Below are 72089 nucleotides of genomic sequence, written 5' to 3' on the forward strand. Positions count from 1 at the left end.
ATTCTTTCTTAGCAATAAGCATCTTAATTTTCCGTTCAGTTGACGTTCCACCCATTGTGTTGAAAGTCAAGTGCGCAGAATACTCGAAAACTAACCCCGCGAGTCTAAACTGTGAATTGAATACTTTTGTGTACGCTTGGCAACAAGGCTTACTCTGGGACTCGAATCGTATTTGATAACCGCTGAAAAAATACAAAAAACTACCGCACGTTTTTACTTCGCTCAATACCGTATGAACGAACAAAATAAACTGAATTAATATTTCCGAATACAATTAGGAATGAAATGAAAATGAGTTCCGAAACTCTGTATACCGATTGAAACCTAAATAAATGTAACCGAAACTTGAATTAAAGTTCAAAAAATCCGGCTCGAAGGACCAAAAAATGTTGCATTTTCCCTATATTTGAACCAATAAAATGATGTTATAATAATCTTACCAATATAAACTGCTCTTTGCTCCCACACAGCACCGCACTGTATAAGGATGTAAAGGAACAGGGTATAAGGATTGAAATGGAACAAAATGGGACTTATACAATGCAAACTGACCTTCTAATGAACTGTAATCCTAATATATTTAAAATGTCCGTTTATTACACCAAAACCGTTATATGAAACACCGAAAACTTTATACTAACAACCTTTAACTATTCTTTCCGACAACCGATACATCTTATTTCTTTCATCTAACAATACATACGTCTCGATTTGCCAGAATCTGCGACGTTGCCAAAACTAAACATCATAATAATCAAAAAGGGCTAAAACACATTGTATTTCGATTAGTTTCATATCTAAAAACTCATACATGACATATTAGGTTTTTCTCATGTAAAAGCGTTATCACATAACGTATTCTTCCAAGCAATAGAGAAGGTCAATATACATATAGTTGTAGAATCATATGAGGTATTACCTTGGATGATTTATTGAAAGAGAATTGAAATGAGAAATAATACACGATAAATTTACTACAAAACATTAATTACAAAATGAACAATACAAATACTACATTAAAAAAGTATAAAACAACAAAATTTAGAACGAATTAATCACAGTAATGAATATTTAAATGATAACAGATCATCATTCTTGTTCTATTGAAATTGACGGTTTCACCCAACTTATATTGATCATATTTTAGAAACACAAAAATTCATTAATTCATCCCATTTACTATCGAAAGATTCATTTCTGTTGTATTCGATTGCTCGCTCTGGCATTTTAAAGCAGAAGGAAAGGGGTTTACGGAGATTCAATATTTCTTTTTTCGGTCGAACAGCATACTGATTGAATTTTTTATGATTCATACCTTTTCTCAGTCTTATTGACGTCAATTCAAGAATATGCTTTATCATAGTTGCCATTTCCAAGTGCATTGTCAAATGTGCCATATTCTTTTCCTCGCCTTTTCTTTTCTTCTCTTCATTCCCAAGCTTTCTGTTAACATTCGGAACATTCAACTTATTTTCTTTATACTCACTTTCATTCACATTTTCCGTGGAAACGTTATCCATTAAACTTTCCGGTGGTACTTTATTTCTATCTATTTTCTTTATTATATTTGTCATTTCATTGATTTCTTCTTCTCGGAGAGTTTTCACTCCGTTACAAATATTCTTAATCTGAATTGATCTCCTCATATATTTTGCCATAATTTCTCAATTTCGCCAATCCGGTCTCTTCAAGCCAATTTAAGATCGTCGTATTTTCCATAATGTTATTTTTGATCATTTTTCAATTTCATCAACTTAGAATATATTTATGTTCTTAGCAGATGTTCAATGCACAGAATACACAATTCAATAAATTTGAAGTCATTTGTGTGTTGCCATTACCTTATCTTCAAAATATATAAAAGTAAATGTTTATTGGTACTATGATAATACAATCATTCATTGTATTTCGATTAGTTTCATATATAAAAACTCATACATGACATATTAGGTTTTTCTCATGTAAAAGCGTTATCACATAACGTATTCTTCCAAGCAATAGAGAAGGTCAATATACATATAGTTGTAGAATCATATGAGGTATTACCTTGGATGATTTATTGAAAGAGAATTGAAATGAGAAATAATACACGATAAATTTACTACAAAACATTAATTACAAAATGAACAATACAAATACTACATTAAAAAAGTATAAAACAACATAATTAAAAAAGAATTAATCACAGTAATGAATATTTAAATGATAACAGATCATCATTCTTGTTCTATTGGAATTGACGGTTTCACCCAACTTATATTGATGATATTTTAGAAAGACAAAAATTCATTAATTCATCCCATTTACTATCGAAAGATTCATTTCTGTTTTATTCGATTGCTCGCTCTGGCATTTTAAAGCAGAAGGAATGGGGTTTACGGAGATTCAATATTTCTTTTTTCGGTCGAACAGCATACTGATTGAATTTTTTATGATTCATACCTTTGCTCATTCTTATTGACGTCAATTCAAGAATATGCTTTATCATAGTTGCCCTTTCCAAGTGCATTGTCAAATGTGCCATATTCTTTTCCTCGCCTTTTCTTTTCTTCTCTTCATTCCCAAGCTTTCTGTTAACATTCGGAACATTCAAATTATTTTCTTTATACTCACTTTCATTCACATTTTCCGTGGAAACGTTATCCATTAAACTTTCCGGTGGTACTTTATTTCTATCTATTTTCTTTATTATATTTGTCATTTCATTGATTTCTTCTTCTCGGAGAGTTTTCACTCCGTTACAAATATTCTTAATTTGAATTGATCTCCTCATATATTTTTTGTTTTTGCCATAATTTTTCAATTTCGCCAATCCGGTCTCTTCAAGCCAATTTAAGATCGTCGTATTTTCCATAATGTTATTTTTGATCATTTTTCAATTTCATCAACTTAGAATATATTTATGTTCTTAGCAGATGTTCAATGCACAGAATACACAATTCAATAAATTTGAAGTCATTTGTGTGTTGCCATTACCTTATCTTCAAAATATATAAAAGTAAATGTTTATCGGTACTAACCACTTATCCCCTCGCTTTCACTTTGGGGAGGGGACATATACAGTATTGCGCACTAGAACTACGTCTAACCTTCACGAATACTCAACGCTAAATGAATAAATAACAATATATTTTTATCAATTTAATCATGAAAAATTGCACTTTGTATCTATGAAAAATGGAAAAGAACATATGACGAGAAACTATGATAATACAATCATTCATTGTATTTCGATTAGTTTCATATATAAAAACTCATACATGACATATTAGGTTTTTCTCATGTAAATGCGTTATCACATAACGTATTCTTCCAAGCAATAGAGAAGGTCAATATACATATAGTTGTAGAATCATATGAGGTATTACCTTGGATGATTTATTGAAAGAGAATTGAAATGAGAAATAATACACGATAAATTTACTACAAAACATTAATTACAAAATGAACAATACAAATACTACATTAAAAAAGTATAAAACAACATAATTAAAAAAGAATTAATCACAGTAATGAATATTTAAATGATAACAGATCATCATTCTTGTTCTATTGAAATTGACGGTTTCACCCAACTTATATTGATCATATTTTCGAAAGACAAAAATTCATTAATTCATCCCATTTACTATCGAAAGATTCATTTCTGTTGTATTCGATTGCTCGCTCTGGCATTTTAAAGCAGAAGGAATGGGGTTTACGGAGATTCAATATTTCTTTTTTCGGTCGAACAGCATACTGATTGAATTTTTTATGATTCATACCTTTTCTCATTCTTATTGACGTCAATTCAAGAACATGCTTTATCATAGCTGCCCTTTCCGAGTGCATTGTCAAATGTGCCATATTCTTTTCCTCGCCTTTTCTTTTCTTCTCTTCATTCCCAAGCTTTGTGTTAACATTCGGAACATTCAACTTATTTTCTTTATACTCACTTTCATTCACATTTTCCGTGGAAACGTTATCCATTAAACTTTCCGGTGGTACTTTATTTCTATCTATTTTCTTTATTATATTTGTCATTTCAATGATTTCTTCTTCTCGGAGAGTTTTCACTCCGTTACAAATATTCTTAATCTGCATTGATCTCCTCATATATTTTTTGTTTTTGCCATAATTTTTCAATTTCGCCAATCCGGTCTCTTCAAGCCAATTTAAGATCGTCGTATTTTCCATAATGTTATTTTTGATCATTTTTCAATTTCATCAACTTAGAATATATTTATGTTCTTAGCAGATGTTCAATGCACAGAATACACAATTCAATAAATTTGAAGTCATTTGTGTGTTGCCATTACCTTATATTCAAAATATATAAAAGTAAATGTTTATCGGTACTAACCACTTATCCCCTCGCTTTCACTTTGGGGAGGGGACATATACAGTTTTGCGCACTAGAACTACGTCTAACCTTCACGAATACTCAACGCTAAATGAATAAATAACAATATATTTTTATCAATTTAATCATGAAAAATTGCACTTTGTATCTATGAAAAATGGAAAAGAACATATGACGAGAAACTATGATAATACAATCAATGAACTTGTCAAAATCATCCCCTCTTAGAACAAAATTAACCAAAAAAAGAAACAAAAACTAACCTACCAAAAAAAAATATATATATAGTAGTCAACTCTTCTGACTACTGGGTCGGTAAAGGACATACCTTTACTACAGGTCGTGTATAGGTACCTTTACTCGTTTTCAGCGTTACATTACGTACTATACCATCTTTTCCGGGATGGACCTCTGTGACTAACGCCAATGGCCAATGCAGTGGTGGCGAATTTTCACACTTTAATATGACAACCGTGCCAACTTCAATATTTGAGCATTTCAAATGCCATTTCTCCCGCGTTTGTAAAGTCGTTAAATACTCTAATTTCCAGCGCTTCCAGAAATCCTGAACCATCCGGTCAATCAGTTGAAAACGATCAAGCCTATTCAACTTGATATCCGACAAATCATGCGATGGAATACATTTCAATGGTGACATTGTCAAAAAATGTGAAGGTGTTAATGCTTCCGGTGCACTTGAATCTGATGACAGACGACAAAGAGGACGTGAATTCAATAAAGCTTCCACCTGCGTAAGAAGAGTGCTGAACTCTTCAAAAGTTAGAATTTGAGTACCTATTACCTTATAAATCAGATTCTTAGCCGATTTAACATTGCTCTCCCACAAACCGCCCATGTGGGGTGCCCCGGCTGTATTAAATTTCCACTCAATACCATTCAAAGCTAATTCATTTTGAAGAGAAGTTATGAATTGATCAGAATTAATAAATTCATTAATTTCGCGAAGAACTTTTTTAGCACCCACAAAGTTAGTGCCCCTATCTGAATACAGAACATTACAAGTACCCCTTCGAGATAGAAACCGTTTGAAGGCTTGCAAAAAATGATCTGTAGATAAGGAACTGACGAGTTCCAAATGAACTGCTTTTACGCTCATACATATAAACAAACAAACATATCCTTTATATAATTGAGTTTTTCTATTTTTACCGAGTGATATTTCGAATGGTCCAAAGTAATCTACCCCCATTTGAGAAAATACTTTAGTAGAATTCACCCTTGAAGCAGGCAAATTCGCCATCAGAGGATAATTATTTCTGGGCTTCAACCTAAAACAATGATTACAGGCATGTATTTGCTGTCGTATAACATTACGACCACCCACTATCCAATATTTTTGTCTCAACAACGCTTCCAAAAGAAATGAACTAGTATGGAGATTTATTTTATGATAGTATTGAATTAATTTTATTATAAAAGGATCTTTGCCTGGAAGTAGAATAGGGTGTTGGCTAGTAAACTTGAGCGAAGAATTTTCTAATCGCCCCCCCACCCTGAGAACTCCATCTTGGATGAAGGGAGTCAATTTGCGTAATTTTCCATAGATCTCTTTTTCTGAATTCAATAACCTTATTTCCGATCCGAATGCTTTATTCTGAACAATTTTTATCGATACGATCTCCGCTCTTTTCCAATCATCTGCTATAATAAATTTTCTCTTGGGAGGCTTCCCCAAAAATCTAAGTAACCAAACCGTAATCCGCAAAATAGAAATCCAAGACAAAACTCTAGAAAACATTGTATAAAACGATTCATTCACTACATTCCGAACAGACACATAACACCCAGTTTTTGTCTCCGCTCCAAATGTTACCGAATTTACAAGTTGTTGGTCATTAGGAATTAACTTCAATAGATCGAAAGAGTTAGAAAACCACTTAACTAACTCGAATTTTCCTTCTGCGAATAATGACACTGATTGTGAATACAAATTGAATGCTTCCTCTTCCGAAGGAATGCTGCAAACCAAATCATCTATGTAAACATCTGTCGAAACTATTTTCGTTGCTAAAGGATAACTACATCCATTTTCTCTTATCAATTGCTTTATAGTACGAAGAGCTAAATATGGACTTGATTTTACCCCAAATGCCAAACGATTGAACTCAAATACCTGAACCGGATCATCAGGACTGAAACGCCAAAGCAATCTTTGAAACCTCCATTGATAATCAACTAATTTTATTTGATGATACATTTGTCGAATATCCGCTGTAATCGCTATTCGAAACAACCTAAAATTCAGCAATAAAGAAAATAAATCGGTTTGTAATTTTGGACCACCATGTAAAATGTCATTCAACGAAACATCATTATCGGATGATGTACTAGCATCTAAAACCACACGAATTGGCGTACTCGAACTACCTTGCTTAACAATAGCATGATGAGGAATGTAATACGCAGGTTCTGAATCTTTCAAATATTCATCCTCAACCAAATGCATATAACCTAACTGAATTGCTTCTTTCATTATCTCATTATAACTCAAACGAAACTCCGGAAATTTCGCCAACCTTCTTTCTAATGAATAGAGCCAAATCAATGCCGTTGTCTTAGAATTACCCAAAGTATTCGGAGAATTCTTAAAAGGAAGCGCTACCGTGAAACGTCCCTCATAATCTCTACTGAAAATTGTAGAAAACAAATTTTCGCATATTACTTCTGCTGGGTCCGGCAAAATATTCTTTGGAACTTGTTCCATCTCCCAAAATTTATTAACCAAGTCATTTAACCGACACTCCTCCCTTAAACTGAAGAATACACCGAACTCCCCCTTTGACTCTAACTTACGAACCTTTCCCATAATCATATGACCAAATACCGTTTGTACCGCCACTGGAGAGCCCGATGCTGAGGGTACCGAATTACCCACAATAATCGCGAAAAGATCCGCCCCCAAAATGCCATCAACTTCAGCTGGTTCGTCAAATTTTTCATCTGCCAATTGTATATTACCAAAATTCTTTAAAACACCGCGATCAATTTTGGCCATTGGAAGTTTATCCGTAATTTTATCTACTAAAAATGCCTCAATAGAATATTTCTTAGTAAAATCATACCTAGACGAAACAATAATACTTGTAACACCTTTGATTGAATTTAAATTAGATCCAACCCCATGAATTGACGTTGAACATTGTGAAAATTTCAATCCTAATTTCTTACAACACCTATAAGTAAGTAAGTTAACTTGACTGCCACTATCTACTAAAAACCTAGCTTTTTTCAAACTACCCGAACCGTTCAAAACATTTACCACAACCGTCGACAATAAAACCGTATGAGTATCCCGATCACCCATAGCAGTAGCACAAAAATTGTTATTTGTTGAAACCAACGTATTTGTATTCGAATCCGATTTCGAATTTGGATATTTTTCCAGTTCACCCCGTATACGTCCTAAATGTAATAGGAAGTGGTGTTTTCTGGAACACTCTGAACATAATTTCTCTGAAGGACAGTCTCTTACCCCGTGATTTTGCGATAAGCAATTGTAGCACCATTTATTATCCCGTACTGTAGCATATCGTTTAGATGGCGACAGTTGTTTAAATTTATCACATCTACTCAACGAATGATTTTTCCGATTACAAAAAATACATATATTCGACCGATCCATTCCTACACAAGAATTATTTTGTTGTACAAAAAAGGATTTCGAATTACGAGTTTTATAGCTATCACCTCTACTAATGGTTGATTGCTGATTTAGAGCCAAAATTTTCGATTGTTCCTTCACAAACTTAATCACATTTTCATAGGTAGGTATTCCATTACCCCTAATAGTCATTTCAAACGATCTCACCGTATCAGAATCAATCTTAGAAAGGGCCTGATGCATTAAAATGAAGTCCGACATATCATCTAATTTAAGCTTCTTCAAAGCCTGTACCGCACAATCAAATTTTTCCAAAAATATATTGAGACCCTTAGATGACTCACCCTGTATCGATTTGAACTCTAAAATTTGGCGTAGATAATTAGTTGCAAGAGCGCGCTTATCCTGATATTTTTCCACAAGCGAATTCCAAATGATTTCATAATTTTCTCCACTAGGAGCTAATGAAGAACAAATAGTCAACGCAGAACCTTTCAAACGACCTACTAAATAATTCACTTTATCAGTATCCGTAAGTAACTTATTTTCATGTATCAAACTCTTGAATATTGAATAAAAGGTTTCCCATTCTCTAATATTTCCCGAAAATTCCGGTAATTCAATCTTCGGTAATGTAGGAAGATTACGTATCAATCCCAAACTTCCCTGAGAATCAACATTAACCGAAGAAACATCTTTCTGAATTTGTTCTCGTTCCAATTTAGCCGCTGAAAATTGAATGTGACAACACATTTCATCAATCGTTCTAAATATATTAAAGTCTGGTTCGAACTCATCATTAATTTCAAAACTGAGCTCTGTTATATCGTCTATTATTTTCAGTAGGTCATTCTTTGTTGAATTAATTGAACTGACCATTGTTAAAAATTTAGCTTTAGCTACTTCACTTTTTAATGATTTTGACAAATCCAATAAATTCTGCAGTATCGAAAATAAAGATTCTTTCTTAGCAATAAGCATCTTAATTTTCCGTTCAGTTGACGTTCCACCCATTGTGTTGAAAGTCAAGTGCGCAGAATACTCGAAAACTAACCCCGCGAGTCTAAACTGTGAATTGAATACTTTTGTGTACGCTTGGCAACAAGGCTTACTCTGGGACTCGAATCGTATTTGATAACCGCTGAAAAAATACAAAAAACTACCGCACGTTTTTACTTCGCTCAATACCGTATGAACGAACAAAATAAACTGAATTAATATTTCCGAATACAATTAGGAATGAAATGAAAATGAGTTCCGAAACTCTGTATACCGATTGAAACCTAAATAAATGTAACCGAAACTTGAATTAAAGTTCAAAAAATCCGGCTCGAAGGACCAAAAAATGTTGCATTTTCCCTATATTTGAACCAATAAAATGATGTTATAATAATCTTACCAATATAAACTGCTCTTTGCTCCCACACAGCACCGCACTGTATAAGGATGTAAAGGAACAGGGTATAAGGATTGAAATGGAACAAAATGGGACTTATACAATGCAAACTGACCTTCTAATGAACTGTAATCCTAATATATTTAAAATGTCCGTTTATTACACCAAAACCGTTATATGAAACACCGAAAACTTTATACTAACAACCTTTAACTATTCTTTCCGACAACCGATACATCTTATTTCTTTCATCTAACAATACATACGTCTCGATTTGCCAGAATCTGCGACGTTGCCAAAACTAAACATCATAATAATCAAAAAGGGCTAAAACACATTGTATTTCGATTAGTTTCATATCTAAAAACTCATACATGACATATTAGGTTTTTCTCATGTAAAAGCGTTATCACATAACGTATTCTTCCAAGCAATAGAGAAGGTCAATATACATATAGTTGTAGAATCATATGAGGTATTACCTTGGATGATTTATTGAAAGAGAATTGAAATGAGAAATAATACACGATAAATTTACTACAAAACATTAATTACAAAATGAACAATACAAATACTACATTAAAAAAGTATAAAACAACAAAATTTAGAACGAATTAATCACAGTAATGAATATTTAAATGATAACAGATCATCATTCTTGTTCTATTGAAATTGACGGTTTCACCCAACTTATATTGATCATATTTTAGAAACACAAAAATTCATTAATTCATCCCATTTACTATCGAAAGATTCATTTCTGTTGTATTCGATTGCTCGCTCTGGCATTTTAAAGCAGAAGGAAAGGGGTTTACGGAGATTCAATATTTCTTTTTTCGGTCGAACAGCATACTGATTGAATTTTTTATGATTCATACCTTTTCTCAGTCTTATTGACGTCAATTCAAGAATATGCTTTATCATAGTTGCCATTTCCAAGTGCATTGTCAAATGTGCCATATTCTTTTCCTCGCCTTTTCTTTTCTTCTCTTCATTCCCAAGCTTTCTGTTAACATTCGGAACATTCAACTTATTTTCTTTATACTCACTTTCATTCACATTTTCCGTGGAAACGTTATCCATTAAACTTTCCGGTGGTACTTTATTTCTATCTATTTTCTTTATTATATTTGTCATTTCATTGATTTCTTCTTCTCGGAGAGTTTTCACTCCGTTACAAATATTCTTAATCTGAATTGATCTCCTCATATATTTTGCCATAATTTCTCAATTTCGCCAATCCGGTCTCTTCAAGCCAATTTAAGATCGTCGTATTTTCCATAATGTTATTTTTGATCATTTTTCAATTTCATCAACTTAGAATATATTTATGTTCTTAGCAGATGTTCAATGCACAGAATACACAATTCAATAAATTTGAAGTCATTTGTGTGTTGCCATTACCTTATCTTCAAAATATATAAAAGTAAATGTTTATCGGTACTAACCACTTATCCCCTCGCTTTCACTTTGGGGAGGGGACATATACAGTATTGCGCACTAGAACTACGTCTAACCTTCACGAATACTCAACGCTAAATGAATAAATAACAATATATTTTTATCAATTTAATCATGAAAAATTGCACTTTGTATCTATGAAAAATGGAAAAGAACATATGACGAGAAACTATGATAATACAATCATTCATTGTATTTCGATTAGTTTCATATATAAAAACTCATACATGACATATTAGGTTTTTCTCATGTAAATGCGTTATCACATAACGTATTCTTCCAAGCAATAGAGAAGGTCAATATACATATAGTTGTAGAATCATATGAGGTATTACCTTGGATGATTTATTGAAAGAGAATTGAAATGAGAAATAATACACGATAAATTTACTACAAAACATTAATTACAAAATGAACAATACAAATACTACATTAAAAAAGTATAAAACAACATAATTAAAAAAGAATTAATCACAGTAATGAATATTTAAATGATAACAGATCATCATTCTTGTTCTATTGAAATTGACGGTTTCACCCAACTTATATTGATCATATTTTCGAAAGACAAAAATTCATTAATTCATCCCATTTACTATCGAAAGATTCATTTCTGTTGTATTCGATTGCTCGCTCTGGCATTTTAAAGCAGAAGGAATGGGGTTTACGGAGATTCAATATTTCTTTTTTCGGTCGAACAGCATACTGATTGAATTTTTTATGATTCATACCTTTTCTCATTCTTATTGACGTCAATTCAAGAACATGCTTTATCATAGCTGCCCTTTCCGAGTGCATTGTCAAATGTGCCATATTCTTTTCCTCGCCTTTTCTTTTCTTCTCTTCATTCCCAAGCTTTGTGTTAACATTCGGAACATTCAACTTATTTTCTTTATACTCACTTTCATTCACATTTTCCGTGGAAACGTTATCCATTAAACTTTCCGGTGGTACTTTATTTCTATCTATTTTCTTTATTATATTTGTCATTTCAATGATTTCTTCTTCTCGGAGAGTTTTCACTCCGTTACAAATATTCTTAATCTGAATTGATCTCCTCATATATTTTGCCATAATTTCTCAATTTCGCCAATCCGGTCTCTTCAAGCCAATTTAAGATCGTCGTATTTTCCATAATGTTATTTTTGATCATTTTTCAATTTCATCAACTTAGAATATATTTATGTTCTTAGCAGATGTTCAATGCACAGAATACACAATTCAATAAATTTGAAGTCATTTGTGTGTTGCCATTACCTTATCTTCAAAATATATAAAAGTAAATGTTTATTGGTACTATGATAATACAATCATTCATTGTATTTCGATTAGTTTCATATATAAAAACTCATACATGACATATTAGGTTTTTCTCATGTAAAAGCGTTATCACATAACGTATTCTTCCAAGCAATAGAGAAGGTCAATATACATATAGTTGTAGAATCATATGAGGTATTACCTTGGATGATTTATTGAAAGAGAATTGAAATGAGAAATAATACACGATAAATTTACTACAAAACATTAATTACAAAATGAACAATACAAATACTACATTAAAAAAGTATAAAACAACATAATTAAAAAAGAATTAATCACAGTAATGAATATTTAAATGATAACAGATCATCATTCTTGTTCTATTGGAATTGACGGTTTCACCCAACTTATATTGATGATATTTTAGAAAGACAAAAATTCATTAATTCATCCCATTTACTATCGAAAGATTCATTTCTGTTTTATTCGATTGCTCGCTCTGGCATTTTAAAGCAGAAGGAATGGGGTTTACGGAGATTCAATATTTCTTTTTTCGGTCGAACAGCATACTGATTGAATTTTTTATGATTCATACCTTTGCTCATTCTTATTGACGTCAATTCAAGAATATGCTTTATCATAGTTGCCCTTTCCAAGTGCATTGTCAAATGTGCCATATTCTTTTCCTCGCCTTTTCTTTTCTTCTCTTCATTCCCAAGCTTTCTGTTAACATTCGGAACATTCAAATTATTTTCTTTATACTCACTTTCATTCACATTTTCCGTGGAAACGTTATCCATTAAACTTTCCGGTGGTACTTTATTTCTATCTATTTTCTTTATTATATTTGTCATTTCATTGATTTCTTCTTCTCGGAGAGTTTTCACTCCGTTACAAATATTCTTAATTTGAATTGATCTCCTCATATATTTTTTGTTTTTGCCATAATTTTTCAATTTCGCCAATCCGGTCTCTTCAAGCCAATTTAAGATCGTCGTATTTTCCATAATGTTATTTTTGATCATTTTTCAATTTCATCAACTTAGAATATATTTATGTTCTTAGCAGATGTTCAATGCACAGAATACACAATTCAATAAATTTGAAGTCATTTGTGTGTTGCCATTACCTTATCTTCAAAATATATAAAAGTAAATGTTTATCGGTACTAACCACTTATCCCCTCGCTTTCACTTTGGGGAGGGGACATATACAGTATTGCGCACTAGAACTACGTCTAACCTTCACGAATACTCAACGCTAAATGAATAAATAACAATATATTTTTATCAATTTAATCATGAAAAATTGCACTTTGTATCTATGAAAAATGGAAAAGAACATATGACGAGAAACTATGATAATACAATCATTCATTGTATTTCGATTAGTTTCATATATAAAAACTCATACATGACATATTAGGTTTTTCTCATGTAAATGCGTTATCACATAACGTATTCTTCCAAGCAATAGAGAAGGTCAATATACATATAGTTGTAGAATCATATGAGGTATTACCTTGGATGATTTATTGAAAGAGAATTGAAATGAGAAATAATACACGATAAATTTACTACAAAACATTAATTACAAAATGAACAATACAAATACTACATTAAAAAAGTATAAAACAACATAATTAAAAAAGAATTAATCACAGTAATGAATATTTAAATGATAACAGATCATCATTCTTGTTCTATTGAAATTGACGGTTTCACCCAACTTATATTGATCATATTTTCGAAAGACAAAAATTCATTAATTCATCCCATTTACTATCGAAAGATTCATTTCTGTTGTATTCGATTGCTCGCTCTGGCATTTTAAAGCAGAAGGAATGGGGTTTACGGAGATTCAATATTTCTTTTTTCGGTCGAACAGCATACTGATTGAATTTTTTATGATTCATACCTTTTCTCATTCTTATTGACGTCAATTCAAGAACATGCTTTATCATAGCTGCCCTTTCCGAGTGCATTGTCAAATGTGCCATATTCTTTTCCTCGCCTTTTCTTTTCTTCTCTTCATTCCCAAGCTTTGTGTTAACATTCGGAACATTCAACTTATTTTCTTTATACTCACTTTCATTCACATTTTCCGTGGAAACGTTATCCATTAAACTTTCCGGTGGTACTTTATTTCTATCTATTTTCTTTATTATATTTGTCATTTCAATGATTTCTTCTTCTCGGAGAGTTTTCACTCCGTTACAAATATTCTTAATCTGCATTGATCTCCTCATATATTTTTTGTTTTTGCCATAATTTTTCAATTTCGCCAATCCGGTCTCTTCAAGCCAATTTAAGATCGTCGTATTTTCCATAATGTTATTTTTGATCATTTTTCAATTTCATCAACTTAGAATATATTTATGTTCTTAGCAGATGTTCAATGCACAGAATACACAATTCAATAAATTTGAAGTCATTTTTGTGTTGCCATTACCTTATATTCAAAATATATAAAAGTAAATGTTTATCGGTACTAACCACTTATCCCCTCGCTTTCACTTTGGGGAGGGGACATATACAGTTTTGCGCACTAGAACTACGTCTAACCTTCACGAATACTCAACGCTAAATGAATAAATAACAATATATTTTTATCAATTTAATCATGAAAAATTGCACTTTGTATCTATGAAAAATGGAAAAGAACATATGACGAGAAACTATGATAATACAATCAATGAACTTGTCAAAATCATCCCCTCTTAGAACAAAATTAACCAAAAAAAGAAACAAAAACTAACCTACCAAAAAAAAATATATATATAGTAGTCAACTCTTCTGACTACTGGGTCGGTAAAGGACATACCTTTACTACAGGTCGTGTATAGGTACCTTTACTCGTTTTCAGCGTTACATTACGTACTATACCATCTTTTCCGGGATGGACCTCTGTGACTAACGCCAATGGCCAATGCAGTGGTGGCGAATTTTCACACTTTAATATGACAACCGTGCCAACTTCAATATTTGAGCATTTCAAATGCCATTTCTCCCGCGTTTGTAAAGTCGTTAAATACTCTAATTTCCAGCGCTTCCAGAAATCCTGAACCATCCGGTCAATCAGTTGAAAACGATCAAGCCTATTCAACTTGATATCCGACAAATCATGCGATGGAATACATTTCAATGGTGACATTGTCAAAAAATGTGAAGGTGTTAATGCTTCCGGTGCACTTGAATCTGATGACAGACGACAAAGAGGACGTGAATTCAATAAAGCTTCCACCTGCGTAAGAAGAGTGCTGAACTCTTCAAAAGTTAGAATTTGAGTACCTATTACCTTATAAATCAGATTCTTAGCCGATTTAACATTGCTCTCCCACAAACCGCCCATGTGGGGTGCCCCGGCTGTATTAAATTTCCACTCAATACCATTCAAAGCTAATTCATTTTGAAGAGAAGTTATGAATTGATCAGAATTAATAAATTCATTAATTTCGCGAAGAACTTTTTTAGCACCCACAAAGTTAGTGCCCCTATCTGAATACAGAACATTACAAGTACCCCTTCGAGATAGAAACCGTTTGAAGGCTTGCAAAAAATGATCTGTAGATAAGGAACTGACGAGTTCCAAATGAACTGCTTTTACGCTCATACATATAAACAAACAAACATATCCTTTATATAATTGAGTTTTTCTATTTTTACCGAGTGATATTTCGAATGGTCCGAAGTAATCTACCCCCGTTTGAGAAAATACTTTAGTAGAATTCACCCTTGAAGCAGGCAAATTCGCCATCAGAGGATAATTATTTCTGGGCTTCAACCTAAAACAATGATTACAGGCATGTATTTGCTGTCGTATAACATTACGACCACCCACTATCCAATATTTTTGTCTCAACAACGCTTCCAAAAGAAATGAACTAGTATGGAGATTTATTTTATGATAGTATTGAATTAATTTTATTATAAAAGGATCTTTGCCTGGAAGTAGAATAGGGTGTTGGCTAGTAAACTTGAGCGAAGAATTTTCTAATCGCCCCCCCACCCTGAGAACTCCATCTTGGATGAAGGGAGTCAATTTGCGTAATTTTCCATAGATCTCTTTTTCTGAATTCAATAACCTTATTTCCGATCCGAATGCTTTATTCTGAACAATTTTTATCAATACGATCTCCGCTCTTTTCCAATCATCTGCTATAATAAATTTTCTCTTGGGAGGCTTCCCCAAAAATCTAAGTAACCAAACCGTAATCCGCAAAATAGAAATCCAAGACAAAACTCTAGAAAACATTGTATAAAACGATTCATTCACTACATTCCGAACAGACACATAACACCCAGTTTTTGTCTCCGCTCCAAATGTTACCGAATTTACAAGTTGTTGGTCATTAGGAATTAACTTCAATAGATCGAAAGAGTTAGAAAACCACTTAACTAACTCGAATTTTCCTTCTGCGAATAATGACACTGATTGTGAATACAAATTGAATGCTTCCTCTTCCGAAGGAATGCTGCAAACCAAATCATCTATGTAAACATCTGTCGAAACTATTTTCGTTGCTAAAGGATAACTACATCCATTTTCTCTTATCAATTGCTTTATAGTACGAAGAGCTAAATATGGACTTGATTTTACCCCAAATGCCAAACGATTGAACTCAAATACCTGAACCGGATCATCAGGACTGAAACGCCAAAGCAATCTTTGAAACCTCCATTGATAATCAACTAATTTTATTTGATGATACATTTGTCGAATATCCGCTGTAATCGCTATTCGAAACAACCTAAAATTCAGCAATAAAGAAAATAAATCGGTTTGTAATTTTGGACCACCATGTAAAATGTCATTCAACGAAACATCATTATCGGATGATGTACTAGCATCTAAAACCACACGAATTGGCGTACTCGAACTACCTTGCTTAACAATAGCATGATGAGGAATGTAATACGCAGGTTCTGAATCTTTCAAATATTCATCCTCAACCAAATGCATATAACCTAACTGAATTGCTTCTTTCATTATCTCATTATAACTCAAACGAAACTCCGGAAATTTCGCCAACCTTCTTTCTAATGAATAGAGCCGAATCAATGCCGTTGTCTTAGAATTACCCAAAGTATTCGGAGAATTCTTAAAAGGAAGCGCTACCGTGAAACGTCCCTCATAATCTCTACTGAAAATTGTAGAAAACAAATTTTCGCATATTACTTCTGCTGGGTCCGGCAAAATATTCTTTGGAACTTGTTCCATCTCCCAAAATTTATTAACCAAGTCATTTAACCGACACTCCTCCCTTAAACTGAAGAATACACCGAACTCCCCCTTTGACTCTAACTTACGAACCTTTCCCATAATCATATGACCAAATACCGTTTGTACCGCCACTGGAGAGCCCGATGCTGAGGGTACCGAATTACCCACAATAATCGCGAAAAGATCCGCCCCCAAAATGCCATCAACTTCAGCTGGTTCGTCAAATTTTTCATCTGCCAATTGTATATTACCAAAATTCTTTAAAACACCGCGATCAATTTTGGCCATTGGAAGTTTATCCGTAATTTTATCTACTAAAAATGCCTCAATAGAATATTTCTTAGTAAAATCATACCTAGACGAAACAATAATACTTGTAACACCTTTGATTGAATTTAAATTAGATCCAACCCCATGAATTGACGTTGAACATTGTGAAAATTTCAATCCTAATTTCTTACAACACCTATAAGTAAGTAAGTTAACTTGACTGCCACTATCTACTAAAAACCTAGCTTTTTTCAAACTACCCGAACCGTTCAAAACATTTACCACAACCGTCGACAATAAAACCGTATGAGTATCCCGATCACCCATAGCAGTAGCACAAAAATTGTTATTTGTTGAAACCAACGTATTTGTATTCGAATCCGATTTCGAATTTGGATATTTTTCCAGTTCACCCCGTATACGTCCTAAATGTAATAGGAAGTGGTGTTTTCTGGAACACTCTGAACATAATTTCTCTGAAGGACAGTCTCTTACCCCGTGATTTTGCGATAAGCAATTGTAGCACCATTTATTATCCCGTACTGTAGCATATCGTTTAGATGGCGACAGTTGTTTAAATTTATCACATCTACTCAACGAATGATTTTTCCGATTACAAAAAATACATATATTCGACCGATCCATTCCTACACAAGAATTATTTTGTTGTACAAAAAAGGATTTCGAATTACGAGTTTTATAGCTATCACCTCTACTAATGGTTGATTGCTGATTTAGAGCCAAAATTTTCGATTGTTCCTTCACAAACTTAATCACATTTTCATAGGTAGGTATTCCATTACCCCTAATAGTCATTTCAAACGATCTCACCGTATCAGAATCAATCTTAGAAAGGGCCTGATGCATTAAAATGAAGTCCGACATATCATCTAATTTAAGCTTCTTCAAAGCCTGTACCGCACAATCAAATTTTTCCAAAAATATATTGAGACCCTTAGATGACTCACCCTGTATCGATTTGAACTCTAAAATTTGGCGTAGATAATTAGTTGCAAGAGCGCGCTTATCCTGATATTTTTCCACAAGCGAATTCCAAATGATTTCATAATTTTCTCCACTAGGAGCTAATGAAGAACAAATAGTCAACGCAGAACCTTTCAAACGACCTACTAAATAATTCACTTTATCAGTATCCGTAAGTAACTTATTTTCATGTATCAAACTCTTGAATATTGAATAAAAGGTTTCCCATTCTCTAATATTTCCCGAAAATTCCGGTAATTCAATCTTCGGTAATGTAGGAAGATTACGTATCAATCCCAAACTTCCCTGAGAATCAACATTAACCGAAGAAACATCTTTCTGAATTTGTTCTCGTTCCAATTTAGCCGCTGAAAATTGAATGTGACAACACATTTCATCAATCGTTCTAAATATATTAAAGTCTGGTTCGAACTCATCATTAATTTCAAAACTGAGCTCTGTTATATCGTCTATTATTTTCAGTAGGTCATTCTTTGTTGAATTAATTGAACTGACCATTGTTAAAAATTTAGCTTTAGCTACTTCACTTTTTAATGATTTTGACAAATCCAATAAATTCTGCAGTATCGAAAATAAAGATTCTTTCTTAGCAATAAGCATCTTAATTTTCCGTTCAGTTGACGTTCCACCCATTGTGTTGAAAGTCAAGTGCGCAGAATACTCGAAAACTAACCCCGCGAGTCTAAACTGTGAATTGAATACTTTTGTGTACGCTTGGCAACAAGGCTTACTCTGGGACTCGAATCGTATTTGATAACCGCTGAAAAAATACAAAAAACTACCGCACGTTTTTACTTCGCTCAATACCGTATGAACGAACAAAATAAACTGAATTAATATTTCCGAATACAATTAGGAATGAAATGAAAATGAGTTCCGAAACTCTGTATACCGATTGAAACCTAAATAAATGTAACCGAAACTTGAATTAAAGTTCAAAAAATCCGGCTCGAAGGACCAAAAAATGTTGCATTTTCCCTATATTTGAACCAATAAAATGATGTTATAATAATCTTACCAATATAAACTGCTCTTTGCTCCCACACAGCACCGCACTGTATAAGGATGTAAAGGAACAGGGTATAAGGATTGAAATGGAACAAAATGGGACTTATACAATGCAAACTGACCTTCTAATGAACTGTAATCCTAATATATTTAAAATGTCCGTTTATTACACCAAAACCGTTATATGAAACACCGAAAACTTTATACTAACAACCTTTAACTATTCTTTCCGACAACCGATACATCTTATTTCTTTCATCTAACAATACATACGTCTCGATTTGCCAGAATCTGCGACGTTGCCAAAACTAAACATCATAATAATCAAAAAGGGCTAAAACACATTGTATTTCGATTAGTTTCATATCTAAAAACTCATACATGACATATTAGGTTTTTCTCATGTAAAAGCGTTATCACATAACGTATTCTTCCAAGCAATAGAGAAGGTCAATATACATATAGTTGTAGAATCATATGAGGTATTACCTTGGATGATTTATTGAAAGAGAATTGAAATGAGAAATAATACACGATAAATTTACTACAAAACATTAATTACAAAATGAACAATACAAATACTACATTAAAAAAGTATAAAACAACAAAATTTAGAACGAATTAATCACAGTAATGAATATTTAAATGATAACAGATCATCATTCTTGTTCTATTGAAATTGACGGTTTCACCCAACTTATATTGATCATATTTTAGAAACACAAAAATTCATTAATTCATCCCATTTACTATCGAAAGATTCATTTCTGTTGTATTCGATTGCTCGCTCTGGCATTTTAAAGCAGAAGGAAAGGGGTTTACGGAGATTCAATATTTCTTTTTTCGGTCGAACAGCATACTGATTGAATTTTTTATGATTCATACCTTTTCTCAGTCTTATTGACGTCAATTCAAGAATATGCTTTATCATAGTTGCCATTTCCAAGTGCATTGTCAAATGTGCCATATTCTTTTCCTCGCCTTTTCTTTTCTTCTCTTCATTCCCAAGCTTTCTGTTAACATTCGGAACATTCAACTTATTTTCTTTATACTCACTTTCATTCACATTTTCCGTGGAAACGTTATCCATTAAACTTTCCGGTGGTACTTTATTTCTATCTATTTTCTTTATTATATTTGTCATTTCATTGATTTCTTCTTCTCGGAGAGTTTTCACTCCGTTACAAATATTCTTAATCTGAATTGATCTCCTCATATATTTTGCCATAATTTCTCAATTTCGCCAATCCGGTCTCTTCAAGCCAATTTAAGATCGTCGTATTTTCCATAATGTTATTTTTGATCATTTTTCAATTTCATCAACTTAGAATATATTTATGTTCTTAGCAGATGTTCAATGCACAGAATACACAATTCAATAAATTTGAAGTCATTTGTGTGTTGCCATTACCTTATCTTCAAAATATATAAAAGTAAATGTTTATTGGTACTATGATAATACAATCATTCATTGTATTTCGATTAGTTTCATATATAAAAACTCATACATGACATATTAGGTTTTTCTCATGTAAAAGCGTTATCACATAACGTATTCTTCCAAGCAATAGAGAAGGTCAATATACATATAGTTGTAGAATCATATGAGGTATTACCTTGGATGATTTATTGAAAGAGAATTGAAATGAGAAATAATACACGATAAATTTACTACAAAACATTAATTACAAAATGAACAATACAAATACTACATTAAAAAATTATAAAACAACATAATTAAAAAAGAATTAATCACAGTAATGAATATTTAAATGATAACAGATCATCATTCTTGTTCTATTGGAATTGACGGTTTCACCCAACTTATATTGATCATATTTTAGAAAGACAAAAATTCATTAATTCATCCCATTTACTATCGAAAGATTCATTTCTGTTTTATTCGATTGCTCGCTCTGGCATTTTAAAGCAGAAGGAATGGGGTTTACGGAGATTCAATATTTCTTTTTTCGGTCGAACAGCATACTGATTGAATTTTTTATGATTCATACCTTTGCTCATTCTTATTGACGTCAATTCAAGAATATGCTTTATCATAGTTGCCCTTTCCAAGTGCATTGTCAAATGTGCCATATTCTTTTCCTCGCCTTTTCTTTTCTTCTCTTCATTCCCAAGCTTTCTGTTAACATTCGGAACATTCAAATTATTTTCTTTATACTCACTTTCATTCACATTTTCCGTGGAAACGTTATCCATTAAACTTTCCGGTGGTACTTTATTTCTATCTATTTTCTTTATTATATTTGTCATTTCATTGATTTCTTCTTCTCGGAGAGTTTTCACTCCGTTACAAATATTCTTAATTTGAATTGATCTCCTCATATATTTTTTGTTTTTGCCATAATTTTTCAATTTCGCCAATCCGGTCTCTTCAAGCCAATTTAAGATCGTCGTATTTTCCATAATGTTATTTTTGATCATTTTTCAATTTCATCAACTTAGAATATATTTATGTTCTTAGCAGATGTTCAATGCACAGAATACACAATTCAATAAATTTGAAGTCATTTGTGTGTTGCCATTACCTTATCTTCAAAATATATAAAAGTAAATGTTTATCGGTACTAACCACTTATCCCCTCGCTTTCACTTTGGGGAGGGGACATATACAGTATTGCGCACTAGAACTACGTCTAACCTTCACGAATACTCAACGCTAAATGAATAAATAACAATATATTTTTATCAATTTAATCATGAAAAATTGCACTTTGTATCTATGAAAAATGGAAAAGAACATATGACGAGAAACTATGATAATACAATCATTCATTGTATTTCGATTAGTTTCATATATAAAAACTCATACATGACATATTAGGTTTTTCTCATGTAAATGCGTTATCACATAACGTATTCTTCCAAGCAATAGAGAAGGTCAATATACATATAGTTGTAGAATCATATGAGGTATTACCTTGGATGATTTATTGAAAGAGAATTGAAATGAGAAATAATACACGATAAATTTACTACAAAACATTAATTACAAAATGAACAATACAAATACTACATTAAAAAAGTATAAAACAACATAATTAAAAAAGAATTAATCACAGTAATGAATATTTAAATGATAACAGATCATCATTCTTGTTCTATTGAAATTGACGGTTTCACCCAACTTATATTGATCATATTTTCGAAAGACAAAAATTCATTAATTCATCCCATTTACTATCGAAAGATTCATTTCTGTTGTATTCGATTGCTCGCTCTGGCATTTTAAAGCAGAAGGAATGGGGTTTACGGAGATTCAATATTTCTTTTTTCGGTCGAACAGCATACTGATTGAATTTTTTATGATTCATACCTTTTCTCATTCTTATTGACGTCAATTCAAGAACATGCTTTATCATAGCTGCCCTTTCCGAGTGCATTGTCAAATGTGCCATATTCTTTTCCTCGCCTTTTCTTTTCTTCTCTTCATTCCCAAGCTTTGTGTTAACATTCGGAACATTCAACTTATTTTCTTTATACTCACTTTCATTCACATTTTCCGTGGAAACGTTATCCATTAAACTTTCCGGTGGTACTTTATTTCTATCTATTTTCTTTATTATATTTGTCATTTCAATGATTTCTTCTTCTCGGAGAGTTTTCACTCCGTTACAAATATTCTTAATCTGAATTGATCTCCTCATATATTTTTTGTTTTTGCCATAATTTTTCAATTTCGCCAATCCGGTCTCTTCAAGCCAATTTAAGATCGTCGTATTTTCCATAATGTTATTTTTGATCATTTTTCAATTTCATCAACTTAGAATATATTTATGTTCTTAGCAGATGTTCAATGCACAGAATACACAATTCAATAAATTTGAAGTCATTTGTGTGTTGCCATTACCTTATCTTCAAAATATAGAAAAGTAAATGTTTATCGGTACTAACCACTTATCCCTCGCTTTCACTTTGGGGAGGGGACATATACAGTATTGCGCACTAGAACTACGTCTAACCTTCACGAATACTCAACGCTAAATGAATAAATAACAATATATTTTTATCAATTTAATCATGAAAAATTGCACTTTGTATCTATGAAAAATGGAAAAGAACATATGACGAGAAACTATGATAATACAATCATTCATTGTATTTCGATTAGTTTCATATATAAAAACTCATACATGACATATTAGGTTTTTCTCATGTAAAAGCGTTATCACATAACGTATTCTTCCAAGCAATAGAGAAGGTCAATATACATATAGTTGTAGAATCATATGAGGTATTACCTTGGATGATTTATTGAAAGAGAATTGAATTGAGAAATAATACACGATAAATTTACTACAAAACATTAATTACAAAATGAACAATACAAATACTACATTAAAAAAGTATAAAACAACATAATTAAGAACGAATTAATCACAGTAATGAATATTTAAATGATAACAGATCATCATTCTTGTTCTATTGAAATTGACGGTTTCACCCAACTTATATTGATCATATTTTAGAAAGACAAAAATTCATTAATTCATCCCATTTACTATCGAAAGATTCATTTCTGTTGTATTCGATTGCTCGCTCTGGCATTTTAAAGCAGAAGGAATGGGGTTTACGGAGATTCAATATTTCTTTTTTCGGTCGAACAGCATACTGATTGAATTTTTTATGATTCATACCTTTTCTCATTCTTATTGACGTCAATTCAAGAATATGCTTTATCATAGTTGCCCTTTCCAAGTGCATTGTCAAATGTGCCATATTCTTTTCCTCGCCTTTTCTTTTCTTCTCTTCATTCCCAAGCTTTCTGTTAACATTCGGAACATTCAACTTATTTTCTTTATACTCACTTTCATTCACATTTTCCGTGGAAACGTTATCCATTAAACTTTCCGGTGGTACTTTATTTCTATCTATTTTCTTTATTATATTTGTCATTTCATTGATTTCTTCTTCTCGGAGAGTTTTCACTCCGTTACAAATATTCTTAATCTGAATTGATCTCCTCATATATTTTTTGTTTTTGCCATAATTTTTCAATTTCGCCAATCCGGTCTCTTCAAGCCAATTTAAGATCGTCGTATTTTCCATAATGTTATTTTTGATCATTTTTCAATTTCATCAACTTAGAATATATTTATGTTCTTAGCAGATGTTCAATGCACAGAATACACAATTCAATAAATTTGAAGTCATTTGTGTGTTGCCATTACCTTATCTTCAAAATATATAAATGTAAATGTTTATGTGTACTAACCACTTATCCCCTCGCTTTCACTTTGGGGAGGGGACATATACAGTATTGCGCACTAGAACTACGTCTAACCTTCACGAATACTCAACGCTAAATGAATAAATAACAATATATTTTTATCAATTTAATCATGAAAAATTGCACTTTGTATCTATGAAAAATGGAAAAGAACATATGACGAGAAACTATGATAATACAATCATTCATTGTATTTCGATTAGTTTCATATATAAAAACTCATACATGACATATTAGGTTTTTCTCATGTAAAAGCGTTATCACATAACGTATTCTTCCAAGCAATAGAGAAGGTCAATATACATATAGTTGTAGAATCATATGAGGTATTACCTTGGATGATTTATTGAAAGAGAATTGAAATGAGAAATAATACACGATAAATTTACTACAAAACATTAATTACAAAATGAACAATACAAATACTACATTAAAAAAGTATAAAACAACATAATTAAGAACGAATTAATCACAGTAATGAATATTTAAATGATAACAGATCATCATTCTTGTTCTATTGAAATTGACGGTTTCACCCAACTTATATTGATCATATTTTAGAAAGACAAAAATTCATTAATTCATCCCATTTACTATCGAAAGATTCATTTCTGTTGTATTCGATTGCTCGCTCTGGCATTTTAAAGCAGAAGGAATGGGGTTTACGGAGATTCAATATTTCTTTTTTCGGTCGAACAGCATACTGATTGAATTTTTTATGATTCATACCTTTTCTCATTCTTATTGACGTCAATTCAAGAATATGCTTTATCATAGTTGCCATTTCCAAGTGCATTGTCAAATGTGCCATATTCTTTTCCTCGCCTTTTCTTTTCTTCACTTCATTCCCAAGCTTTCTGTTAACATTCGGAACATTCAACTTATTTTCTTTATACTCACTTTCATTCACATTTTCCGTGGAAACGTTATCCATCAAACTTTCCGGTGGTACTTTATTTCTATCTATTTTCTTCATTATATTTGTCATTTCATTGATTTCTTCTTCTCGGAGAGTTTTCACTCCGTTACAAATATTCTTAATCTGAATTGATCTCCTCATATATTTTTTGTTTTTGCCATAATTTTTCAATTTCGCCAATCCGGTCTCTTCAAGCCAATTTAAGATCGTCGTATTTTCCATAATGTTATTTTTGATCATTTTTCAATTTCATCAACTTAGAATATATTTATGTTCTTAGCAGATGTTCAATGCACAGAATACACAATTCAATAAATTTGAAGTCATTTGTGTGTTGCCATTACCTTATCTTCAAAATATATAAAAGTAAATGTTTATCGGTACTAACCACTTATCCCCTCGCTTTCACTTTGGGGAGGGGATATATACAGTATTGCGCACTAGAACTACGTCTAACCTTCACGAATACTCAACGCTAAATGAATAAATAACAATATATTTTTATCAATTTAATCATGAAAAATTGCACTTTGTATCTATGAAAAATGGAAAAGACTATTTGACGAGAAACTATGATAATACAATCATTCATTGTATTTCGATTAATTTCATATATAAAAACTCATACATGACATATTAGGTTTTTCTCATGTAAAAGCGTTATCACATAACGTATTCTTCCAAGCAATAGAGAAGGTCAATATACATATAGTTGTAGAATCATATGAGGTATTACCTTGGATGATTTATTGAAAGAGAATTGAAATGAGAAATAATACACGATAAATTTACTGCAAAACATTAATTACAAAATGAACAATACAAATACTACATTAAAAAAGTATAAAACAACATAATTAAAAAAGAATTAATCACAGTAATGAATATTTAAATGATAACAGATCATCATTCTTGTTCTATTGAAATTGACGGTTTCACCCAACTTAATTTGATCATATTTTAGAAAGACAAAAATTCATTAATTCATCCCATTTACTATCGAAAGATTCATTTCTGTTGTATTCGATTGCTCGCTCTGGCATTTTAAAGCAGAAGGAATGGGGTTTACGGAGATTCAATATTTCTTTTTTCGGTCGAACAGCATACTGATTGAATTTTTTATGATTCATACCTTTTCTCATTCTTATTGACGTCAATTCAAGAATATGCTTTATCATAGTTGCCCTTTCCAAGTGCATTGTCAAATGTGCCATATTCTTTTCCTCGCCTTTTCTTTTCTTCTCTTCATTCCCAAGCTTTCTGTTAACATTCGGAACATTCAACTTATTTTCTTTATACTCACTTTTATTCACATTTTCCGTGGAAACGTTATCCATTGAACTTTCCGGTGGAACTTTATTTCTATCTATTTTCTTTATTATATTTGTCATTTCATTGATTTCTTCTTCTCGGAGAGTTTTCACTCCGTTACAAATATTCTTAATCTGAATTGATCTCCTCATATATTTTTTGTTTTTGCCATAATTTTTCAATTTCGCCAATCCGGTCTCTTCAAGCCAATTTAAGATCGTCGTATTTTCCATAATGTTATTTTTGATCATTTTTCAATTTCATCAACTTAGAATATATTTATGTTCTTAGCAGATGTTCAATGCACAGAATACACAATTCAATAAATTTGAAGTCATTTGTGTGTTGCCATTACCTTATCTTCAAAATATATAAAAGTAAATGTTTATCGGTACTAACCACTTATCCCCTCGCTTTCACTTTGGGGAGGGGACATATACAGTATTGCGCACTAGAACTACGTCTAACCTTCACGAATACTCAACGCTAAATGAATAAATAACAATATATTTTTATCAATTTAATCATGAAAAATTGCACTTTGTATCTATGAAAAATGGAAAAGAACATATGACGAGAAACTATGATAATACAATCATTCATTGTATTTCGATTAGTTTCATATATAAAAACTCATACATGACATATTAGGTTTTTCTCATGTAAAAGCGTTATCACATAACGTATTCTTCCAAGCAATAGAGAAGGTCAATATACATATAGTTGTAGAATCATATGAGGTATTACCTTGGATGATTTATTGAAAGAGAATTGAATTGAGAAATAATACACGATAAATTTACTACAAAACATTAATTACAAAATGAACAATACAAATACTACATTAAAAAAGTATAAAACAACATAATTAAGAACGAATTAATCACAGTAATGAATATTTAAATGATAACAGATCATCATTCTTGTTCTATTGAAATTGACGGTTTCACCCAACTTATATTGATCATATTTTAGAAAGACAAAAATTCATTAATTCATCCCATTTACTATCGAAAGATTCATTTCTGTTGTATTCGATTGCTCGCTCTGGCATTTTAAAGCAGAAGGAATGGGGTTTACGGAGATTCAATATTTCTTTTTTCGGTCGAACAGCATACTGATTGAATTTTTTATGATTCATACCTTTTCTCATTCTTATTGACGTCAATTCAAGAATATGCTTTATCATAGTTGCCCTTTCCAAGTGCATTGTCAAATGTGCCATATTCTTTTCCTCGCCTTTTCTTTTCTTCTCTTCATTCCCAAGCTTTCTGTTAACATTCGGAACATTCAACTTATTTTCTTTATACTCACTTTCATTCACATTTTCCGTGGAAACGTTATCCATTAAACTTTCCGGTGGTACTTTATTTCTATCTATTTTCTTTATTATATTTGTCATTTCATTGATTTCTTCTTCTCGGAGAGTTTTCACTCCGTTACAAATATTCTTAATCTGAATTGATCTCCTCATATATTTTTTGTTTTTGCCATAATTTTTCAATTTCGCCAATCCGGTCTCTTCAAGCCAATTTAAGATCGTCGTATTTTCCATAATGTTATTTTTGATCATTTTTCAATTTCATCAACTTAGAATATATTTATGTTCTTAGCAGATGTTCAATGCACAGAATACACAATTCAATAAATTTGAAGTCATTTGTGTGTTGCCATTACCTTATCTTCAAAATATATAAATGTAAATGTTTATGTGTACTAACCACTTATCCCCTCGCTTTCACTTTGGGGAGGGGACATATACAGTATTGCGCACTAGAACTACGTCTAACCTTCACGAATACTCAACGCTAAATGAATAAATAACAATATATTTTTATCAATTTAATCATGAAAAATTGCACTTTGTATCTATGAAAAATGGAAAAGAACATATGACGAGAAACTATGATAATACAATCATTCATTGTATTTCGATTAGTTTCATATATAAAAACTCATACATGACATATTAGGTTTTTCTCATGTAAAAGCGTTATCACATAACGTATTCTTCCAAGCAATAGAGAAGGTCAATATACATATAGTTGTAGAATCATATGAGGTATTACCTTGGATGATTTATTGAAAGAGAATTGAAATGAGAAATAATACACGATAAATTTACTACAAAACATTAATTACAAAATGAACAATACAAATACTACATTAAAAAAGTATAAAACAACATAATTAAGAACGAATTAATCACAGTAATGAATATTTAAATGATAACAGATCATCATTCTTGTTCTATTGAAATTGACGGTTTCACCCAACTTATATTGATCATATTTTAGAAAGACAAAAATTCATTAATTCATCCCATTTACTATCGAAAGATTCATTTCTGTTGTATTCGATTGCTCGCTCTGGCATTTTAAAGCAGAAGGAATGGGGTTTACGGAGATTCAATATTTCTTTTTTCGGTCGAACAGCATACTGATTGAATTTTTTATGATTCATACCTTTTCTCATTCTTATTGACGTCAATTCAAGAATATGCTTTATCATAGTTGCCATTTCCAAGTGCATTGTCAAATGTGCCATATTCTTTTCCTCGCCTTTTCTTTTCTTCACTTCATTCCCAAGCTTTCTGTTAACATTCGGAACATTCAACTTATTTTCTTTATACTCACTTTCATTCACATTTTCCGTGGAAACGTTATCCATCAAACTTTCCGGTGGTACTTTATTTCTATCTATTTTCTTCATTATATTTGTCATTTCATTGATTTCTTCTTCTCGGAGAGTTTTCACTCCGTTACAAATATTCTTAATCTGAATTGATCTCCTCATATATTTTTTGTTTTTGCCATAATTTTTCAATTTCGCCAATCCGGTCTCTTCAAGCCAATTTAAGATCGTCGTATTTTCCATAATGTTATTTTTGATCATTTTTCAATTTCATCAACTTAGAATATATTTATGTTCTTAGCAGATGTTCAATGCACAGAATACACAATTCAATAAATTTGAAGTCATTTGTGTGTTGCCATTACCTTATCTTCAAAATATATAAAAGTAAATGTTTATCGGTACTAACCACTTATCCCCTCGCTTTCACTTTGGGGAGGGGATATATACAGTATTGCGCACTAGAACTACGTCTAACCTTCACGAATACTCAACGCTAAATGAATAAATAACAATATATTTTTATCAATTTAATCATGAAAAATTGCACTTTGTATCTATGAAAAATGGAAAAGACTATTTGACGAGAAACTATGATAATACAATCATTCATTGTATTTCGATTAATTTCATATATAAAAACTCATACATGACATATTAGGTTTTTCTCATGTAAAAGCGTTATCACATAACGTATTCTTCCAAGCAATAGAGAAGGTCAATATACATATAGTTGTAGAATCATATGAGGTATTACCTTGGATGATTTATTGAAAGAGAATTGAAATGAGAAATAATACACGATAAATTTACTGCAAAACATTAATTACAAAATGAACAATACAAATACTACATTAAAAAAGTATAAAACAACATAATTAAAAAAGAATTAATCACAGTAATGAATATTTAAATGATAACAGATCATCATTCTTGTTCTATTGAAATTGACGGTTTCACCCAACTTAATTTGATCATATTTTAGAAAGACAAAAATTCATTAATTCATCCCATTTACTATCGAAAGATTCATTTCTGTTGTATTCGATTGCTCGCTCTGGCATTTTAAAGCAGAAGGAATGGGGTTTACGGAGATTCAATATTTCTTTTTTCGGTCGAACAGCATACTGATTGAATTTTTTATGATTCATACCTTTTCTCATTCTTATTGACGTCAATTCAAGAATATGCTTTATCATAGTTGCCCTTTCCAAGTGCATTGTCAAATGTGCCATATTCTTTTCCTCGCCTTTTCTTTTCTTCTCTTCATTCCCAAGCTTTCTGTTAACATTCGGAACATTCAACTTATTTTCTTTATACTCACTTTTATTCACATTTTCCGTGGAAACGTTATCCATTGAACTTTCCGGTGGTACTTTATTTCTATCTATTTTCTTTATTATATTTGTCATTTCATTGATTTCTTCTTCTCGGAGAGTTTTCACTCCGTTACAAATATTCTTAATCTGAATTGATCTCCTCATATATTTTTTGTTTTTGCCATAATTTTTCAATTTCGCCAATCCGGTCTCTTCAAGCCAATTTAAGATCGTCGTATTTTCCATAATGTTATTTTTGATCATTTTTCAATTTCATCAACTTAGAATATATTTATGTTCTTAGCAGATGTTCAATGCACAGAATACACAATTCAATAAATTTGAAGTCATTTGTGTGTTGCCATTACCTTATCTTCAAAATATATAAAAGTAAATGTTTATCGGTACTAACCACTTATCCCCTCGCTTTCACTTTGGGGAGGGGACATATACAGTATTGCGCACTAGAACTACGTCTAACCTTCACGAATACTCAACGCTAAATGAATAAATAACAATATATTTTTATCAATTTAATCATGAAAAATTGCACTTTGTATCTATGAAAAATGGAAAAGAATATTTGACGAGAAACTATGATAATACAATCATTCATTGTATTTCGATTAGTTTCATATATAAAAACTCATACATGACATATTAGGTTTTTCTCATGTAAAAGCGTTATCACATAACGTATTCTTCCAAGCAATAGAGAAGGTCAATATACATATAGTTGTAGAATCATATGAGGTATTACCTTGGATGATTTATTGAAAGAGAATTGAAATGAGAAATAATACACGATAAATTTACTGCAAAACATTAATTACAAAATGAACAATACAAATACTACATTAAAAAAGTATAAAACAACATAATTAAAAAAGAATTAATCACAGTAATGAATATTTAAATGATAACAGATCATCATTCTTGTTTTATTGAAATTGACGGTTTCACCCAACTTATATTGATCATATTTTAGAAAGACAAAAATTCATTAATTCATCCCATTTACTATCGAAAGATTCATTTCTGTTGTATTCGATTGCTCGCTCTGGCATTTTAAAGCAGAAGGAATGGGGTTTACGGAGATTCAATATTTCTTTTTTCGGTCGAACAGCATACTGATTGAATTTTTTATGATTCATACCTTTTCTCATTCTTATTGACGTCAATTCAAGAATATGCTTTATCATAGTTGCCCTTTCCAAGTGCATTGTCAAATGTGCCATATTCTTTTCCTCGCCTTTTCTTTTCTTCTCTTCATTCCCAAGCTTTCTGTTAACATTCGGAACATTCAACTTATTTTCTTTATACTCACTTTTATTCACATTTTCCGTGGAAACGTTATCCATTGAACTTTCCGGTGGTACTTTATTTCTATATATTTTCTTTATTATATTTGTCATTTCATTGATTTCTTCTTCTCGGAGAGTTTTCACTCCGTTACAAATATTCTTAATCTGAATTGATCTCCTCATATATTTTTTGTTTTTGCCATAATTTTTCAATTTCGCCAATCCGGTCTCTTCAAGCCAATTTAAGATCGTCGTATTTTCCATAATGTTATTTTTGATCATTTTTCAATTTCATCAACTTAGAATATATTTATGTTCTTAGCAGATGTTCAATGCACAGAATACACAATTCAATAAATTTGAAGTCATTTGTGTGTTGCCATTACCTTATCTTCAAAATATATAAAAGTAAATGTTTATCGGTACTAACCACTTATCCCCTCGCTTTCACTTTGGGGAGGGGACATATACAGTATTGCGCACTAGAACTACGTCTAACCTTCACGAATACTCAACGCTAAATGAATAAATAACAATATATTTTTATCAATTTAATCATGAAAAATTGCACTTTGTATCTATGAAAAATGGAAAAGAACATATGACGAGAAACTATGATAATACAATCATTCATTGTATTTCGATTAGTTTCATATATAAAAACTCATACATGACATATTAGGTTTTTCTCATGTAAAAGCGTTATCACATAACGTATTCTTCCAAGCAATAGAGAAGGTCAATATACATATAGTTGTAGAATCATATGAGGTATTACCTTGGATGATTTATTGAAAGAGAATTGAAATGAGAAATAATACACGATAAATTTACTACAAAACATTAATTACAAAATGAACAATACAAATACTACATTAAAAAAGTATAAAACAACATAATTAAAAAAGAATTAATCACAGTAATGAATATTTAAATGACAACAGATCATCATTCTTGTTCTATTGAAATTGACGGTTTCACCCAACTTATATTGATCATATTTTAGAAAGACAAAAATTCATTAATTCATCCCATTTACTATCGAAAGATTCATTTCTGTTGTATTCGATTGCTCGCTCTGGCATTTTAAAGCAGAAGGAATGGGGTTTACGGAGATTCAATATTTCTTTTTTCGGTCGAACAGCATACTGATTGAATTTTTTATGATTCATACCTTTTCTCATTCGTATTGACGTCAATTCAAGAATATGCTTTATCATAGTTGCCCTTTCCAAGTGCATTGTCAAATGTGCCATATTCTTTTCCTCGCCTTTTCTTTTCTTCTCTTCATTCCCAAGCTTTCTGTTAATATTCGGAACATTCAACTTATTTTCTTTATACTCACTTTCATTCACATTTTCCGTGGAAACGTTATCCATTAAACTTTCTGGTGGTACTTTATTTCTATCTATTTTCTTTATTATATTTGTCATTTCATTGATTTCTTCTTCTCGGAGAGTTTTCACTCCGTTACAAATATTCTTAATCTGAATTGATCTCCTCATATATTTTTTGTTTTTGCCATAATTTTTCAATTTCGCCAATCCGGTCTCTTCAAGCCAATTTAAGATCGTCGTATTTTCCATAATGTTATTTTTGATCATTTTTCAATTTCATCAACTTAGAATATATTTATGTTCTTAGCAGATGTTCAATGCACAGAATACACAATTCAATAAATTTGAAGTCATTTGTGTGTTGCCATTACCTTATCTTCAAAATATATAAAAGTAAATGTTTATCGGTACTAACCACTTATCCCCTCGCTTTCACTTTGGGGAGGGGACATATACAGTATTGCGCACTAGAACTACGTCTAACCTTCACGAATACTCAACGCTAAATGAATAAATAACAATATATTTTTATCAATTTAATCATGAAAAATTGCACTTTGTATCTATGAAAAATGGAAAAGAACATATGACGAGAAACTATGATAATACAATCATTCATTGTATTTCGATTAGTTTCATATATAAAAACTCATACATGACATATTAGGTTTTTCTCATGTAAAAGCGTTATCACATAACGTATTCTTCCAAGCAATAGAGAAGGTCAATATACATATAGTTGTAGAATCATATGAGGTATTACCTTGGATGATTTATTGAAAGAGAATTGAAATGAGAAATAATACACGATAAATTTACTACAAAACATTAATTACAAAATGAACAATACAAATACTACATTAAAAAAGTATAAAACAACATAATTAAAAAAGAATTAATCACAGTAATGAATATTTAAATGACAACAGATCATCATTCTTGTTCTATTGAAATTGACGGTTTCACCCAACTTATATTGATCATATTTTAGAAAGACAAAAATTCATTAATTCATCCCATTTACTATCGAAAGATTCATTTCTGTTGTATTCGATTGCTCGCTCTGGCATTTTAAAGCAGAAGGAATGGGGTTTACGGAGATTCAATATTTCTTTTTTCGGTCGAACAGCATACTGATTGAATTTTTTATGATTCATACCTTTTCTCATTCGTATTGACGTCAATTCAAGAATATGCTTTATCATAGTTGCCCTTTCCAAGTGCATTGTCAAATGTGCCATATTCTTTTCCTCGCCTTTTCTTTTCTTCTCTTCATTCCCAAGCTTTCTGTTAATATTCGGAACATTCAACTTATTTTCTTTATACTCACTTTCATTCACATTTTCCGTGGAAACGTTATCCATTAAACTTTCTGGTGGTACTTTATTTCTATCTATTTTCTTTATTATATTTGTCATTTCATTGATTTCTTCTTCTCGGAGAGTTTTCACTCCGTTACAAATATTCTTAATCTGAATTGATCTCCTCATATATTTTTTGTTTTTGCCATAATTTTTCAATTTCGCCAATCCGGTCTCTTCAAGCCAATTTAAGATCGTCGTATTTTCCATAATGTTATTTTTGATCATTTTTCAATTTCATCAACTTAGAATATATTTATGTTCTTAGCAGATGTTCAATGCACAGAATACACAATTCAATAAATTTGAAGTCATTTGTGAGTTGCCATTACCTTATCTTCAAAATATATAAAAGTAAATGTTTATCGGTACTAACCACTTATCCCCTCGCTTTCACTTTGGGGAGGGGATATATACAGTATTGCGCACTAGAACTACGTCTAACCTTCACGAATACTCAACGCTAAATGAATAAATAACAATATATTTTTATCAATTTAATCATGAAAAATTGCACTTTGTATCTATGAAAAATGGAAAAGAATATTTGACGAGAAACTATGATAATACAATCATTCATTGTATTTCGATTAATTTCATATATAAAAACTCATACATGACATATTAGGTTTTTCTCATGTAAAAGCGTTATCACATAACGTATTCTTCCAAGCAATAGAGAAGGTCAATATACATATAGTTGTAGAATCATATGAGGTATTACCTTGGATGATTTATTGAAAGAGAATTGAAATGAGAAATAATACACGATAAATTTACTGCAAAACATTAATTACAAAATGAACAATACAAATACTACATTAAAAAAGTATAAAACAACATAATTAAAAAAGAATTAATCACAGTAATGAATATTTAAATGATAACAGATCATCATTCTTGTTCTATTGAAATTGACGGTTTCACCCAACTTATATTGATCATATTTTAGAAAGACAAAAATTCATTAATTCATCCCATTTACTATCGAAAGATTCATTTCTGTTGTATTCGATTGCTCGCTCTGGCATTTTAAAGCAGAAGGAATGGGGTTTACGGAGATTCAATATTTCTTTTTTCGGTCGAACAGCATACTGATTGAATTTTTTATGATTCATACCTTTTCTCATTCTTATTGACGTCAATTCAAGAATATGCTTTATCATAGTTGCCCTTTCCAAGTGCATTGTCAAATGTGCCATATTCTTTTCCTCGCCTTTTCTTTTCTTCTCTTCATTCCCAAGCTTTCTGTTAACATTCGGAACATTCAACTTATTTTCTTTATACTCACTTTTATTCACATTTTCCGTGGAAACGTTATCCATTGAACTTTCCGGTGGTACTTTATTTCTATCTATTTTCTTTATTATATTTGTCATTTCATTGATTTCTTCTTCTCGGAGAGTTTTCACTCCGTTACAAATATTCTTAATCTGAATTGATCTCCTCATATATTTTTTGTTTTTGCCATAATTTTTCAATTTCGCCAATCCGGTCTCTTCAAGCCAATTTAAGATCGTCGTATTTTCCATAATGTTATTTTTGATCATTTTTCAATTTCATCAACTTAGAATATATTTATGTTCTTAGCAGATGTTCAATGCACAGAATACACAATTCAATAAATTTGAAGTCATTTGTGTGTTGCCATTACCTTATCTTCAAAATATATAAAAGTAAATGTTTATCGGTACTAACCACTTATCCCCTCGCTTTCACTTTGGGGAGGGGACATATACAGTATTGCGCACTAGAACTACGTCTAACCTTCACGAATACTCAACGCTAAATGAATAAATAACAATATATTTTTATCAATTTAATCATGAAAAATTGCACTTTGTATCTATGAAAAATGGAAAAGAACATATGACGAGAAACTATGATAATACAATCATTCATTGTATTTCGATTAGTTTCATATATAAAAACTCATACATGACATATTAGGTTTTTCTCATGTAAAAGCGTTATCACATAACGTATTCTTCCAAGCAATAGAGAAGGTCAATATACATATAGTTGTAGAATCATATGAGGTATTACCTTGGATGATTTATTGAAAGAGAATTGAAATGAGAAATAATACACGATAAATTTACTACAAAACATTAATTACAAAATGAACAATACAAATACTACATTAAAAAAGTATAAAACAACATAATTAAAAAAGAATTAATCACAGTAATGAATATTTAAATGACAACAGATCATCATTCTTGTTCTATTGAAATTGACGGTTTCACCCAACTTATATTGATCATATTTTAGAAAGACAAAAATTCATTAATTCATCCCATTTACTATCGAAAGATTCATTTCTGTTGTATTCGATTGCTCGCTCTGGCATTTTAAAGCAGAAGGAATGGGGTTTACGGAGATTCAATATTTCTTTTTTCGGTCGAACAGCATACTGATTGAATTTTTTATGATTCATACCTTTTCTCATTCTTATTGACGTCAATTCAAGAATATGCTTTATCATAGTTGCCCTTTCCAAGTGCATTGTCAAATGTGCCATATTCTTTTCCTCGCCTTTTCTTTTCTTCTCTTCATTCCCAAGCTTTCTGTTAATATTCGGAACATTCAACTTATTTTCTTTATACTCACTTTCATTCACATTTTCCGTGGAAACGTTATCCATTAAACTTTCCGGTGGTACTTTATTTCTATCTATTTTCTTTATTATAATTGTCATTTCATTGATTTCTTCTTCTCGGAGAGTTTTCACTCCGTTACAAATATTCTTAATCTGAATTGATCTCCTCATATATTTTTTGTTTTTGCCATAATTTTTCAATTTCGCCAATCCGGTCTCTTCAAGCCAATTTAAGATCGTCGTATTTTCCATAATGTTATTTTTGATCATTTTTCAATTTCATCAACTTATTATTATTTATGTTCTTAGCAGATGTTCAATGCACAGAATACACAATTCAATAAATTTGAAGTCATTTGAGTGTTGCCATTACCTTATCTTCAAAATATATAAAAGTAAATGTTAATCGGTACTAACCACTTATCCCCTCGCTTTCACTTTGGGGAGGGGACATATACAGTATTGCGCACTTAGAACTACGTCTAACCTTCACGAATACTCAACGCTAAATGAATAAATAACAATATATTTTTATCAATTTAATCATGAAAAATTGCACTTTGTATCTATGAAAAATGGAAAAGAACATATGACGAGAAACTATGATAATACAATCATTCATTGTATTTCGATTAGTTTCATATATAAAAACTCATACATGACATATTAGGTTTTTCTCATGTAAAAGCGTTATCACATAACGTATTCTTCCAAGCAATAGAGAAGGTCCATATACATATAGTTGTAGAATCATATGAGGTATTACCTTGGATGATTTATTGAAAGAGAATTGAAATGAGAAATAATACACGATAAATTTACTACAAAACATTAATTACAAAATGAACAATACAAATACTACATTAAAAAAGTATAAAACAACATAATTAAAAAAGAATTAATCACAGTAATGAATATTTAAATGATAACAGATCATCATTCTTGTTCTATTGAAATTGACGGTTTCACCCAACTTATATTGATCATATTTTAGAAAGACAAAAATTCATTAATTCATCCCATTTACTATCGAAAGATTCATTTCTGTTGTATTCGATTGCTCGCTCTGGCATTTTAAAGCAGAAGGAATGGGGTTTACGGAGATTCAATATTTCTTTTTTCGGTCGAACAGCATACTGATTGAATTTTTTATGATTCATACCTTTTCTCATTCTTATTGACGTCAATTCAAGAATATGCTTTATCATAGTTGCCCTTTCCAAGTGCATTGTCAAATGTGCCAAATTCTTTTCCTCGCCTTTTCTTTTCTTCTCTTCATTCCCAAGCTTTCTGTTAATATTCGGAACATTCAACTTATTTTCTTTATACTCATTTTCATTCACATTTTCCGTGGAAACGTTATCCATTAAACTTTCCGGTGGTACTTTATTTCTATCTATTTTCTTTATTATATTTGTCATTTCATTGATTTCTTCTTCTCGGAGAGTTTTCACTCCGTTACAAATATTCTTAATCTGAATTGATCTCCTCATATATTTTTTGTTTTTGCCATAATTTTTCAATTTCGCCAATCCGGTCTCTTCAAGCCAATTTAAGATCGTCGTATTTTCCATAATGTTATTTTTGATCATTCTTCAATTTCATCAACTTAGAATATATTTATGTTCTTAGCAGATGTTCAATGCACAGAATACACAATTCAATAAATTTGAAGTCATTTGTGTGTTGCCATTACCTTATCTTCAAAATATATAAAAGTAAATGTTTATCGGTACTAACCACTTATCCCCTCGCTTTCACTTTGGGGAGGGGACATATACAGTATTGCGCACTAGAACTACGTCTAACCTTCACGAATACTCAACGCTAAATGAATAAATAACAATATATTTTTATCAATTTAATCATGAAAAATTGCACTTTGTATCTATGAAAAATGGAAAAGAACATATGACGAGAAACTATGATAATACAATCATTCATTGTATTTCGATTAGTTTCATATATAAAAACTCATACATGACATATTAGGTTTTTCTCATGTAAAAGCGTTATCACATAACGTATTCTTCCAAGCAATAGAGAAGGTCAATATACATATAGTTGTAGAATCATATGAGGTATTACCTCGGATGATTTATTGAAAGAGAATTGAAATGAGAAATAATACACGATAAATTTACTACAAAACATTAATTACAAAATGAATAATATAAATACTACATTAAAAAAGTATAAAACAACATAATTAAGAACGAATTAATCACAGTAATGAATATTTAAATGATAACAGATCATCATTCTTGTTCTATTGAAATTGACGGTTTCACCCAACTTATATTGATCATATTTTAGAAAGACAAAAATTCATTAATTCATCCCATTTACTATCGAAAGATTCATTTCTGTTGTATTCGATTGCTCGCTCTGGCATTTTAAAGCAGAAGGAATGGGGTTTACGGAGATTCAATATTTCTTTTTTCGGTCGAACAGCATACTGATTGAATTTTTTATGATTCATACCTTTTCTCATTCTTATTGACGTCAATTCAAGAATATGCTTTATCATAGTTGCCCTTTCCAAGTGCATTGTCAAATGTGCCATATTCTTTTCCTCGCCTTTTCTTTTCTTCTCTTCATTCCCAAGCTTTCTGTTAACATTCGGAACATTCAACTTATTTTCTTTATACTCACTTTTATTCACATTTTCCGTGGAAACGTTATCCATTGAACTTTCCGGTGGTACTTTATTTCTATCTATTTTCTTTATTATATTTGTCATTTCATTGATTTCTTCTTCTCGGAGAGTTTTCACTCCGTTACAAATATTCTTAATCTGAATTGATCTCCTCATATATTTTTTGTTTTTGCCATAATTTTTCAATTAGGCCAATCCGGTCTCTTCAAGCCAATTTAAGATCGTCGTATTTTCCATAATGTTATTTTTGATCATTTTTCAATTTCATCAACTTATTATCATTTATGTTCTTAGCAGATGTTCAATGCACAGAATACACAATTCAATAAATTTGAAGTCATTTGTGTGTTGCCATTACCTTATCTTTAAAATATATAAAAGTAAATGTTTATCGGTACTAACCACTTATCCCCTCGCTTTCACTTTGGGGAGGGGACATATACAGTATTGCGCACTAGAACTACGTCTAACCTTCACGAATACTCAACGCTAAATGAATAAATAACAATATATTTTTATCAATTTAATCATGAAAAATTGCACTTTGTATCTATGAAAAATGGAAAAGAAGATATGATGAGAAACTATGATAATATAATCATTCATTGTATTTCGATTAGTTTCATATATAAAAACTCATACATGACATATTAGGTTTTTCTCATGTAAATGCGTTATCACATAATGTATTCTTCCAAGCAATAGAGAAGGTCAATATACATATAGTTGTAGAATCATATGAGGAATTACCTTGGATGATTTATTGAAAGAGAATCGAAATGAGAAATAATACACGATAAATTTACTACAAAACATTTATTACAAAATGAATAATACAAATACTACATTAAAAAAGTATAAAACAACATAATTAAAAAAGAATTATTCACAGTAATGAATATTTAAATGATAACAGATCATCATTCTTGTTCTATTGAAATTGACGGTTTCACCCAACTTATATTGATCATATTTTAGAAAGACAAAAATTCATTAATTCATCCCATTTACTATCGAAAGATTCATTTCTGTTGTATTCGATTGCTCGCTCTGGCATTTTAAAGCAGAAGGAATGGGGTTTACGGAGATTCAATATTTCTTTTTTCGGTCGAACAGCATACTGATTGAATTTTTTATGATTCATACCTTTTCTCATTCTTATTGACGTCAATTCAAAAATATGCTTTATCATAGTTGCCCTTTCCAAGTGCATTGTCAAATGTGCCATATTCTTTTCCTCGCCTTTTCTTTTCTTCTCTTCATTCCCAAGCTTTCTGTTAACATTCGGAACATTCAACTTATTTTCTTTATACTCACTTTTATTCACATTTTCCGTGGAAACGTTATCCGTTGAACTTTCCGGTGGTACTTTATTTCTATCTATTTTCTTTATTATATTTGTCATTTCATTGATTTCTTCTTCTCGGATAGTTTTCACTCCGTTACAAATATTCTTAATCTGAATTGATCTCCTCATATATTTTTTGTTTTTGCCATAATTTTTCAATTTCGCCAATCCGGTCTCTTCAAGCCAATTTAAGATCGTCGTATTTTCCATAATGTTATTTTTGATCATTTTTCAATTTCATCAACTTAGAATATATTTATGTTCTTAGCAGATGTTCAATGCACAGAATACACAATTCAATAAATTTGAAGTCATTTGTGTATTGCCATTACCTTATCTTCAAAATATATAAAAGTAAATGTTTATCGGTACTAACCACTTATCCCCTCGCTTTCACTTTGGGGAGGGGACATATACAGTATTGCGCACTAGAACTACGTCTAACCTTCACGAATACTCAACGCTAAATGAATAAATAACAATATATTTTTATCAATTTAATCATGAAAAATTGCACTTTGTATCCATGAAAAATGGAAAAGAACATATGACGAGAAACTATGATAATACAATCATTCATTGTATTTCGATTAGTTTCATATATAAAAACTCATACATGACATATTAGGTTTTTCTCATGTAAAAGCGTTATCACATAACGTATTCTTCCAAGCAATAGAGAAGGTCAATATACATATAGTTTTAGAATCATATGAGGTATTACCTTGGATGATTTATTGAAAGAGAATTGAAATGAGAAATAATACACGATAAATTTACTACAAAACATTAATTACAAAATGAACAATACAAATACTACATTAAAAAAGTACAAAACAACATAATTAAAAAAGAATTAATCACAGTAATGAATATTTAAATGACAACAGATCATCATTCTTGTTCTATTGAAATTGACGGTTTCACCCAACTTATATTGATCATATTTTAGAAAGACAAAAATTCATTAATTCATCCCATTTACTATCGAAAGATTCATTTCTGTTGTATTCGATTGCTCGCTCTGGCATTTTAAAGCAGAAGGAATGGGGTTTACGGAGATTCAATATTTCTTTTTTCGGTCGAACAGCATACTGATTGAATTTTTTATGATTCATACCTTTTCTCATTCTTATTGACGTCAATTCAAGAATATGCTTTATCATAGTTGCCCTTTCCAAGTGCATTGTCAAATGTGCCATATTCTTTTCCTCGCCTTTTCTTTTCTTCTCTTCATTCCCAAGCTTTCTGTTAATATTCGGAACATTCAACTTATTTTCTTTATACTCACTTTCATTCACATTTTCCGTGGAAACGTTATCCATTAAACTTTCCGGTGGTACTTTATTTCTATCTATTTTCTTTATTATATTTGTCATTTCATTGATTTCTTCTTCTCGGAGAGTTTTCACTCCGTTACAAATATTCTTAATCTGAATTGATCTCCTCATATATTTTTTGTTTTTGCCATAATTTTTCAATTTCGCCAATCCGATCTCTTCAAGCCAATTTAAGATCGTCGTATTTTCCATAATGTTATTTTTGATCATTTTTCAATTTCATCAACTTATTATTATTTATGTTCCTAGCAGATGTTCAATGCACAGAATACACAATTCAATAAATTTGAAGTCATTTGAGTGTTGCCATTACCTTATCTTCAAAATATATAAAAGTAAATGTTTATCGGTACTAACCACTTATCCCCTCGCTTTCACTTTGGGGAGGGGACATATACAGTATTGCGCACTAGAACTACGTCTAACCTTCACGAATACTAAACGCTAAATGAATAAATAACAATATATTTTTATCAATTTAATCATGAAAAATTGCACTTTGTATCTATGAAAAATGGAAAAGAACATATGACGAGAAACTATGATAATACAATCATTAATTGTATTTCGATTAGTTTCATATATAAAAACTCATACATGACATATTAGGTTTTTCTCATGTAAAAGCGTTATCACATAACGTATTCTTCCAAGCAATAGAGAAGGTCAATATACATATAGATGAAGAATCATATGAGGTATTACCTTGGATGATTTATTGAAAGAGAATTGAAATGAGAAATAATACACAATAAATTTACTACAAAACATTAATTACAAAATGAACAATACAAATACTACATTAAAAAAGTATAAAACAACATAATTAAAAAAGAATTAATCACAGTAATGAATATTTAAATGATAACCGATCATCATTCTTGTTCTATTGAAATTGACGGTTTCACCCAACTTATATTGATCATATTTTAGAAAGACAAAAATTCATTAATTCATCCCATTTACTATCGAAAGATTCATTTCTGTTGTATTCGATTGCTCGCTCTGGCATTTTAAAGCAGAAGGAATGGGGTTTACGGAGATTCAATATTTCTTTTTTCGGTCGAACAGCATACTGATTGAATTTTTTATGATTCATACCTTTTCTCATTCTTATTGACGTCAATTCAAGAATATGCTTTATCATAGTTGCCCTTTCCAAGTGCATTGTCAAATGTGCCATATTCTTTTCCTCGCCATTTCTTTTCTTCTCTTCATTCCCAAGCTTTCTGTTAATATTCGGAATATTCAACTTATTTTCTTTATACTCATTTTCATTCACATTTTGCGTGGAAACGTTATCCATTAAACTTTCCGGTGGTACTTTATTTCTATCTATTTTCTTTAGTATATTTGTCATTTCATTGATTTCTTCTTCTCGGAGAGTTTTCACTCCGTTACAAATATTCTTAATCTGAATTGATCTCCTCATATATTGTTTGTTTTTGCCATAATTTTTCAATTTCGCCAATCCGGTCTCTTCAAGCCAATTTAAGATCGTCGTATTTTCCATAATGTTATTTTTCATCATTTTTCAATTTCATCAACTTAGAATATATTTATGTTCTTAGCAGATGTTCAATGCACAGAATACACAATTCAATAAATTTGAAGTCATTATTTTGTGTGTTGCCATTACCTTATCTTCAAAATATATAAAAGTAAATGTTTATCGGTACTAACCACTTATCCCCTCGCTTTCACTTTGGGGAGGGGACATATACAGTATTGCGCACTAGAACGACGTCTAACCTTCACGAATACTCAACGCTAAATGAATAAATAACAATATATTTTTATCAATTTAATCATGAAAAATTGCACTTTGTATCTATGAAAAATGGAAAAGAACATATGACGAGAAACTATGATAATACAATCATTCATTGAATTTCGATTAGTTTCATATATAAAAACTCATACATGACATATTAGGTTTTTCTCATGTAAAAGCGTTATCACATAACGTATTCTTCCCAGCAATAGAGAAGGTCAATATACATATAGTTGTAGAATTAAATGAGGTATTACCTTGGATGATTTATTGGAAGAGAATTGAAATGAGAAATAATACACGATAAATTTACTACAAAACATTAATTACAAAATGAACAATACAAATACTACATTAAAAAAGTATAAAACAACATAATTAAAAAAGAATTAATCACAGTAATGAATATTTAAATGATAACAGATCATCATTCTTGTTCTATTGAAATTGACGGTTTCACCCAACTTATATTGATCATATTTTAGAAAGACAAAAATTCATTAATTCATCCCATTTACTATCGAAAGATTCATTTCTGTTGTATTCGATTGCTCGCTCTGGCATTTTAAAGCAGAAGGAATGGGGTTTACGGAGATTCAATATTTCTTTTTTCGGTCGAACAGCATACTGATTGAATTTTTTATGATTCATACCTTTTCTCATTCTTATTGACGTCAATTCAAGAATATGCTTTATCATAGTTGCCCTTTCCAAGTGCATTGTCAAATGTGCCATCTTCTTTTCCTCGCCTTTTCTTTTCTTCTCTTCATTCCCAAGCTTTCTGTTAACATTCGGAACATTCAACTTATTTTCTTTATACTCACTTTCATTCACATTTTCCGTGGAAACGTTATCCATTAAACTCTCCGGTGGTACTTTATTTCTATCTATTTTCTTTATTATATTTGTCATTTCATTGATTTCTTCTTCTCGGAGAGTTTTCACTCCGTTACAAATATTCTCAATCTGAATTGATCTCCTTATATATTTTTTGTTTTTGCCATAATTTTTCAATTTCGCCAATCCGGTCTCTTCAAGCCAATTTAAGATCGTCGTATTTTCCATAATGTTATTTTTGATCATTTTTCAATTTCATCAACTTATTATTATTTATGTTCTTAGCAGATGTTCAATGCACAGAATACACAATTCAATAAATTTGAAGTCATTTGTGTGTTGCCATTACCTTATCTTCAAAATATATAAAAGTAAATGTTTATCGGTAATAACCACTTATCCCCTCGCTTTCACTTTGGGGAGGGGACATATACAGTATTGCGCACTAGAACTACGTCTAACCTTCACGAATACTCAACGCTAAATGAATAAATAACAATATATTTTTATCAATTTAATCATGAAAAATTGCACTTTGTATCTATGAAAAATGGAAAAGAACATATGACGAGAAACTATGATAATACAATCATTCATTGTATTTCGATTAGTTTCATATATAAAAACTCATACTTGACATATTAGGTTTTTCTCATGTAAAAGCGTTATCACATAACGTATTCTTCCAAGCAATAGAGAAGGTCAATATACATATAGTTGTAGAATCATATGAGGTATTACCTTGGATGATTTATTGAAAGAGAATCGAAATGAGAAATAATACACGATAAATTTACTACAAAACATTAATTACAAAATGAACAATACAAATACTACATTAAAAAAGTATAAAACAACATAATTGAAAAAGAATTAATCACAGTAATGAATATTTAAATGATAACAGATCATCATTCTTGTTCTATTGAAATTGACGGTTTCACCCAACTTATATTGATCATATTTTAGAAAGACAAAAATTCATTAATTCATCCCATTTACTATCGAAAGATTCATTTCTGTTGTATTCGATTGCTCGCTCTGGCATTTTAAAGCAGAAGGAATGGGGTTTACGGAGATTCAATATTTCTTTTTTCGGTCGAACAGCATACTGATTGAATTTTTTATGATTCATACCTTTTCTCATTCTTATTGACGTCAATTCAAGAATATGCTTTATCATAGTTGCCCTTTCCAAGTGCATTGTCAAATGTGCCATATTCTTTTCCTCGCCTTTTGTTTTCTTCTCTTCATTCCCAAGCTTTCTGTTAACATTCGGAACATTCAACTTATTTTCTTTATACTCACTTTCATTCACATTTTCCGTGGAAACGTTATCCATTAAACTTTCCGGTGGTACTTTATTTCTATCTATTTTCTTTATTATATTTGTCATTTCATTGATTTCTTCTTCTCGGAGAGTTTTCACTCCGTTACAAATATTCTTAATCTGAATTGATCTCCGCATATATTTTTTGTTTTTGCCATAATTTTTCAATTTCGCCATTCCGGTCTCTTCAAGCCAATTTAAGATCGTCGTATTTTCCATAATGTTATTTTTGATCATTTTTCAATTTCATCAACTTAGAATATATTTATGTTCTTAGCAGATGTTCAATGCACAGAATACACAATTCAATAAATTTGAAGTCATTTGTGTGTTGCCATTACCTTATCTTCAAAATATATAAAAGTAAATGTTTATCGGTACTAACCACTTATCCCCTCGCTTTCACTTTGGGGAGGGGACATATACAGTATTGCGCACTAGAACTACGTCTAACCTTCACGAATACTCAACGCTAAATGAATAAATAACAATATATTTTTATCAATTTAATCATGAAAAATTGCAGTTTATATCTATGAAAAATGGAAAAGAACATATGACGAGAAACTATGATAATACAATCATTCATTGTATTTCGATTAGTTTCATATATAAAAACTCATACATGACATAATAGGTTTTTCTCATGTAAAAGCGTTATCACATAACGTATTCTTCCAAGCAATAGAGAAGGTCAATATACATATAGATGAAGAATCATATGAGGTATTACCTTGGATGATTTATTGAAAGAGAATTGAAATGAGAAATAATACACAATAAATTTACTACAAAACATTAATTACAAAATGAACAATACAAATACTACATTAAAAAAGTATAAAACAACATAATTAAAAAAGAATTAATCACAGTAATGAATATTTAAATGATAACCGATCATCATTCTTGTTCTATTGAAATTGACGGTTTCACCCAACTTATATTGATCATATTTTAGAAAGACAAAAATTCATTAATTCATCCCATTTACTATCGAAAGATTCATTTCTGTTGTATTCGATTGCTCGCTCTGGCATTTTAAAGCAGAAGGAATGGGGTTTACGGAGATTCAATATTTCTTTTTTCGGTCGAACAGCATACTGATTGAATTTTTTATGATTCATACCTTTTCTCATTCTTATTGACGTCAATTCAAGAATATGCTTTATCATAGTTGCCCTTTCCAAGTGCATTGTCAAATGTTTCATATTCTTTTCCTCGCCTTTTCTTTTCTTCTCTTCATTCCCAAGCTTTCTGTTAACATTCGGAACATTCAACTTATTTTCTTTATACTCACTTTCATTCACATTTTCCGTGGAAACGTTATCCATTAAACTTTCCGGTGGTACTTTATTTCTATCTATTTTCTTTATTATATTTGTCATTTCATTGATTTCTTCTTCTCGGAGAGTTTTCACTCCGTTACAAATATTCTCAATCTGAATTGATCTCCTCATATATTTTTTGTTTTTGCCATAATTTTTCAATTTCGCCAATCCGGTCTCTTCAAGCCAATTTAAGATCGTCGTATTTTCCATAATGTTATTTTTGATCATTTTTCAATTTCATCAACTTAGAATATATTTATGTTCTTAGCAGATGTTCAATGCACAGAATACACAATTCAATGAATTTGAAGTCATTTGTGTGTTGCCATTACCTTATCTTCAAAATATATAAAAGTAAATGTTTATCGGTACTAACCACTTATCCCCTCGCTTTGACTTTGGGGAGGGGACATATACAGTATTGCGCACTAGAACTACGTCTAACCTTCACGAATACTCAACGCTAAATGAATAAATAACAATATATTTTTATCAATTTAATCATGAAAAATTGCACTTTGTATCTATGAAAAATGGAAAAGAACATATGACGAGAAACTATGATAATACAATCATTCATTGTATTTCGATAAGTTTCATATATAAAAACTCATACATGACATAATAGGTTTTTCTCATGTAAAAGCGTTATCACATAACGTATTCTTCCAAGCAATAGAGAAGGTCAATATACATATAGTTGTAGAATCATATGAGGTATTACCTTGGATGATTTATTGAAAGAGAATTGAAATGAGAAATAATACACAATAAATTTACTACAAAACATTAATTACAAAATGAACAATACAAATACTACATTAAAAAAGTATAAAACAACATAATTAAAGAAGAATTAATCACAGTAATGAATATTTAAATGATGACAGATCATCATTCTTGTTCTATTGAAATTGACGGTTTCACCCAACTTATATTGATCATATTTTAGAAAGACAAAAATTCATTAATTCATCCCATTTACTATCGAAAGATTTATTTCTGTTGTATTCGATTGCTCGCTCTGGCATTTTAAAGCAGAAGGAATGGGGTTTACGGAGATTCAATATTTCTTTTTTCGGTCGAACAGCATACTGATTGAATTTTTTATGATTCATACCTTTTCTCATTCTTATTGACGTCAATTCAAGAATATGCTTTATCATAGTTGCCCTTTCCAAGTGCATTGTCAAATGTGCCATCTTCTTTTCCTCGCCTTTTCTTTTCTTCTCTTCATTCCCAAGCTTTCTGTTAACATTCGGAACATTCAACTTATTTTCTTTATACTCACTTTCATTCACATTTTCCGTGGAAACGTTATCCATTAAACTCTCCGGTGGTACTTTATTTCTATCTATTTTCTTTATTATATTTGTCATTTCATTGATTTCTTCTTCTCGGAGAGTTTTCACTCCGTTACAAATATTCTCAATCTGAATTGATCTCCTCATATATTTTTTGTTTTTGCCATAATTTTTCAATTTCGCCAATCCGGTCTCTTCAAGCCAATTTAAGATCGTCGTATTTTCCATAATGTTATTTTTGATCATTTTTCAATTTCATCAACTTGAAATATATTTATGTTCTTAGCAGATATTCAATGCACAGAATACACAATTCAATAAATTTGAAGTCATTTGTGTGTTGCCATTACCTTATCTTCAAAATATATAAAAGTAAATGTTTATCGGTACTTACGACTTATCCCCTCCCTTTCACTTTGGGGAGGGGACATATACAGTATTGCGCACTAGAACTACGTCTAACCTTCACGAATACTCAACGCTAAATGAATAAATAACAATATATTTTTATCAATTTAATCATGAAAAATTGCACTTTGTATCAATGAAAAATGGAAAAGAACATATGACGAGAAACTATGATAATACAATCATTCATTGTATTTCGATTAGTTTCATATATAAAAACTCATACATGACATATTAGGTTTTTCTCATGTAAAAGCGTTATCACATAACGTATTCTTCCAAGCAATAGAGAAGGTCAATATACATATAGTTGTAGAATCGTATGAGATATTACCTTGAATGATTTATTGAAAGAGAATTGAAATGAGAAATAATACACAATAAATTTACTACAAAACATTAATTACAAAATGAACAATACAGATACTACATTAAAAAAGTATAAAACAACATAATCAAAAAAGAATTAATCACAGTAATGAATATTTGAATGATAACAGATCATCATTCTTGTTCTATTGAAATTGACGGTTTCACCCAACTTATATTGATCATATTTTAGAAAGACAAAAATTCATTAATTCATCCCATTTACTATCGAAAGATTCATTTCTGTTGTATTCGATTGCTCGCTCTGGCATTTTAAAGCAGAAGGAATGGGGTTGACGGAGATTCAATATTTCTTTTTTCGGTCGAACAGCATACTGATTGAATTTTTTATGATTCATACCTTTTCTCATTCTTATTGACGTCAATTCAAGAATATGCTTTATCATAGTTGTCCTTTCCAAGTGCATTGTCAAATGTGCCATATTCTTTTCTTCTCTTCATTCCCAAGCTTTCTGTTAACATTCGGAACATTCAACTTGTTTTCTTTATACTCACTTTCATTCACATTTTCCGTGGAAACGTTATCCATTAAACTTTCCGGTGGTACTTTATTTCTATCTATTTTCTTTATTATATTTGTCATTTCATTGATTTCTTCTTCTCGGAAGGTTTTCACTCCGTTACAAATATTCTTAATCTGAATTGATCTCCTTATATCGGGTGTCCCAAGGTGAGTGGCCTATTAGATTATTATGGAAACTATTGATGGTAAAGATTTCAAATTTTGTGGATAGATATTTGGCCAGTTAAGGTACATTTTTAAAATAATTTCACATTTCCAGTGTTGCCGGATGTACGACAATTTGGCAACAACTTTGTTATTTTGAATGGGACATCCGGTATTTCTATTTTTTGTATGATACTCCATAAAATATTAAATCTATTCACTCTTACTTTTCCATCCCTATCTTCAACGGTTTTTGAGTTATTAATTATTTTTCGAAATTTTAGATCAAATTGGCGTATTACGAAAATGGCTCTAGTTCGCTCAATATTTGAGATTTAAGTCAGAAATTTTGCAAGTCGTTAGATATTGATCTGATCTGTGTCACTGCTTTTGAATTATGGTTGTCAATAATACAGGACGGACCAAAAAAAATCATCATTTACCATGTTACAAAATAGTAAAAAAGTGTGTGTAAGTGAATAGAAAAATTGTAGAATGTGTTGTACTGATTCCAAAAAATGAAAAATATACTAGGTGTCTAATTTGAAAAAATAAACTTTTTTACAATTTTGTAACTTGGCAAATGATGATTTTTTTTGGTCCGTCCTGTATTATTGACAACCATAATTCAAAAGCAATGGCACAGATCAGATCAATATCTAACGACTTGCAAAATTTCTGACTTAAATCTCAAATATTGAGCGAACTAGAGTCATTTTCGTAATACGCCAATTTGATCTAAAATTTCGAAAAATAATTAATAACTCAAAAACCGTTAAAGATAGGGATGGAAAAGTAAGAGTGAATAGAGTTAATATTTTATGGAGTATCATAAAAAAAATAGAAATACCGGATGTCCCATTCAAAATAACAAAGTTGTTGCCAAATTGTCGTACATCCGGCAACACTGGAAATGTGAAATTATTTTAAAAATGTACCTTAACTGGCCAAATATCTATCCACAAAATTTGAAATCTTTACCATCAATAGTTTCCATAATAATCTAATAGGCCACTCACCTTGGGACACCCGATATATTTTTTGTTTTTGCCATAATTTTTCAATTTCGCCAATCCGGTCTCTTCAAGCCAATTTAAGATCGTCGTATTTTCCATAATGTTATTTTTGATCATTTTTCAATTTCATCAACTTAGAATATATTTATGTTCTTAGCAGATGTTCAATGCACAGAATACACAATTCAATAAATTTGAAGTCATTTGTGTGTTGCCATTACCTTATCTTCAAAATATATAAAAGTAAATGTTTATCGGTACTAACCACTTATCCCCTCGCTTTGACTTTGGGGAGGGGACATATACAGTATTGCGCACTAGAACTACGTCTAACCTTCACGAATACTCAACGCTAAATTAATAAATAACAATATATTTTTATCAATTTAATCATGAAAAATTGCACTTTGTATCTATAAAAAATGGAAAAGAACATATGACGAGAAACTATGATAATACAATCATTCATTGTATTTCGATTAGTTTCATATATAAAAACTCATACATGACATATTAGGTTTTTCTCATGTAAAAGCGTTATCACATAACGTATTCTTCCAAGCATAGAGAAGGTCAATATACATATAGTTGTAGAATCATATGAGGTATTACCTTGGATGATTTATTGGAAGAGAATTGAAATGAGAAATAATACACGATAAATTTACCACAAAACATTAATTACAAAATGAACAATACAAATACTACATTGAAAAAGTATAAAACAACATAATTAAAAAAGAATTAATCACAGTAATGAATATTTAAATGATAACAGATCATCATTCTTGTTCTATTGAAATTGACGGTTTCGCCCAACTTATATTGATCATATTTTAGAAAGACAAAAATTCATTAATTCATCCCATTTACTATCGAAAGATTCATTTCTGTTGTATTCGATTGCTCGCTCTGGCATTTTAAAGCAGAAGGAATGGGGTTTACGGAGATTCAATATTTCTTTTTTCGGTCGAACAGCATACTGATTGAATTTTTTATGATTCATACCTTTTCTCATTCTTATTGACGTCAATTCAAGAATATGCTTTATCATAGTTGCCCTTTCCAAGTGCATTGTCAAATGTGCCATCTTCTTTTCCTCGCCTTTTCTTTTCTTCTCTTCATTCCCAAGCTTTCTGTTAACATTCGGAACATTCAACTTATTTTCTTTATACTCACTTTCATTCACATTTTCCGTGGAAACGTTATCCATTAAACTCTCCGGTGGTACTTTATTTCTATCTATTTTCTTTATTATATTTGTCATTTCATTGATTTCTTCTTCTCGGAGAGTTTTCACTCCGTTACAAATATTCTCAATCTGAGTTGATCTCCTCATATATTTTTTGTTTTTGCCATAATTTTTCAATTTCGCCAATCCGGTCTCTTCAAGCCAATTTAAGATCGTCGTATTTTCCATAATGTTATTTTTGATCATTTTTCGATTTCATCAACTTATTATTATTTATGTTCTTAGCAGATGTTCAATGCACAGAATACACAATTCAATAAATTTCAAGTCATTTGTGTGTTGCCATTACCTTATCTTCAAAATATATAAAAGTAAATGTTTATCGGTACTAACCACTTATCCCCTCGCTTTCACTTTGGGGAGGGGACATATACAGTATTGCGCACTAGAACTACGTCTAACCTTCACGAATACTCAACGCTAAATGAATAAATAACAATATATTTTTATCAATTTAATCATGAAAAATTGCACTTTGTATCTATGAAAAATGGAAAAGAACATATGACGAGAAACTATGATAATACAATCATTCATTGTATTTCGATTAGTTTCATATATAAAAACTCATACTTGACATATTAGGTTTTTCTCATGTAAAAGCGTTATCACATAACGTATTCTTCCAAGCAATATAGAAGGTCAATATACATATAGTTGTAGAATCATATGAGGTATTACCTTGGATGATTTATTGAAAGAGAATCGAAATGAGAAATAATACACGATAAATTTACTACAAAACATTAATTACAAAATGAACAATACAAATACTACATTAAAAAAGTATAAAACAACATAATTGAAAAAGAATTAATCACAGTAATGAATATTTAAATGATAACAGATCATCATTCTTGTTCTATTGAAATTGACGGTTTCACCCAACTTATATTGATCATATTTTAGAAAGACAAAAATTCATTAATTCATCCCATTTACTATCGAAAGATTCATTTCTGTTGTATTCGATTGCTCGCTCTGGCATTTTAAAGCAGAAGGAATGGGGTTTACGGAGATTCAATATTTCTTTTTTCGGTCGAACAGCATACTGATTGAATTTTTTATGATTCATACCTTTTCTCATTCTTATTGACGTCAATTCAAGAATATGCTTTATCATAGTTGCCCTTTCCAAGTGCATTGTCAAATGTGCCATATTCTTTTCCTCGCCTTTTGTTTTCTTCTCTTCATTCCCAAGCTTTCTGTTAACATTCGGAACATTCAACTTATTTTCTTTATACTCACTTTCATTCACATTTTCCGTGGAAACGTTATCCATTAAACTTTCCGGTGGTACTTTATTTCTATCTATTTTCTTTATTATATTTGTCATTTCATTGATTTCTTCTTCTCGGAGAGTTTTCACTCCGTTACAAATATTCTTAATCTGAATTGATCTCCGCATATATTTTTTGTTTTTGCCATAATTTTTCAATTTCGCCATTCCGGTCTCTTCAAGCCAATTTAAGATCGTCGTATTTTCCATAATGTTATTTTTGATCATTTTTCGATTTCATCAACTTATTATTATTTATGTTCTTAGCAGATGTTCAATGCACAGAATACACAATTCAATAAATTTCAAGTCATTTGTGTGTTGCCATTACCTTATCTTCAAAATATATAAAAGTAAATGTTTATCGGTACTAACCACTTATCCCCTCGCTTTCACTTTGGGGAGGGGACATATACAGTATTGCGCACTAGAACTACGTCTAACCTTCACGAATACTCAACGCTAAATGAATAAATAACAATATATTTTTATCAATTTAATCATGAAAAATTGCACTTTGTATCTATGAAAAATGGAAAAGAACATATGACGAGAAACTATGATAATACAATCATTCATTGTATTTCGATTAGTTTCATATATAAAAACTCATACTTGACATATTAGGTTTTTCTCATGTAAAAGCGTTATCACATAACGTATTCTTCCAAGCAATATAGAAGGTCAATATACATATAGTTGTAGAATCATATGAGGTATTACCTTGGATGATTTATTGAAAGAGAATCGAAATGAGAAATAATACACGATAAATTTACTACAAAACATTAATTACAAAATGAACAATACAAATACTACATTAAAAAAGTATAAAACAACATAATTGAAAAAGAATTAATCACAGTAATGAATATTTAAATGATAACAGATCATCATTCTTGTTCTATTGAAATTGACGGTTTCACCCAACTTATATTGATCATATTTTAGAAAGACAAAAATTCATTAATTCATCCCATTTACTATCGAAAGATTCATTTCTGTTGTATTCGATTGCTCGCTCTGGCATTTTAAAGCAGAAGGAATGGGGTTTACGGAGATTCAATATTTCTTTTTTCGGTCGAACAGCATACTGATTGAATTTTTTATGATTCATACCTTTTCTCATTCTTATTGACGTCAATTCAAGAATATGCTTTATCATAGTTGCCCTTTCCAAGTGCATTGTCAAATGTGCCATATTCTTTTCCTCGCCTTTTGTTTTCTTCTCTTCATTCCCAAGCTTTCTGTTAACATTCGGAACATTCAACTTATTTTCTTTATACTCACTTTCATTCACATTTTCCGTGGAAACGTTATCCATTAAACTTTCCGGTGGTACTTTATTTCTATCTATTTTCTTTATTATATTTGTCATTTCATTGATTTCTTCTTCTCGGAGAGTTTTCACTCCGTTACAAATATTCTTAATCTGAATTGATCTCCGCATATATTTTTTGTTTTTGCCATAATTTTTCAATTTCGCCATTCCGGTCTCTTCAAGCCAATTTAAGATCGTCGTATTTTCCATAATGTTATTTTTGATCATTTTTCAATTTCATCAACTTAGAATATATTTATGTTCTTAGCAGATGTTCAATGCACAGAATACACAATTCAATAAATTTGAAGTCATTTGTGTGTTGCCATTACCTTATCTTCAAAATATATAAAAGTAAATGTTTATCGGTACTAACCACTTATCCCCTCGCTTTCACTTTGGGGAGGGGACATATACAGTATTGCGCACTAGAACTACGTCTAACCTTCACGAATACTCAACGCTAAATGAATAAATAACAATATATTTTTATCAATTTAATCATGAAAAATTGCACTTTGTATCTATGAAAAATGGAAAAGAACATATAATAATAATAATAATAATAATAATAATAAGCCTTTATTTCCAACAGGTATACCCAATTACAGGAAATCAAAAACAACAATCAATACTAATTTAACAAGAAAAAAAAAAAAAATTAATGCTATATCATGAACATAATCCAATAAAATCATGAAAATTAAGAGATAAACAACCCATACACACCCCAAAAGACAGTTTTCAGGCCCCGGAAAATAAAAACAAAATACAATAAATAAATGGAAATCGAATACAATATAATGTCATATATGACGAGAAACTATGATAATACAATCATTCATTGTATTTCGATTAGTTTCATATATAAAAACTCATACATGACATAATAGGTTTTTCTCATGTAAAAGCGTTATCACATAACGTATTCTTCCAAGCAATAGAGAAGGTCAATATACATATAGATGAAGAATCATATGAGGTATTACCTTGGATGATTTATTGAAAGAGAATTGAAATGAGAAATAATACACAATAAATTTACTACAAAACATTAATTACAAAATGAACAATACAAATACTACATTAAAAAAGTATAAAACAACATAATTAAAAAAGAATTAATCACAGTAATGAATACTTAAATGATAACCGATCATCCTTCTTGTTCTATTGAAATTGACGGTTTCACCCAACTTATATTGATCATATTTTAGAAAGACAAAAATTCATTAATTCATCCCATTTACTATCGAAAGATTCATTTCTGTTGTATTCGATTGCTCGCTCTGGCATTTTAAAGCAGAAGGAATGGGGTTTACGGAGGTTCAATATTTCTTTTTTCGGTCGAACAGCATACTGATTGAATTTTTTATGATTCATACCTTTTCTCATTCTTATTGACGTCAATTCAAGAATATGCTTTATCATAGTTGCCCTTTCCAAGTGCATTGTCAAATGTGCCATATTCTTTTCCTCGCCTTTTGTTTTCTTCTCTTCATTCCCAAGCTTTCTGTTAACATTCGGAACATTCAACTTATTTTCTTTATACTCACTTTCATTCACATTTTCCGTGGAAACGTTATCCATTAAACTTTCCGGTGGTACTTTATTTCTATCTATTTTCTTTATTATATTTGTCATTTCATTGATTTCTTCTTCTCGGAGAGTTTTCACTCCGTTACAAATATTCTTAATCTGAATTGATCTCCGCATATATTTTTTGTTTTTGCCATAATTTTTCAATTTCGCCATTCCGGTCTCTTCAAGCCAATTTAAGATCGTCGTATTTTCCATAATGTTATTTTTGATCATTTTTCAATTTCATCAACTTAGAATATATTTATGTTCTTAGTAGATATTCAATGCACAGAATACACAATTCAATAAATTTGAAGTCATTTGTGTGTTGCCATTACCTTATCTACAAAATATATAAAAGTAAATGTTTATCGGTACTTACGACTTATCCCCTCCCTTTCACTTTGGGGAGGGGACATATACAGTGTTGCGCACTAGAACTACGTCTAACCTTCACGAATACTCAACGCTAAATGAATAAATAACAATATATTTTTATCAATTTAATCATGAAAAATTGCACTTTGTATCAATGAAAAATGGAAAAGAACATAATATGACGAGAAACTATGATAATACAATCATTCATTGTATTTCGATTAGTTTCATATATAAAAACTCATACATGACATATTAGGTTTTTCTCATGTAAAAGCGTTATCACATAACGTATTCTTCCAAGCAATAGAGAAGGTCAATATACATATAGTTGTAGAATCGTATGAGATATTACCTTGAATGATTTATTGAAAGAGAATTGAAATGAGAAATAATACACAATAAATTTACTACAAAACATTAATTACAAAATGAACAATACAGATACTACATTAAAAAAGTATAAAACAACATAATCAAAAAAGAATTAATCACAGTAATGAATATTTGAATGATAACAGATCATCATTCTTGTTCTATTGAAATTGACGGTTTCACCCAACTTATATTGATCATATTTTAGAAAGACAAAAATTCATTAATTCATCCCATTTACTATCGAAAGATTCATTTCTGTTGTATTCGATTGCTCGCTCTGGCATTTTAAAGCAGAAGGAATGGGGTTGACGGAGATTCAATATTTCTTTTTTCGGTCGAACAGCATACTGATTGAATTTTTTATGATTCATACATTTTCTCATTCTTATTGACGTCAATTCAAGAATATGCTTTATCATAGTTGCCCTTTCCAAGTGCATTGTCAAATGTGCCATATTCTTTTCCTCGCCTTTTCTTTTCTTCTCTTCATTCTCAAGCTTTCTGTTAACATTCGGAACATTCAACTTATTTTCTTTATACTCACTTTCATTCACATTTTCCGTGGAAACTTTATCCATTAAACTTTCCGGTGGTACTTTATTTCTATCTATTTTCTTTATTATATTTGTCATTTCAATGATTTCTTCTTCTCGGAGAGTTTTCACTCCGTTACAAATATTCTTAATCTGAATTGATCTCCTCATATATTTTTTGTTTTTGCCATAATTTTTCAATTTCGCCAATCCGGTCTCTTCAAGCCAATTTAAGATCGTCGTATTTTTCATAATGTTATTTTTGATCATTTTTCAATTTCATCAACTTAGAATATATTTATGTTCTTAGCAGATATTCAATGCACAGAATACACAATTCGATAAATTTGAAGTCATTTGTGTGTTGCCATTATCTTATCTTCAAAATATATAAAAGTAAATGTTTATCGGTACTTACGACTTATCCCCTCCCTTTCACTTTGGGGAGGGGACATATACAGTATTGCGCACTAGAACTACGTCTAACCTTCACGAATACTCAACGCAAAATGAATAAATAACAATATATTTTTATCAATTTAATCATGAAAAATTGCACTTTGTATCAATGAAAAATGGAAAAGAACATATGACGAGAAACTATGATAATACAATCATTCATTGTATTTCGATTAGTTTCATATATAAAAACTCATACATGACATATTAGGTTTTTCTCATGTAAAAGCGTTATCACATAACGTATTCTTCCAAGCAATAGAGAAGGTCAATATACATATAGTTGTAGAATCGTATGAGATATTACCTTGAATGATTTATTGAAAGAGAATTGAAATGAGAAATAATACACAATAAATTTACTACAAAACATTAATTACAAAATGAACAATACAGATACTACATTAAAAAAGTATAAAACAACATAATTAAAAAAGAATTAATCACAGTAATGAATATTTAAATGATAACAGATCATCATTCTTGTTCTATTGAAATTGACGGTTTCACCCAACTTATATTGATCATATTTTAGAAAGACAAAAATTCATTAATTCATCCCATTTACTATCGAAAGATTCATTTCTGTTGTATTCGATTGCTCGCTCTGGCATTTTGAAGCAGAAGGAATGGGGTTGACAGAGATTCAATATTTCTTTTTTCGGTCGAACAGCATACTGATTGAATTTTTTATGATTCATACCTTTTCTCATTCTTATTGACGTCAATTCAAGAATATGCTTTATCATAGTTGTCCTTTCCAAGTGCATTGTCAAATGTGCCATATTCTTTTCTTCTCTTCAAGCTTTCTGTTAACATTCGGAACATTCAACTTGTTTTCTTTATACTCACTTTCATTCACATTTTCCGTGGAAACGTTATCCATTAAACTTTCCGGTGGTACTTTATTTCTATCTATTTCCTTTATTATATTTGTCATTTCATTGATTTCTTCTTCTCGGAAGGTTTTCACTCCGTTACAAATATTCTTAATCTGAATTGATCTCCTTATATATTTTTTGTTTTTGCCATAATTTTTCAATTTCGCCAATCCGGTCTCTTCAAGCCAATTTAAGATCGTCGTATTTTCCATAATGTTATTTTTGATCATTTTTCAATTTCATCAACTTAGAATATATTTATGTTCTTAGCAGATGTTCAATGCACAGAATACACAATTCAATAAATTTGAAGTCATTTGTGTGTTGCCATTACCTTATCTTCAAAATATATAAAAGTAAATGTTTATCGGTACTAACCACTTATCCCCTCGCTTTCACTTTGGGGAGGGGACATATACAGTATTGCGTACTAGAACTACGTCTAACCTTCACGAATACTCAACGCTAAATGAATAAATAACAAAATATTTTTATCAATTTAATCATGAAAAATTGCACCTTGTATCTATGAAAAATGGAAAAGAACATATGACGAGAAACTATGATAATACAATCATTCATTGTATTTCGATTAGTTTCATATATAAAAACTCATACATGACATATTAGGTTTTTCTCATGTAAAAGCGTTATCACATAACGTATTCTTCCAAGCAATAGAGAAGGTCAATATACATATAGTTGTAGAATCATATGAGGTATTACCTTGGATGATTTATTGAAAGAGAATTGAAATGAGAAATAATACACGATAAATTTACTACAAAACATTAATTACAAAATGAACAATACAAATACTACACTAAAAAAGTATAAAACAACATAATTAAAAAAGAATTAATCACAGTAATGAATATTTAAATGACAACAGATCATCATTCTTGTTCTATTGAAATTGACGGTTTCACCCAACTTATATTGATCATATTTTAGAAAGACAAAAATTCATTAATTCATCCCATTTACTATCGAAAGATTCATTTCTGTTGTATTCGATTGCTCGCTCTGGCATTTTAAAGCAGAAGGAATGGGGTTTACGGAGATTCAATATTTCTTTTTTCGGTCGAACAGCATACTGATTGAATTTTTTATGATTCATACCTTTTCTCATTCTTATTGACGTCAATTCAAGAATATGCTTTATCATAGTTGCCCTTTCCAAGTGCATTGTCAAATGTGCCATATTCTTTTCCTCGCCTTTTCTTTTCTTCTCTTCATTCCCAAGCTTTCTGTTAATATTCGGAACATTCAACTTATTTTCTTTATACTCACTTTCATTCACATTTTCCGTGGAAACGTTATCCATTAAACTTTCCGGTGGTACTTTATTTCTATCTATTTTCTTTATTATATTTGTCATTTCATTGATTTCTTCTTCTCGGAGAGTTTTCACTCCGTTACAAATATTCTTAATCTGAATTGATCTCCTCATATATTTTTTGTTTTTGCCATAATTTTTCAATTTCGCCAATCCGGTCTCTTCAAGCCAATTTAAGATCGTCGTATTTTCCATAATGTTATTTTTGATCATTTTTCAATTTCATCAACTTAGAATATATTTATGTTCTTAGCAGATGTTCAATGCACAGAATACACAATTCAATAAATTTGAAGTCATTTGTGTGTTGCCATTACCTTATCTTCAAAATATATAAAAGTAAATGTTTATCGGTACTAACCACTTATCCCCTCGCTTTGACTTTGGGGAGGGGACATATACAGTATTGCGCACTAGAACTACGTCTAACCTTCACGAATACTCAACGCTAAATTAATAAATAACAATATATTTTTATCAATTTAATCATGAAAAATTGCACTTTGTATCTATAAAAAATGGAAAAGAACATATGACGAGAAACTATGATAATACAATCATTCATTGTATTTCGATTAGTTTCATATATAAAAACTCATACATGACATATTAGGTTTTTCTCATGTAAAAGCGTTATCACATAACGTATTCTTCCAAGCAATAGAGAAGGTCAATATACATATAGTTGTAGAATCGTATGAGATATTACCTTGAATGATTTATTGAAAGAGAATTGAAATGAGAAATAATACACAATAAATTTACTACAAAACCTTAATTACAAAATGAACAATACAGATACTACATTAAAAAAGTATAAAACAACATAATTAAAAAAGAATTAATCACAGTAATGAATATTTAAATGATAACAGATCATCATTCTTGTTCTATTGAAATTGACGGTTTCACCCAACTTATATTGATCATATTTTAGAAAGACAAAAATTCATTAATTCATCCCATTTACTATCGAAAGATTCATTTCTGTTGTATTCGATTGCTCGCTCTGGCATTTTAAAGCAGAAGGAATGGGGTTGACGGAGATTCAATATTTCTTGTTTCGGTCGAACAGCATACTGATTGAATTTTTTATGATTCATACCTTTTCTCATTCTTATTGACGTCAATTCAAGAATATGCTTTATCATAGTTGTCCTTTCCAAGTGCATTGTCAAATGTGCCATATTCTTTTCTTCTCTTCATTCCCAAGCTTTCTGTTAACATTCGGAACATTCAACTTGTTTTCTTTATACTCACTTTCATTCACATTTTCCGTGGAAACGTTATCCATTAAACTTTCCGGTGGTACTTTATTTCTATCTATTTTCTTTATTATATTTGTCATTTCATTGATTTCTTCTCCTCGGAAGGTTTTCACTCCGTTACAAATATTCTTAATCTGAATTGATCTCCTTATATATTTTTTGTTTTTGCCATAATTTTTCAATTTCGCCAATCCGGTCTCTTCAAGCCAATTTAAGATCGTCGTATTTTCCATAATGTTATTTTTGATCATTTTTCAATTTCATCAACTTAGAATATATTTATGTTCTTAGCAGATGTTCAATGCACAGAATACACAATTCAATAAATTTGAAGTCATTTGTGTGTTGCCATTACCTTATCTTCAAAATATATAAAAGTAAATGTTTATCGGTACTAACCACTTATCCCCTCGCTTTCACTTTGGGGAGGGGACATATACAGTATTGCGTACTAGAACTACGTCTAACCTTCACGAATACTCAACGCTAAATGAATAAATAACAAAATATTTTTATCAATTTAATCATGAAAAATTGCACCTTGTATCTATGAAAAATGGAAAAGAACATATGACGAGAAACTATGATAATACAATCATTCATTGTATTTCGATTAGTTTCATATATAAAAACTCATACATGACATATTAGGTTTTTCTCATGTAAAAGCGTTATCACATAACGTATTCTTCCAAGCAATAGAGAAGGTCAATATACATATAGTTGTAGAATCATATGTGGTATTACCTTGGATGATTTATTGAAAGAGAATTGAAATGAGAAATAATACACGATAAATTTACTACAAAACATTAATTACAAAATGAACAATACAAATACTACATTAAAAAAGTATAAAACAACATAATTAAAAAAGAATTAATCACAGTAATGAATATTTAAATGATAACAGTTCATCATTCTTGTTCTATTGAAATTGACGGTTTCACCCAACTTATATTCATCATATTTTAGAAAGACAAAAATTCATTAATTCATCCCATTTACTATCGAAAGATTCATTTCTGTTGTATTCGATTGCTCGCTCTGGCATTTTAAAGCAGAAGGAATGGGGTTTACGGAGATTCAATATTTCTTTTTTCGGTCGAACAGCATACTGATTGAATTTTTTATGATTCATACCTTTTCTCATTCTTATTGACGTCAATTCAAGAATATGCTTTATCATAGTTGCCCTTTCCAAGTGCATTGTCAAATGTGCCATATTCTTTTCCTCGCCTTTTCTTTTTTTCTCTTCATTCCCAAGCTTTCTGTTGATATTCGGAACATTCAACTTATTTTCTTTATACTCACTTTCATTCACATTTTCCGTGGAAACGTTATCCATTAAACTTTCCGGTGGTACTTTATTTCTATCTATTTTCTTTATTATATTTGTCATTTCATTGATTTCTTCTTCTCGGAGAGTTTTCACTCCGTTACAAATATTCTTAATCTGAATTGATCTCCTCATATATTTTTTGTTTTTGCCATAATTTTTCAATTTCGCCAATCCGGTCTCTTCAAGCCAATTTAAGATCGTCGTATTTTCCATAATGTTATTTTTGATCATTTTTCAATTTCATCAACTTAGAATATATTTATGTTCTTAGCAGATGTTCAATGCACAGAATACACAATTCAATAAATTTGAAGTCATTTGTGTGTTGCCATTACCTTATCTTCAAAATATATAAAAGTAAATGTTTATCGGTACTAACCACTTATCCCCTCGCTTTGACTTTGGGGAGGGGACATATACAGTATTGCGCACTAGAACTACGTCTAAGCTTCACGAATACTCAACGCTAAATGAATAAATAACAATATATTTTTATCAATTTAATCATGAAAAATTGCACTTTGTATCTATGAAAAATGGAAAAGAACATATGACGAGAAACTATGATAATACAATCATTCATTGTATTTTGATTAGTTTCATATATAAAAACTCATACATGACATATAAGGTTTTTCTCATGTAAAAGCGTTATCACATAACGTATTCTTCCAAGCAATAGAGAAAGTCAATATACATATAGTTGTAGAATCATATGAGATATAACCTTGGATGATTTATCGAAAGAGAATTGAAATGAGAAATAATACACGATAAATTTACTACAAAACATTAATTACAAAATGAACAATACAAATACTACATTAAAAAGTATAAAACAACATAATTAAAAAAGAATTAATCACAGTAATGAATATTTAAATGATAACAGATCATCATTCTTGTTCTATTGAAATTGACGGTTTCACCCAACTTATATTGATCATATTTTAGAAAGACAAAAATTCATTAATTCATCCCATTTACTATCGAAAGATTCATTTCTGTTGTATTCGATTGCTCGCTCTGGCATTTTAAAGCAGAAGGAATGGGGTTTACGGAGATTCAATATTTCTTTTTTCGGTCGAACAGCATACTGATTGAATTTTTTATGATTCATACCTTTTCTCATTCTTATTGACGTCAATTCAAGAATATGCTTTATCATAGTTGCCCTTTCCAAGTGCATTGTCAAATGTGCCATATTCTTTTCCTCGCCTTTTCTTTTCTTCTCTTCATTCCCAAGCTTTCTGTTAACATTCGGAACATTCAACTTATTTTCTTTATACTCACTTTCATTCACATTTTCCGTGGAAACGTTATCCATCAATTTCAAATCAAACTTTCCGGTGGTACTTTATTTCTATCTATTTTCTTTATTATATTTGTCATTCCATTGATTTCTTCTTCTCGGAGAGATTTCACTCCGTTACAAATATTCTTAATCTGAATTGATCTCCTTATATATTTTTTGTTCTTGCCAAAATTTTTCAATTTCGTCAATCCGGTCTCTAAAAGCCAATTTAAGATCGTTGTATTTTCCATAATGTTATTTTTGATCATTTTTCAATTTCATCAACTTAGAATATAGTTATGTTCTTAGCAGATGTTCAATGCACAGAATTCACAATTCAATAAATTTGAAGTCGTCATTTGTGTGTTGCCATTACCTTATCTTCAAAATATATAAAAGTGAATGTTTAATAATAATAATATTCATTTCTTATGTTAAATATACAGAGCGAGATCATACAACAAAAGAAAACGTCAAAATAAATACATTCATTCAAAAAACTCAGAAATATAATAGCAATTCTTATCTAAAAGTAATGACTCAACCCTCTTCTTGAAAATAAATAAATTTGGAGAATTTTGTACTTCTACAGGTAACCTATTGAAAATTTTACAACCCATATACTGCAGATTTTTTTGATAATACGTAGTACTGTGATTTTTTGGTGCTAACAAAAATTTTCCTCTGGTATTATAACAATGTTTGATATCATTAACAAATAAATATCTATTCATGAACACATATTTACAAACTTCAAAAATGTAAATTCCTACCAAAGTGAGTATTTTTAAATCCTTGAAGGATGACCTACATGATTCTCGAAAAGGAATCCCAGCAATTATTCTTATTGCGTACTTTTGCAGTATGAATACTCTCCCAACATCAGTGGCACAACCCCAATTCAACACACCATATCTCAAGTGACAGTGAATGCTAGCAAAATAAATTGATCGCAATGTAGTATTGCTACAATACTTCTTCATGAATCTGAGTGAAAAACAACTATTACGGATTTTACCACACAAAAATTCTATGTGCTCTGTCCATCGACATCGAGAATCCATAACAACACCCAGAAGCTTTGTGTGTTGAACAAAATGAATCTCGCCATCAGCTATCGGAATTACAATGTCTATCACCCTTGGTACCCTCAATGAGAAATGTACCGCATGAGTTTTCGAACAATTGAGCAATAAATTATTCTTTTTTGACCATTCAAAAATATCATTGCAAGTATTTGCAACAGAGATTTTGACTTGTTCTATATCAGCACCAGAAACAAAAATATTTGTGTCATCCGCATAACATACTATATTATATGAAGGTGATTTCTTCTTCAAAAATTTTGGGAGATCATTACTAAAAATTACATACAGCTTTGGGCCTAGAATCGACCCCTGGGGAACACCTGTATTAGTATATCTCATGGTACTCAAAACTCCACCGATCTTTACAACCTGAGACCTACCTGTCAGATAAGATCGGAACAGGTCCAGACTAAGACCTCGAACACCATAACGGTACAGCTTGTGCAGAAGTAGTTCATGGTTAACAAAATCGAAGGCTCTAGAAAAATCTACAAACAGACCCACAACATGCATACCAAAATCTAGATCTGCCACAATCTCATTATAAAACTCATAGAGTGCAGTTTCCGTACTACAGTTATTCGTAAACCCATGTTGGGCAGTTGATAATAAAGAATTTTTATCAAAAAATGAAGTCAACAGTTCATTCATCTTGAGCTCATAAATTTTGCCTATACTAGATAAAATACTGACAGCACGATAACTTTCATAATTAGTGTCACCCCTTTTGTAAACAGGTGTTACTATGGCTAGTTTGAGTTTTTCCGGAAAAATGCCCGTTTCAATTGTTAAATTGAGCAGATAAGTTAACGGCTTGCAAAGTTCTAGCTTACATATTTCAATTATTTTATTGGAAATATTATCAAATCCCGCAGAATTTGTATTTTTCAGCCTAGCAATTAAACTCAATATATCCCCCTCACAGACAGGAGTCAAACATGGTGTTATTATTGAATTGGACATTATTATCTGCGTATTTAGTATCCACTCCAACTGGTAGTGTGGTAAAATTTCAAAAAATGATCATTGAAATTGTTGGCCGCAGTAATCTTAGAAATTCTCACTCCATTTTCCTCAATAACAATGTTATTTTTACTATGGTTTTTTTTTCTTTATTCAATTAATAAGCTGCCATGTAGTTTTAGTTTTATTATTTGATTGTGCTATTTCAGCATCAAAATGCATTACTTGAATTTCAGATAGGTTTTTCATGTACATACTATTATAATACCGGAAATCCCCCCTGAAACGTTCATCTTGTTTGGCTAATTCACCAAAAAGGCTAACAAGGTTTCTGATTTCTGTCAATTCAGAACAAAGGACCTTACTCTGAGTTGAATGAGAGTTGAATTTATTCATGGGAAACGATTTCTCATAATAATAATGAATAATTTGAGAAAAACAATTGAAAGACATATTGGGACTTTTATGTTCAAAAACTTCATCCCAACTTTCTTGATATAAAAAAGATCTAAAAGTCTCAATATTTTCAGCACTATGCACTCTGGCATAAATTGAACGCTTATGTTTTTTCTCTGAAATACTCGATTTCACATTTATCAAAATAGCACAGTGATCAGAAACAAAAAAATCTTTCACACTAGTACTGAATCCATCGTCAAAATTTATCAGAAAATTATCTATGCATGTTCTCGATGTTGAAGTGACTCTAGTTGGCAATGAAATAACCGACTGAAAATTAAAACACGCAATAAAATCCCTGAAAAACATTGAACTGTCGCTATGAACCAAAAGGTCTATATTAAAATCTCCTCCAATAATTATTCTACCTGACATAGTGGATAAGTAATTGAGAAATTCATTGAAAACTCGCAAGAACAAATCAAAATCTCCTGATGGAGGTCTATAACAAGCAGCAATTGTCATACCTTCAGTCGGAATCCTAATGCAACAACATTCGAAAATGCCTTCAACATTTAAACTTTCGATATTCACAACAGAAATGTCATGAATGTAGTTATCATTTTATAAATGGCAACACCACCATGCTTCATAGTTACCCTACAGTAACTTGTGCAAAGAGTGAAATTTCTTAGTTTTAATATATTAATATTGACTTTTTCTTGCCAATGTTCACTAATTAGTAAAAAATCACAGTTTACATCAGAGAAAATATCATCCAGCATAAGTATTTTATTAATGCATCGCATATTTTGATGAATTATTTTGACAGCATTCACTTTTTCACTTGAGAAGGTTACTGAAGATTTAGACATGGAAGTGTTCAAGTCGGCTTCAGAAATGAAGCTCGAGGCTGAAAAAACCTATGAACGCTTGACCTATTTGGCCAGTTGGTACTGACAAGAACTTTCTCAAACTCACTTTCTTTTATTAATACTTTGAATGAAGCATAACTTTCTGGGTATCTGGACTTGACTAATTCACATCTTACTCCTGTAAAGTTTTTACCTAAAAATGTTTGAAGTTCTTCCACAGTTGTTGATGGTTTCAGATTGGACACATGAAATGCCTTGTATTTTTCAATACCTTCCACCGAAGATGGACCACCATAATTTCCCACCACAAGTGTCCTCTGCGATCTAGATCTCTTCCTAGACTGAATTTTCCATTCCAATTTATCTTCCTCAGATTTCTCTCGTGGAACGTCTTTTTCCATCTCGATGTATTTATTCATCAATTGTATATCCTTCGCCTCTTGAATTGCTTTGTTTACATTCTTCGATGTAACCTTATTCTTTTGTTGTTGTTTAGTATTACTGCCTACTGTAAGCGCCAATCTCTTCTGCATCTGTGTAGAGTTCAGTTGTTTCTTTACACTTTCCCGATCATTAGTTGACGCATTCACATCAGGAATCATAGCAGTCGAAATCAAAACATCCTTATCAGTTATTGGCACATGTGTATGAATTTCCAGTTTTTTGTTCAATGTGGTTATTTGAACATCTTCTTCATTTAATTTATTTTCCATATCGGAAATTTTAGTTTTCAGAAGCGAAGTATTTTCCATTAGTAGAAGATTTCTCGCCTCCAATTCTTCAATAATTTTGATCATCAGATCCTTCATCGTAGAATCGTTATTGATACCACTTGATTTTTCAAAATTTTCAGATTCCTTTGTATCGGTGATACTCTGGACTATCATTGTTTCTCCACAGCATTTGCCAAATTTTACCCCACAGCTAGGAAGAAATGACTTGGAGCATACACCACATTTTACACAACTTTTCACTACGTTGTTTTTGCAATATCCGCATTTAGAAATATCAGATTGAGGAGCAACGCTCGCATCGACCTTCTTATTAGACGACATATTGACGAATGACTATCGGTACTAACCACTTATCCCCTCGCTTTCACTTTGGGGAGGGGACATATACAGTACTGCACACTAGAACTACGTCTAACCTTCACGAATACTCAACGCTAAATGAATAAATAACAATATATTTTTAACAATTTAATCATGAAAAATTGCACTTTGTATCTATGAAAAATGGAAAAGAACATATGACGAGAAATTATGATAATACAATCATTCATTGTATTTCGATTAGTTTCATATATAAAAACTCATACATGACATATTAGGTTTTTCTCATGTAAAAGCGTTATCACATAACGTATTCTTCCAAGCAATAGAGAAGGTCAATATACATATAGTTGTAGAATCATATGAGATATTACCTTGGATGATTTATTGAAAGAGAATTGAAATGAGAAATAATACACAATAAATTTACTACAAAACATTAATTACAAAATGAACAAAACAAATACTACATTAAAAAAGTATAAAATAACATAATTAAAAAAGAATTAATCACAGTAATGAATATTTAAATGATAACAGATCATCATTCTTGTTCTATTGAAATTGACGGTTTCACCCAACTTATATTGATCGTATTTTAGAAAGACAAAAATTCATTAATTCATCGCATTTACTATCGAAAGATTCATTTCTGTTGTATTCGATTGCTCGCTCTGGCATTTCAAAGCAGAAGGAATGGGGTTTACGGAGATTCAATATTTCTTTTTTCGGTCGAACAGCATACTGATTGAATTTTTTATGATTCATACCTTTTCTCATTCTTATTGACGTCAATTCAAGAATATGCTTTATCATAGTTGCCCTTTCCAAGTGCATTGTCAAATGTGCCATATTCTTTTCCTCGCCTTTTCTTTTCTTCTATTCATTCCCAAGCTTTCTGTTAACATTCGGAACATTCAACTTATTTTCTTTATACTCACTTTCATTCACATTTTCCGTGGAAACGTTATCCATAAAACTTTCCGGTGGTACTTTATTTCTATCTATTTTCTTTATTATATTTGTCATTTCATTGATTTCTTCTTCTCGGAGAGTTTTCACTCCGTTACAAATATTCTTAATCTGAATTGATCTCCTTATATATTTTTTGTTTTTGTCATAATTTTTCAATTTCGCCAATCCGGTCTCTTCAAGCCAATTTAAGATCGTCGTATTTTCCATAATGTTATTTTTGATCATTTTTCAATTTCATCAACTTAGAATATAGTTATGTTCTTAGCAGATGTTCAATGCACAGAATACACAATTCAATAAATTTGAAGTCATTTGTGTGTTGCCATTACCTTATCTTCAAAATATATAAAAGTAAATGTTTATCTGTACTAACCACTTATCACATCGCTTTCACTTTGGGGAGGGGACATATACAGTATTGCGCACTTGAACTACGTCTAATCTTCACGAATACTCAACGCTAAATGAATAAATAACAATATATTTTTATCAATTTAATCATGAAAAATAGCACTTTGTATCTATGAAAAATGGAAAAGAACATATGACGAGAAACTATGATAATACAATCATTCATTGTATTTCGATTAGTTTCATATATAAAAACTCATACATGACATATCAGGTCTTTCTCATGTAAAAGCGTTATAACATAACGTATTCTTCCAAGCAATAGAGAAGGTCAATATACATATAGTTGTAGAATCATATGAGATATTACCTTGGATGATTTATTGAAAGAGAATTGAAATGAGAAATAATACACAATAAATTTACTACAAAACATTAATTACAAAATGAACAATACAAATACTACATCAAAAAAGTATAAAACAACATAATTAAAAAAAAATTAATCACAGTAATGAATATTTAAATGATAACAGATCATCATTCTTGTTCTATTGAAATTGACGGTTTCACCCAACTTATATTGATCATATTTTAGAAAGACAAAAATTCATTAATTCATCCCATTTACTATCGAAAGATTCATTTTTGTTGTATTCGATTGCTCGTTCTGGCATATTAAAGCAGAAGGAATGGGGTTTACGGAGATTCAATATTTCTTTTTTCGGTCGAAAAGCATACTGATTGAATTTTTTATGATTCATACCTTTTCTCATTCTTATTGACGTCAATTCAAGAATATACTTTATCATAGTTGCCCTTTCCAAGTGCATTGTCAAATGTGCCATATTCTTTTCCTCGCCTTTTCTTTTCTTCTCTTCATTTCCAAGCTTTCTGTTAACATTCGGAACATTCAACTTATTTTCTTTATACTCACTTTCATTCACATTTTCCGTGGAAACGTTATCCATCAAACTTTCCGGTGGTACTTCGTTTCTATCTATTTTCTTTATTATATTTGTCATTTCATTGATTTCCTCTTCTCGGAG

Source organism: Harmonia axyridis, chromosome 4 (assembly GCF_914767665.1).
Source record: "Harmonia axyridis chromosome 4, icHarAxyr1.1, whole genome shotgun sequence".
In the NCBI taxonomy this organism is placed as follows: domain Eukaryota; kingdom Metazoa; phylum Arthropoda; class Insecta; order Coleoptera; family Coccinellidae; genus Harmonia; species Harmonia axyridis.